Source organism: Phocoena phocoena, chromosome 10, assembly GCF_963924675.1.
Source record: "Phocoena phocoena chromosome 10, mPhoPho1.1, whole genome shotgun sequence".
Classification (NCBI taxonomy): Eukaryota; Metazoa; Chordata; class Mammalia; order Artiodactyla; family Phocoenidae; genus Phocoena; species Phocoena phocoena.
This window is the reverse complement of record NC_089228.1, coordinates 97,286,836-97,347,783: the sequence shown is the minus strand read 5'-3', so window position 1 is coordinate 97,347,783 and position 60,948 is coordinate 97,286,836. Positions and strand designations below refer to the sequence as shown.

At 41.5% G+C, this 60,948-nt stretch overlaps 1 protein-coding gene across 1 annotated transcript; it reads left to right on the top strand.

Moving 5' to 3' along the window:
• The first annotated feature begins 24,292 nt into the window (after positions 1 to 24,292).
• SMIM13 (small integral membrane protein 13) lies at positions 24,293 to 35,977 on the top strand. Its single transcript, XM_065886408.1, has 2 exons — positions 24,293 to 24,368; positions 35,790 to 35,977. The coding sequence occupies exons 1-2, from the start codon at positions 24,293 to 24,295 to the stop codon at positions 35,975 to 35,977; spliced, it is 264 nt and encodes an 87-aa protein (XP_065742480.1).
• The last annotated feature ends 24,971 nt before the right edge of the window (positions 35,978 to 60,948 follow it).

Genomic DNA, 60,948 nt, shown 5'->3' with positions numbered 1-60,948 from the left:
TGGTAGATGTCCTTTATCAGGTTGAGCAAATTTTCTCTTTTCCTAATTTGATGAGAGTTTTTATTTTTAATAAACAAATGTTAAATTTGGTAAGATGTTTTTGCCATATTTACTGAGCTAATCATTTTTTTTTCTTCTTTAGTCCATTGATATGGTAAATTTCATTGACTTAGCTTTGAATGTTGAATTAACATTTCATTTCCTGTATAAAGCTCACTTGGTCATGATATATTATCATTCTTTTTTTTTTTTTTGCTTCTGTGATTTTGAGAGTTATTGTTCTGTCTTCTTATAATGTCTTTGTCTGCTTTTGGCATCAGGATAAAGCAGGCCTCAATACATGAGTCAGGAAGTCCTCCCTCCTCTTCTGTTTTATGGAGAAGTTTGTGTAGAGCTGGTACCATTTATTCTTTAAAATGTTTTGTAGTACATACCATTGAACTCTTCTGAACCAGAAGCTTTCTTTCTTAGAAAAATTTAAAATATGAATTCAATTTCTTTAATAGATGTAAGATCATTCAGGTTATAAATTTCATCTTGAGTGAGCTTTGGTAATTTTTGTCTTTCAAAGAACTGGTCCATTTTGTGTAAATTGTCAAATCTGTGGCATCACCTTTTACGTCCTATTTCCTTATTGTACTTTAAATGCCTGCAGGATCTATAGTAATGTTCCCTCTTTCATTCCTAATATTGGTAATTCGAGTCCTCTCTTATATCCATGGTCAGTCTGGATGGAGGTTTATCAGTTTTATTGCCCTTTTCAAAGAATCAGCTTTGGTTTCATTGTTTGTTTTTCGGTTTTCAGTTCCATTGATTCCTGCTCTTCCTTTGTTATTTCCCTTTTTCACTTGTTTTGGGTCAGTTTACTTTCCTTTCTCCAATTTCTTAAGGTATAAACTTAGATTATTTTTTAAATTTTATTTATTTTATTTATTTATTCTTGGCTGCGTTGGGTCTTCGTTGCTGTGCACGGGCTTTCTCTAGTTGCAGTAAGTGGGGGCTACTCTTCGTTGCAGTGCATGGGCTTCTCATTGTGGTGGCTTCTCTTGTTGTGCAACACGGGCTCTAGGTGCGCAGGTTTTGTTAGTTGTGACTCATCTCCTCAGTAGTTGTGGCTCGCGGGCTCTAGAGTGCAGGCTCAGTAGTTGTGGCGCACGGGCTTAGTTGCTCCATGGCATGTGGGATCTTCCTGGACCAGGGATCGAACCCGTGTCCCCTGCCTTGGCAGGCAGATTCTTAACCACTGCACCACCAGGGAAGTCCCAAACTTAGATTATTGACTTAAGATTTTCTTCTTCTCTCATGTAAACATATAATTCTGTAATTTTTCCTCTAAGCATTGCTTTAACTATATCCCACATAACTTGATATCTTGTGATTTCACTTTTATTCAATTCAAAATATTTTCTACTCTCCCTGTGATTTCCTCTTTTACCCATGTGTTATTTAGTAATTTTTTATTTCCAAAGATTTGGGGTTTTTCCAGATATCCCTTTGTTATGGATTTATAGTTTAATTCTGTTAAAGTTTGAAAACACCCTTTGTATGGTTTCAATTCATTTAAATTTGTGGAAGCATTTCAAAATATGAATCTATTCATTGAGCCCGGATTATGTCCTATCTTGGTAAATGTTCCATGTGTGCTTAAAAAGGATGTGCATTCTGTTGTTGTTGGGTAGAATGTTGGTTTCACTCAGTGTCAGCTAAGGCAAGTTAGATCTTTTATATACTTAGGTTTCCCTAATTTTTTCTTTTTGTTGTTGAAGTATAGTTGATTTTCAGTACTGTGTTAGTTTCAGGTGTACAGCATAACGATATCCAGTTATCTTTTAAAAAATTATATTCCATTATAGGTTATTACAAGGTATTGAATATAAGTCCCTGTGCTATATAGTAAATCCTTGTTACTTATGTTTTATGTTTTATGTATATGTTTTATGTATACTAGTTTTATGTATACTAGTTTGCATCTGTTAATCCCATACTCCTAATTTGTCCCTCCCTCCCTCCCTCTCCCCTTTGGTAACCATAAGTTTGTTTTCTATGCCTATGAGTCCGCTTCTATTTTGTATATGGATTCATTTGTGTTATTTTTTAGATTCCACATATAAGTGATATCATACAGTACTTGTCTTTGTCTGACTTACTTCAGGTTGCTCTAATCTTTAGTTAATCACAGTCTATCTTCAAGTAATATACTGCTTCTCATATAATAGAAGAATGTTATGAGAGTATATTTCCAATTCCCTGCTTCTAACTTTTGTGCTGTTGTTGGCATACATTTTTTCTTTATATATACCATAATTCTAAAATTCTACAATTCATCGCTACTATTTTTGCTTTAGATAGTTATCTTTTAGAGCAATTAAAAACAAATATCTTTTCAAAGGAGGCAAGACTATACAGTGAAGAAAAGACGGTCTCTTCAATAAGTGCTGTTGGGAAAACTGGACGGCTATGCATAAAAAAATGAAATTAGAACATTCTCTAATACCATGCACAAAAATAAACTCAAAATGGATTAAAGATCTAAATGTAAAATCGGAAATCATAAAACCCCTAGAGGAAAACATAAGCAGAACACTCTTTGACATAAACTATAGCAATATTTTTTTGGATTTGTCTCCTAAAGGAAAGGAAATAAAAGCAAAAATAAACAAATGGGACCTAATTAAACTTAAAAGCTTTTGCACAGCGAAGGAAACTATTGACAAAACAAAAAGACAACCAACTGAATGGAAGAAAATATTTGCAAATTATGTGACTGATAAGGAGTTAATATCGAACATATATAAACAGTTTATACAACTCAACAACAAAAAGAAAACAACGCAATTCAAAAATGGGTGGAAGAATTCAATAGACATTTTTCCAAAGAAGACATACAGATGGTCAATAGGCACATGAAATGATGCTTGATATCATTAATCATCAGAGAAAGGCAAATTAAAACCACAATGAGATATCAGCTCAAACTGGTCAGAATGGCCATCGTCAAAAAGAACACAAATAACAAATGTTGGTGAGGGTGTGGAGAAAAGGGAACCCTCCTGCACTGTTGTTGGGAATGTAAACTGGTGCAGCCACTGTAGAAAACAGTACGGAGGTTTCTTAAAAAACTAAAAATAGGACTACCATATGACCCAGCAATTCCACTCCTGGGTATCTATCTGAGAAAACAAAAACACTAATTCAGAAAGATACATGCATCCCAATGTTCATATAGCAGCATTGCTTACAGTTGCCAAGATATGGAAGTAACCTAAGTGTCCCTCAACAGGTGAATGGATAGAGAATATGTGATACGTAGTATTCTACTCAGCCATAAAAAAAGAACAAAATTTTGCCATTTGCAGCAACATGAATAGACTTGGAGGGCATTATGCTAAGTCAGTCAGACAGAGAAAGAGAAATACTGTATGATATCACTCATATGTGGAATCTAAAAAATACAACAAACTAGTGAACATAACAAAGAAGCTCACCACAGATATGGAGAACAAACTTCTGGTTACCAGTAGAGAGAGGGAAGGGGAGGGGCAATATAGGGGTAGAGGATTAAGAGATACAAACGGTTATGTGTAAAATAAGCTACAAGGATAAATTGTACAACATGGGGAATATAGTCAATATTTTATAATAACTATAAATGGAGTGTAGCCTTTAAAATTGTGAGTCGCTATATTGTACACCTGTAGCTTATGTGATATTGTACATCAACTATACTTCAATTTAAAAATGTCTTTTATAGCTTACTTTCAGTTTAACCGTTTCTGGAGATCTTCATTTCTTTGTGTGGAGCCTACTTTCCGTCTAGCATCATATTCCTCTGCCTATAGAGTTTCCTTGACCTTTTCTTGTGGTATAGATGTTCTGGTAATAAATTCTCTGGTAAGGTAATAAATACTTTACCTGAGGTAAATATGTGTCTAAAGATGAATGCCATCCATCCATTTTTTTTCCTGTAAGCACATCAAGGAGTGAAATTTATTCCCCTCCCCTTAAACCTGGGCTCGTCTTATGACTCTCAGAATGAAGTAATCAGAAGTAATCGTGTGCCCGTTCTGAGTCTAGCCAGCCTATAAGAGGATTGGCAGCTTCTGCATTTGCTTGAAGAAGTCAGCCACCTGGGTATACAGAAGCTCCAGCATACTACTGAATTATGAGACCCCATGTGAAGAGAAAAAAGCCACATAGGGGAACACCAAGCACCAGATGTGTAAGTGAAGCCCTCTTGGACCTTCCGTCCCAGTCCAGCTACTTGCTAAATGAAGTTGAGAGAGTGACCTCAGCTGATTCGACACAGAGCAAATTCCCTTATCCCTGCCCAGATTCCAAACCCCATCACATGGTGAGAACAAGCGGGAGGTTTAGTCCATTTTAAAGATGTTTTTACTTTCCCCACAGAAGATACACCCCCTTGTTGTTCGCACCCAGATAGAACTCTTCTCCCTCCACTGATATGCCACTGAATAAGAGTGAATAAACTTGAAATTGCATAGCTCTAGTTCTCCTACTTTCTAGTAATTCCAGATAATTAGGTGTCCACTAGTTGATTGCTTGGACCAGCAACAGTAATTTTTCTATGTACATTCAACTATCAGTTTCATTAAATATAGTTTACACCTCCTCTGCAATTACACTTGCCAAGACTTCAGATATTCAGGATCTACTCTTCAGTTGGGAAAAAAATCTTGCACTTTTTCCTTCATTCAAATGTTAAAATGCGTTGTGGCAGAAGAGAGAAAAGATTGTTTTAGCCTTTGTTGAAATCGAGTCATTGCTCTTCGGCCGCAAGCCTTTGTGTACACGGAGGCCCGAGCATTGTGTCTGGACTCGTGAGCTGAGACTCTCTCCTGAGATGGAATCAGAAGCCCGCCCTTCAGCCTCGGGAGAAAACAAAACTGGCTGCGATTATGTGTCCTTGAATGTGACTGTCTAGGAATTTTCACTGTTTCTATTTATTTTCTTTAGCTTCCTCTCAAGGTTTCAAGAGAAAGCTCCCCATTATCAGTGTGAAGAAGCACATAAGCATACATGCCTCACCCACTTGCATCCTTTCTACCAAGTAACGGAAATGTCTTCCTCAAGCTATAGCTGGTAGATAGAGTAACAGAGAGAAAGATGACTTCCTGAAATACGTACAAAAATGAAATACCTGCTATCAGGCAGTCTTGATTAAGGCTACAAAAGATCCAGTCATTGTACTTCGGATGGAATAAATAAGGGTTTTGATTTTTGGACGCTTGTTTGTCTTGCTACTGACCACTGTTTATCATTATTCATGTCCACCGACGCCCCCAGTTGCTGTGAGCCCTGGCTTCAGGTAGCCGAGTATGTTTCAGGACTCACTCTAGCCTGGAGAGCCTTGCTGACTTGCTGAGAGTCACACCCCCTCTTTTGCCCAGGTTGTGCCCACGTCCAGTGAGTGGTCACGTGTAACCAGAAAGGCCCAGTTCCCTCGACCTAATTCAGGATGACTCTGAAGGGCTATCCCACCCCCGGAGCCCCTATAGGACCCAATGAGTCCTTTCCCTATGGCCTCATCCTGCTTCCTTCCCTCCCTCACAGATGTCGATCCCAAGAGCTCTCCCAGGAAATTTTCTCCATCTTCTGCTTCCCAAGGGGAAACTGACCCATGACAAATATATTCAGGTAGCTGAATATTTATGGAAAACTAATTCCAAATGAGTGGAATTTCCATGCACCCACTACCCAGCTTCAGTTATCAACTAACAGCCAATTTCATTTCACCTAAACCTTTATTTGCTTCCTCCAGTCCCACCCTAGCTTATTTTGAAGCAAATCCCAGAAATAGTAAATTATAATCTGTGAATGTATCTCTAAAAGATGACTCTTCTTTTTAAAAACTGTAACTGCAATACCACTGTCACATCTTAAAAAATGGACAGTAATTCCTTAATACCAACAAAGCCAGCGTTCAGTTAGTGTCCATCATATAAGGTCCCCTAAATTGTAACTGATTGGTACATCTTTGAATTTTCTTTTGGTCTATAGGTTTTCTTTCTAGCCCTCATCGGTTTTTTTTTTTAATATATATTTTTAAATTTATTTATTTATTATTTTTGGCCGTGTTGGGTCTTCGTTGCTGTGTGCAGGCTTTCTCTAGTTGCGGCGAGCGGGGGCTACTCTTCGTTGCGGCTTCTCATTGTGGTGGCTTCTCTTGCTGCGGAGCACGGGCTCTACGCGTGAGGGCTTCAGTAGTTGCGGCATGCGGGCTCAGTAGTTTTGGCTCGCGAAACTAGAGCGCAAGCTCAGAAGTTGTGGCACACAGGCTTAGTTGCTCTGCGACATGTGGCATCTTCCCGGACCAGGGCTCAAACCCGTGTCCCCTGCATTGGCAGGCGGATTCTTAACCACTGCGCCACCAGGGAAGCCCCCTCATCAGTTTTTAAACAGTATACTTTTTGACGTTTAGGATTACCATGCTTGGAGTCACAAGAGCTTGTGGTCACGCTTATGATACTAACAATGGCTTCCTTTTACAGCCTTTTTATGAGCCAGGCGCTGTGGCAAGTGCTTTGCATGTATTATTTCATTTAATCCTTAAAGCAATCTGGCAAGTTAGGTATTATCAGCCCCAATTTACAGAGGGAAAGCTGAGGGTAGAGAGATGAAGTAATTTGCCTGGGGACGCACAGTTAATAAGAAACAGCTGAGATCCCAAACCACATTATTCTGATTCCAAAGTCCATGTTCTTAACCTCTAGGCTATACTGCCTGGGGTTTTAAATGCATTAGGAGAAACCAATGCCACTCTGAGTGTGGGCTTTATGATTCTTGGATTTCTTAGGTTGACAAAGGAAATTGACCAGCATAAAATGTCCATGTAGTTGATCTAAACCAACAGACATGTATTGAGTACCTTCCATGTACACAGAACTGGGTAGGAGCTGGGTGGAATCAACAGATAAACAACATTTGATCCCTGCCTTCCAAATGCTCTCAATCCAGAGGCTGGTGTGAAGGGAGGGAGACAGATACACAGGCAGACGCAACGCAAAGGTGACCTTGGTGTGTGCTCTCAAAGAGCTACCGATGAAAAGTAATGCGGAACAGAGAAGAAGAATTCTAAATTGAAAAAGCTTTTGGAGAGCATGGGAGCTGCAAGGCTCTTGAATGGAGAGTAGGATATTAGGTTTAAGATAAAGTTTAGGTGCACGGGGAGTGAAGATGACGAGCATTACAGTGTAATGCCACATCCTGATGACATTTATTTGGGGCTGCTGTTTCCCCCTGTTGATCTTATGGAAATACACACAGCATCCCTCCAGCTTCTCTACAACTCAGCACCTTGCACTACAGGTGGATGCGAACTAACTCCAGGCAGGATCCAGGTTGAGGTGGCAATAGTAGGGGTGTATTGACCATCCATATTAGCTGCCGACGATCTCTTTGCTGGTCCCTTTAAAAAAGCCCAGATTGTCTTTGGATTACTAGCGGCCATGGTCCCTGTGACCCTTGTTGCCACTTACCTCATCAGCCTGCTTCTGACCTAAAGCATCCTTGGGCTTTGTTGAGGTCAGGCAACTTGCCAGCTCAACGTTGGCAGGAGAGCCTCAGTGCCCGAGATAACCAGCTTTGTGCCTCTCTGATTACAACCTGATTACAACCCTGGATTGTTCTTGGTGAGGTATGACAGCTATCACTGCCAGAGGCGGTCAGACCCGGTGCTTAGTGTCAGATCCACCTGAGATTCCTTCTAGGTCTGTTCCATTAAGAAAGGAAGCTCTTCTTTCCAGGACTTGGAAGGACTACTTCATTTTACATCTTTATTAGAGAAACATGTTTCTCTGGCTTGACAAGGTTAAGCAAAAAGGGATTGCTGAGCACCAAATTTTTCATTTCTATTTTGACAGGGCAACATGGAGGAAATTACCCTTGTATTTGATTTAATATTAAAAATTTCACATTTTAAAAACTTTGGTTCTTAAGACCTCCTGTGCCCATATTCCACAAGACTAGCCCTTTTTACGTATATTTTCTATAGGAACCTGACAACCAAGACTGAATAGGCAAATCTATTATTCAACTAAACAAACTTTTGCTAAGCTTCACTTAGCAAAAGAGCCGAATTTATATTTTAGCGCCCTCTGCTGGAGAAATTGCGTGCATTTCTGATAAATACAGGTGATTCCGGCCAATGTGACCTTTTTGACTTGTGCTTTTCAAATATAGGTTCTGGAGGATGTATTATTTATAGTCTGTACTAAAAGAAGTTTCTCCTTTAAACAAATGCCTCTGACAAACTAACCAGCTACCAGTGGTATTTGTCTCCTGCAAATCCCATAGGGGGAAAAATATAAAGGTACATGGAGTCATTAATGTGTATATAATTTACACATTCACAAAGTAAAAATACACTTTGTGAAAATCAGAAATTTGTAATATTTAATTTTTGTCACTTAAATTACAATGTGTCTTGGGGCGGTCCTCTTTGGGTTGATCTCGTTTGGATCTCTTGGACCCAGTCTAACAGGAAGGGAGGTTTAGACTAGATCCATAGATATCAAAGTTTTTGTTTGAAATTCACAGTAAGAAATATATTTTAGGTTATGATCCTGTCCATAAATAAAATTTTCATAAATAAGACAATACCTTTACTCTGTGAAATGTACTCTAATATTTTTTTCTATTGCAATCCATCTAGAAAAAAATGCTTTTCACAATTCATGAATGCATGGTGACCTGAAGCTAGAAAAATCTGAACTCAAGGACCCTTTAAGCTTTTTTTCTTTTAATTTTTCATCACTATTTATCAACAAAATGTCATGAGACGTTCAAGCGTGGGGCAGAGCTTAGACTTAGTACCTTTGTGGAAGGGGAGAGGCAGCGGGTGGAAAGGAGGGCCTGGAGTGTGGAGTTCTGGAGTTTGGAGGTAAGGCCCACAGTGAGGGTGTGTGGGTGGGGCTTAGGCCCAGTTGGAGGGGGTCTCCGAGGGGGTCTCCGAGGGTAGAGGTGGGGCCCTGGTTGCGGGCTATGGGTGGGGCTTGGGCTCTTTGCGGCAGGACGGAGGCTCCGAGGGCAGAGGATTAGGCCCGGGAGCCCAAGAGGCTCCCCGGTGCCCAAGTGGCCAGGGAGAGCACTGGCCACACTCCTTCCTGTTCCTCTGCCCCCCAAAGTTCTCCCCCTGTCGCTGCTGGACCCCTAACCGGGGTGGGTCCTGCTGCTGTAGGAACTCCTCCCCTCCCCCAGCCGCCCCTTGGGGTGCCAGTCCCGGAGGTCCGGCCTTTACTTTTGCTCCCCCTTCCCTCCCTCCCACTCCCTTAGGACCCCCGCCGCTGGAAGGGGCCTCGGTGGGTAGAGGATCAGGGCCGGAATCTCAGCAGGTTCCCGGGGGCCCAAGTGGGCAGGGGAAACCTGGCCACGCTCCCTTTTGATCCTCTGCCCTCCCAATGATTCCCCAATTTCCCCCTTTGGGTGTGGGATCCCTTCCCCTCCCCCAGCCGCCCCGGTCCTGTCCCGCCTCCACTTCTCCTCCCCCCTCACTCCCCCAACGTCCCATGTCCTACCCGGTCGCTGGGTGTCCTTGCGTCCCCTTAGGTGTCCGTGGTCCCCCACTGGTGACTGGTAGCTGCCCCACTGTGAGTAGAGGTGAATTCCGCATCCTCCTAGTATGTCATCTTGACTCTGCCCCCCTAAGTTACTTTATTTTTCTCCCAATCTACTACATAACTGCATGATTGATTCTTAGAATTTTATGGAGGCAAGTGGAAGTATTTTTTTCCCCTGTAAGCACTTAACTCTCACTTAAATAGCCAGAAGAAGCATAGTGGTTAAGAGCGTGGACTTGGGGCTGACTGACCGGGTCTGCATCTGGTTCTCCCATTACTAGTTATGTAACTTTGGTCTGGTTACTTAACCTCTTGTGCCTCAGCTTCCTCATCTATAAAATGGGAATAATAATAGTTCCTACCTAATAGCATTGAGGTGAAGATTAAATGAGTTAATACAGTAGATAAGCACAACAGGAGTGTTACTAGCTGCTGTTAGCCAGACTTCAACTAAGTGACAATGTAACATTCGAGCCTAACTTTACATTTTCGTGATGATGTAGAAAAGTACTGTATTGATAAGTACTTTTAAAAGAGTGGCTTTAAAGTAGTGGCTTGAGCTACAATATTAAGTCCAATAAAAGTGTTTTTAATAGTCCCCAAAGGCATTTTGCCCTAGTCCTGATTCAGATAGACCTGCAATAACTGATTCAACTGATTAACATACTACAACGATACCAGGGGGAAAAATTCTAACAGAAATTAAAATTTTATACTAGAATACAAAGATCCAGCAAAATACCACATTTCCCTAGAAATGTAAGAATCAGGGCTTTATTGTTCAAACTGAAGGATGTAGACTTCATTCTTTGTATCATCAAGGAAAGCATGACATGATTTAGGAATTTCTTTTCTCTTAGAGAACTTTCCCCCCCTCTGTGATATTACCCAGTTTTTTGGCAGGCAGAAGAAATAAGCTAGGTTGGGCTGTTAAAGGAAAGAAATATGATATCTGTTATGGGCTAAATGATTGTGTTTCGTATGTTGAAACCCTAACTCCCAGTATCATGGTATTAGGAGATGGGTCTTTTGGAAGGTAATTAGGTCATGAGGGTAGAGCCCTCATCAGTGGGATTAGTGGCCTTGTAAAAGGGACCCCAGAGAGCTCTCTTTCTTTTTCTGCTATGTGAGGACAAAACAAGGGGGTGAACCAGGAAGTGTTTTTTCACCAGACACTGAATCTCTTGCTGCCTTGATCTTGGACTTCCCTGCCTCCAGACTATGGGAAGTAAATGTTTGTTGTTTAACCCACTCAGTCTCCTGTGTTTTTGTTATAGCAGCCCAAGTGAACTAAGACCACATCCATTATAAATGTTCAACCTATTAAACTGTGAAAATAATAGTATAGCTATCTTTTAAAGTTCTAAATTGTTTAGCCTTTCTTTAAAAACAAAAACTAGCTAATTAGCCTAAACAGCTACAACATAAACTTTTATACATATGGTCTAAAAGCAAATATTCTATCTGTCATGGGAATAATTAGACCAAGAAAGGAAATGAGTATCAGCCATGTGTGCCTTCCTGCTCATGACAAGCTGCTGCTGTCTGCGTAGATAAAAATCTATTGCTCTCGTTAGCTGTTTACTTTGCCATAGGGAAACTGGCGTGTGTTCGGTGCCTAACTGTAATTGAACTAAACCACTTGTAAGACTTATATTTATGTGGGTTTGCATGAGGTAAGGATGAGAACAGAGGACAGTGTATTTGGAACACAGATATTTTTCCAGGGCCTTCACTGGCTACCCAGTGCTTAAGGCTCTATGCTTCCACTGCAGGGGTTGCGGGTTTGATCCTTGGTTGGGGAACTGAGACCCTGCAAGCTGCCGGGCACGGCCAAAAAAAAGATATTTTTCCAAATAAGGTCCAAAAGGAACTGCTGAATTCTTTCTTTTCCCTGGCTTCTCACAAAGAGCTGGGTAGTCACAAAGCTTGCCCTTCTTAGTGACATCTCTTGAACCCCTCCTCTCCTGTCCATCCCTCTGTCCTCCCCATGCCCTTGCCTATGGACTTCATTTGCCCACGTCTGTATCCCCGAAGCCTCCTCTAGGTGGCCTTGAGACTCGTAAGTGAAGCAAAACTTCTCCTCTACTCTCTTAGGTCTCTGGCTGGGCCTAAGAATTAAATGGACATAAGACAGATGAACAGGAGAAAAAGCATACATATCTTATTTAGTAATTTTTCCATGTACATGGGAGCCTTCACAAGAGTAACAGAGACCCAAAGAAGCAGGTAAGGTCCAAGCTTATACACTAGGTTGGACAAACAGTAGTGAATTGTGAACACGTGACGAGACAAAGCGGTTTGAACTAGGGCAGTTAATCGTAGAGAAGTGGCTGGGAAGATAGGGGTTATTTTGACCAAGTTTTTTTTGCATGGATTTCTCTTGGCCATGACTTCCTGTCTCCAGTGATGAGAAGGCTTTTTTCCTCTGGTACAGGGAGGGCACCTATCACAGGAGAATTTTATTTCCTGCTTTCAGGAAGAAAAAGGAAGGTCAAAGTGACCTTTTTACATGTGCTTTTTCTCAAGTGCCTTTAACTCAAAATATCAATATGCCAATGTAGCAAAGTTTGGGGTGATGCACTCGGAACCCCTATAAGACCTAAGGTTTTTCCAACAGATCTTCAACTCCACTGCTAGACCTAACTTTTTTTTTTCAAAGTTTCTTCTTTTTTTCAGGCCCAGTCTCTCTCTTTTTTTTTCCCCATTAATTTATGCATTTGGAAGCAATTAATGTGAGACTAACATGTAAGTATCTGCACACAGGGAACACAAATGTCAAGGCCTTTGCCTTGAAAAAAAACAATTTAGTGGGAGAGACAGGAAAAATTGAGAGACTACTGAATGATGAATACATAATCAATGTGAATACATGATCTAGGTATACCATAATAGAGAGGTTGATAAATCACCCCTGTGCAGTAAAGATTTCACAGAAGCAATACATTCAAGGAGTTTTAAATAGTAAGTTTGTCAAGAAGACAATTTTTCAACAAATGTGCATCACACTCAAAATCAGAAAAAAAGAGATAAAGAGTCATTATTTCAAGATCAAGCCCAATCTTTTAAAAATACTTTTCTGATCTCGTCATCCTCTCTTCTTAGACATTCCTCAATCCTTCAGCTTTCACCTTCCCAAATTTGCAGATGGCTACTTGAGCCCTGACTGCTCTCTTGAACAACTTCCAGCTACCCAGTGAGATCACTGCTGAACATCTTTATCCAGGTGTCCAACCACCATCATCCAAATCCAGCAAGGCAGACGTTACCTTATTCCCCAAGTCAAAAATTTCTGTCCAGGGCCCTGACTTTCATTCAGTCACTTTAGGCTAATGATTTGGACGTTGTCATTGGTTCTTGCCACGTCCTCCTCAGCACAGACAACTCGTGTGTCTGTGTCCATCGTGCTCTCCCTACTGCCCTTCCTTTGTCACACCCTAGGTTCCGTTCTTGTGGCTTTTGGCCCAGATGAGTGGAATATGCAATCTGATACACTGAGAACATAAAAAGACAATATAAGAAAGCACATATGTTTATTTTAAAAGGTAAAAATGTAAACTTTCGTAATATTCACTGGGATCTTCATTTGGTTCTTATGTTATATGGTCACATATCAAATAGGAAATATCCTGAGAGCATAGTCGGAGCCCCACTTTCCGAGTGTCTCCATGCATTGCTCTTTCCTTGCTATGACTTGTTTTTGATGGGCTTCATTTTGTAAAAGCAAGACTTTAAAATAATAGGCCATCATTACAATGGCCAGGCAAACCTTTTGTACCGCACATAAGTTTTCTGGTTTTCTCTTGGCAAAGATTGTAAAGACATGTTATGCATTTTTTTTTTTTTTCTCTTAAATGATGATGTCACAGTTTGGGTCCCTGGGAAGAAAATTCTGAGACACAGCCTGCAGGACACTTAGGAGTGCAAGCCTCTGGTTTCCACAAGAGTAGAAGGAAGGGGAAGAAGGAAGCAGGACTGAGCAGAGGGCGAAGCTGAGCTGCATTGCAGGCAGAAGACCCCTCGGCTGGAATACTCCTTCTGAGTTGTCCTGAGTTGGGCTCAGACAGCCAGATCTTTATATTCCTGTGTGGGTCATTCCCTTGGATGGGGGTCGCCCCAGGCAATCCCTGAAGTGCCACCAGCACTTCCTACAGCCGAAGCCACTGTCCGACATCCGGGGAGGATGCTTATGGGTGGTGGATCACAGTGTCCACCTAGAGGACGACTATACAAAGTTTGCTGGACTTTTCTGCAGCAAAATGATGGAATGACTGTCCCATAGTACGTAGCAGACAGTTTGGAAAAATAGCCACATTTAATCTGTTTCACCAAAATAAATGTCTTAACAATAAACAAGAAAGTTGTTGCTTTTAAAAGAAACATCTTATAGAGAGAATATTTTGAAAACATGTCCACTGTTATACAACTAAATTGTCCCAAACTACACAATTCTGTCTCCTATCTGCACACAAACTTGGAACCAGAATTATTTCACTTGTTTAAAAATTTCCCACACAAAGAGTTCCCATGGATTTTTAACCTATTCATAAAAATAACAAAAATGCAACATCTTCCAATTAGTGTCCAAGAAAACTAACATCAAAAAGATGGTATTAATAATTTACTAGATGAAGATCAACACCAGTCTTTGGGCAGTAAGTGGATGGGATTAAAAAATGTGTATCACAACCCAGAAAGCCAGCTGGAGATGCTCTGCTTTCCTTTGGATCTCAGATGTTTTGAAGGATCTTTTGCAATTATGACAAACACTAAAATTAATTATGGGACTTCCCTAGTGGTCTAGTGGTTAAGACTCCGTGCTCCCACTGCAGGGGGCATGGGTTCAATCCCTGGTCAGGGAACCAACATCCTGCATGCCATGAGGCCTGGCCCCGAAAAATAAATAATGTAAAATTAATTATTGAGATAAACCAAACAGGCTGTGGGGCTGCTGACTCTCAAAGTGTTCATCATTTTCAAAAGATTTTTTTTTTAAATGATGAAGACTGTATGGTAATTACTATGGGTTGAATTGTGCCCCAGGAAAAGCTGAAATCCTCATCTCCAGTACCTCAACACGAAGTTATCTGGAAATAGGGTTGTTGTAGATATAATTAGTTAAATTAATGACTGGTATCCTTATGAAAAGAGAAGGCAGAGATAGGATTTATGCTGCCACATAAATAAAAGCTGGAAGAGAATCCTCCCCTTGAAGCTTCAGAGGAGCCATGGCCCTGCCAACATTTTGACTTTGCATTTCTGACCTCCACGACTGTCAGAGAATGCATTTCAGTCATTTCAAGCTACCCAGTTTGTGATACTTCATTATAGCAGCTGTAGAAAACTAAAGTGTTGTTAAAACCTTTTCCTACCGTTAAAAATAAAATTTTAAAAACTCAAATATTCTATTTCAACTCTATCTCATTTTTGTAAGCGAATAAATATGTATTAAAGGTGTGTGCTCAATTTTATTTTTAAAACTAAGAATGGCAAGCAATAAAAAAAAATGTTTGCGTATGTGCTGGAAATTGTGTTTGAAAAGTTATTTGTAGAAATAATTTGAGGCCTTAGATGTTGAGTTTCTTAATTTGTTTCTGCCAGGCCTCAGGGCTGTAGTAATCCAGGATTCCCCTAATCCAATTTCAGGATTTGCGTTTTTCTGGGTCAGTAAGATCAGACAAAGCTGACCTAGCCTGCAGGTTTATTTTTCATTCCCTCCCTCTCCTGTGATGAAAACTTTTGGTGTGTCAGCCCCATGTGGCTGGTTGTCTCCCAGGGTCCTGAGCCCGAAGCCCCCAGAGCTTGGGAGGCACTTCTCAGCCTGCTCTTCAGACCTTCCAGTCCCCGCTTTCCGGCACCGTAAAAGAGCCCTAAATGCCGGGATCGCATTTCTGGATTTCCATTTCCAACGGCTTCCCTATATTGGAGCAATTATTCCTCATTATCTTCTTAGTTTTTTGACACTTAGATTTTTTTTTTTTAATGCAGATTTGCAGTTGTGTTCAGCCAGAGAGTCAGCCCCATTTACCTAGTCTATCATTACCAAAAGCACAATCAAAGAAAGTTTAGGGGCCACTATCCTAGACCGTGCCAATGATCTCTTAACATCTCCAATCTTTCTTCCTCCCCAATCTCTCCTCTCTGCCGCCAGATCAATATTTTTTAAACAACAGTTCCATCAAGTCATTTCTCTGCTTTAAGAAAAAAAAAATCCTCACTGATGCCCTGTGTGATAGCTCTGTACTATGTCAACTTAGCTAGACCGGAATTTCACAGAATTTCCTTTCCTAAATGGTTCTGGATCAGCGCTGGCCAGCAGAGACACTTTGGATGCTATTTGGGAGGTAGAAATAAAGCAGCTGCCAATTTTTTTTTTAATGTTTTTATGGCTGGTGGGAGGTGCCAGGCACATTGCCTCTGATCGGCAGGTAGATCCCACCTACTGTCATGAGAAGGGCTCAGCCACAGTTCCTCCATGTAGGGGGTTGAACGGTGGGTGTTGTCCCCTCCCCTCTCCTCCAATTCACATCCATCTAGACTCTCAGAATGTAACCTTATTTGGAAATAGGGTCTTTGCAAATGTAATTAGTTACATTAAGATGAGGTCCTACTAGGTCAGGGCGGGGCCCTAAATCCAATGACTGATGTCCTTATAAGAAGACTGATGTCCTTATAAGAAGGCCATGTGAAGACACAAAAATACAGACACATAAGGAAGAATGCCATGTGAAAACAGAGGCAGGGATTGGAGTGAAGTAGCTGTAAGAATTGCCAGCCACCACCAGAAGTGAGAAAGGAGTCTCCTCTAGAGCCTTCGGGGGGAGGATGTCCCTGCCAGCACCTTGATTTCAGACGCATAACCTCCATACCTGTAAGCAAGTACATTTCTGTTGTTCTGAGCCACTCAATTTGTGGTCATGGCAGCCCCAGGAAACGAATCCACTCCACCTCCTGGCAGATCTCCTCCTCCATTTTCTCCAAATCCTGGACTGAGTGCATGTGTGGCTCCCTAGTGGAGGGCATCCGCTTCTCCTACACATCAAATACAGCATCAAGGCTGGAGGTGGGGAGAGGCAAACGTGGGCTCCAGTTAGTCTTTCCGGGCAACAGTTGTCTTTGTAGGTCCTAGTCTGCTCTTCCAAATTAAGTAAAAATGAATTGAATGAAACCAGTCCTGCTACCCAGTTCCTTCCATTATATTAGAATATATTAGGTTATTAAGATTATTAACTACCACTTATTGAAGACCTCCTAAGTACAGGGCACGATGCTAAGTAAGCTCTTTACAGCATCTTATTAAATTCTCAAGACACCCCCAACCTAAATATTCACCAATAAGAAAGTGCTTAAATAAGTTATAGCCCATTTCTATACTTGATACAGAAATAAAAAAAGAATGAGACAGGGACTTCCCTAGTGGCACAGTGGTTAAGAATCCACCTGCCGATGCAGGGGACATGGGTTCGAGCCCTGGTCTGGGAAGATGCCACATGCCATGGAGCAACTAAGCCCGTGCACCACAACTACTGAGCCTGCGCTCTAGAGCCCACGAGCCACAACTACTGAAGCCCGTGTGTCACAACTACTGAAGCCTGTGTACCACAACTACTGAAGCCCGTGTGCCTAGAGCCCGTACTCCACAACAAGAGAAGCCACCACTCACTGCAACTAGAGAAGGCCCGTGGGCAGCAACGAAGACCCAACGCAGCCAAAAATGAATAAATTAAAAAAAAAAGAATGAGACAGTCTTACGGATATGGACATGGAAGTACCTCCAAGACATATTGAGGGGGAAAGAAAATCAAGTGACAGAAAAATAGGCTCGGAATAACCCTGTTTATGGAAACAATATGAAACAAAATATAATTAAGTATTTCCTATGAACTCTTGGTCCTTCAGACTGTACTCCCAAATTTTCCTTTGCCTCTTCTCCTACTGTATTCCTGCCTCAGCCTCACACTTCAGCTACATTATGTGGTAGCTAAACTCGAGTGGGCATTCAATGCTATTGGATGAATGAATGAATTCCAATTTTCAAACATTTCCCCCTCATCTTTATTGAGATATAATTGACCAATAAAAATTGTATATATTTAAAAAACTCTCAAAACAACCCTGTGAAAAAGGGTTATTATTATGCCTCTTTTACAAATGTTTACAAATATTACAATGCTTACAAATGTAACAGCGGCTTGAACTCTTAGACGGATGAAGTAATTCAGCCAAGTCAGAATTCATACTGATGCCGAAAGCTCAGCCTCTGTACACCGGTGCCAAATCGAATCTCGGAGACAGTTTTGGGTGAAGTAGAAAAGAACAGCTTTGTTGCTTTGCCAGGCAGAGGGGGACACACTGGGCTCCTGCCCTCGAAAACTATGTGTCCCAACCCAGGAGGATGTGATAGAGGGTTTTACAGCAGTGGTTCGAGGCTGGGATCTCCAAGATTGCGGTGTGCAGGGCCTGTACCCCTATAGTCTCAGGTGGTCGTCTCCTCACCTTGATGAGCTTCTCTGGTCCCTTTAATCTCCCCTCAGGTGGTTTCTTGGCCACTCCTCCCTTGATTGGCAACTGTTGGAATCTGCCCTTTGGAACTCAGAGAAGGTCATGGAGGCTGGAGTCTGGCCTACAAGAAACGGGGTTGGGGGGGACAAAAACACCTCCATGACCGGGAGCCCCACGGGGCCTCACTCGGTTTCAAAGCTAACACATTGTAAATCAACTATACTCTAAAAAAAATTAATTTAAAAAAAGTAATAAGACATATGGAGGCCCAAATATCACCCTTATTAATAATAAAGACTAGGTCAGAGAACATATAATAACGGGAGAGCCAGTCTGGCCTGTTAACTAAACCCTAAGTTGAGACAATGCTGAACTAGGGTGCCCTCCCTATGCAGAAGGCAGCTCAGACCCTAGAGGAATGTGGGAGGAGCTGAGCTCAGCAAACCCAGTTTGTTTTTCCTAACTGCACCAATTAGGTAAGTCACTTCTCCCCCTGACCAGGGACAGAAGGGATAAAAGGGTATGGAGAGACCAGACATATTACCAACTGAGTACATAAATATAGTATGTATTTGTGTATATAAAATACTAAATGATAAAACAATCCAAGGACGATCACAAAGTAGTTACCTAATTATTTGCTAAATATATAGTTTACCCTAGTGTTTCTTGAGTCTGAGTTTTTATCAAAACCTGAAGGATGTTAAGTAATTACAGATGCTCTCTAATCCCTCCCTACCTTCAATATGCTTGGCATGAAACCAGGAATCTGATTTTAAAGCTTCCTGGGCGATTTCAGTATGCAGGTGTGGCTGAGAACCATTGACTTACAGGAGTTAGACAAGGGATCGGGAGTCTGGGAGGTCTCTCTGAGGAGGAAATTGGACAGACACTGCAGGACAAGTACGATTGAGGTAGAAAGACAGCAGAGCACTCTGTACGGGGCAGAGAACAGTAAGCAGAGGACTCCAGAAATAACTGTGGTTCAAGGGTAAACTCAAGACCTTGTTCTTGAAAACCCTTATAAAATTTATCCCTGGAGAATGATCTATGCTAATACAGCAAATGACAAGACATCACAGCATGGCTTAGAGGAAAAGATCTTGGACTTTTGAGTTAGGAGACGTTGGTTCCTGGCTGTGTGACTTTGGCCCAGTCATGACATCCTTCACCCAGATATTTAAGGCTTGTTTGAAAATGTTGCAGGAAGGGAGACCCCTTCCAGGGCCCGAGAGTGGGCTCTTGCCTGACACTTGGAAAAGAACTGTCTGGGGAGACACACGTACTGACAAAGCAAGACTTTATTGGGAAGGGGTGCCCGGGTGGAGAGCAGCAGGGTAAGGGAGCCCAGGAGAAGTGCTCTGCCATGTGGCTCACAGTCTTGGGTTTTATGGTAACGGGGTTAGTTTCCGGGTTGTCTCTGGCCCGTCATTCAGACTCAGGGTCCTTCCTGGTGGCCTGAGCATCTCTCAGCCAAAATGGGTTCCAGCGTGAGGGGTTTCTGGGAGGTTGGCAGGACATATCTTCTCCCCCCCTCCTCTTTTGGCACCTCCCGAATTCTTCCAGGGGAGTTTTACAAGACCTACTATGGGCTGGCATGTCCTCCCGCCTTTCGGCCCCTCCCGAATTAGTTTCAGCAGCAGCACAGTCATTCTTTATCAGGACCTCCTGTCCTGAGACAACTCAGGCAGGCGGTTAACATCGTGCCTGGCCAAGGTGGGCGGTTTTGGTCAACAGTTCCCTAACATAAAGACTGGAGTTCTTAAAGCATTCTGGGAAGGTGGTTACACAGTCTTCCCCATTTCAGGAAATAGCACTGCCATTCACCTAGAAGCTCAGGTTACAAACCTGGGAGTCATGTTTTGATTTCTTTCCCTTACCTGTCCCCATGGCTAATCCACTGGCTCACCCTGATGAGTTTTCTTCCAAAACATATCCCAAATCTCTCCACTTCTCACTTACTGCATTGTTCTCTTAAGATCATTAACTGCTGAAACCTATTCAAGGGCAAGCATTGCAGCCAGGCTTAGATCACCAAATGGCTTAGACCAAAAATGGCTTCTCTTATGTCAAGAAAGCTATGCCTGGTTTTCTTTCTCTAGGGACTTACACTAGGTGATTCAAGATGTGCAGCTAGGGTTGAGAAACACTACCAAGGCTTAAAGGAACAGCAAAATTTGTTTGCTCCCTGTGGCTTTTGTAAGTACAAAAGAATGCAGAAACATAGGGCTGTTATCAGGCAAGAGAAGTAACAATAGCAAAGATAATAAATCAGTTGTAAACTCCCAGTTCTGTTACAATGGTAAAGATTAGCCTAAAGCACTTTCTTGAGCTGTTTTGATGGATTTAAAGCCCCTCCGGTGCTCAACCACAAGATCAACTGGAGCCCAAAGGAGGATGAGGTTGACCTTTTCTGACCCTTGTGCCTTCAACCAACTAAAGCTTGGACTCTGTTGACCTTCCAAGCCCTTCGTGAATATGCACGTGACCTTAGTTTAAAACTTCCCCAATTTTGCTGTTCAGGAAGACACACTGCTTTGGGAAAGACCCCCAGTGTTCTCCTTTCTTGCTGCAAGTAATAAATCCTTCCTTCTCCCGCTCGTTGGCTTAGTTGTGTCTTTTGGCTCAATACCCACCACGAGGTGAATCCAGTTTTCGGGTAACAGCTTCTGCACTAGCTGCTCCTGTTACCTGGTACGCTCTTCCTCTAGATCTTTCCATGGCTGGATCCTTCTTGTCATTATTCAGGTCTCAGACTAAATGTCACTTTCTCAGGTAGGCTTTTCCTGATACCCCCACCCCCAACCTAAACTAACACTTCTATCGGACTTCCCTGGTGGCACAGTGGTTAAGAATCAGCTTGCCAATGCAGGGGGCACAGGTTCGAGCACTGGTCCTGGAAGATCCCACATGCCGTGGAGCAACTAAGCCCGTGTGCCACAACTACTGAGCCTGTGCTCTATAGCCTGCGAGCCACAACTACTGAGCCCACGTGCCACAACTACTGAAGCCCGCACGCCTAGAGTCCGTGCTCCGCAACAAGAGAAGCCACTGCAATGAGAAGTCTGCGCACCGCAACGAAGAGTAGCGCCCGCTCCCCACAACTAGAGAAAGCCGGTGCAGCAACGAAGACCCAATACAGCCAAAATAAATAAATAAACAAAATAACACCCCTATCTATAGCACATTGTCCTGCTTGTTTTCATTATAGAAATTAGCATTTCATGAGGTTTCCCTATTTAAGCTTATTGTCTGTGACTTCCAACTCTAACATAAACACCTTGAGTGTAAACACATTTGTCTTATTCACTGCTGTATCCTCAGCACTTAGAACAGTGCATGGCATCTATTAGGTATTCAATATTTGTGAACGAAAGAGAAGATACAAAGGTTCAAGATAAATTCTTCCAGTTCTCTGTTCTTTTCAACTGTTTAACTGGATTTTAATAAAATGTGCTTTATTTATGCAATAGAATTGAACTATCTCTGAAAAAAGTGTCAACGCCTTTTTTGGTAAATGTATCATAATAGCACGAGATTCATTCTCTCTTCATAGGAGCCCTGAATTAAATCTTCTGCAAAGTCATCATCCCTTAATATATTTTGATATACAGTATTTGTTCATAATACTGCTGCTTAGGGAATACAGCTCACAGAATGGAGCAGCTGGGTATGGCCAGGGTCTATTTATTAAATCAAGGCATTGCTGCTCAGATTTTGTTTGCTTGTTTTTGGAGACAGAGTGTTACCCTAAAATTTTATTTGAGCCAAATTTGAGGATTATAACCCTCAAAAGGAAGAGCATCTCCGCACAATTATATAAGTTTTTTGAGACAGAGGGCTGTACATTAAATGACGTATTATTGACAGTTTACACAATCCAGATCTGAGCAGCATCGTGGTGGGTCATGTGACCCCTTACAAGCTCAAGAAGGAGTTGTCTTGTTGCAAGGAGAATGTTGCTCTTCACGGTAAAGTAGGCATTTCTGCGGATGGGGAAGGTTGGGCATAATGCAGGTACACAGCGCACAGTAGTGGGGAGAGAGGAGGCCAGAGAGCAGAGAAAAACTTTTGTTTAAACTTTTCCTGTCTTGCCTTAAAACATTTCTTTTTTTTTTTTGCCACATCTAGTGGCACGCGGGATCCTAGATCCCCGATCAGGGATCGAACCCATGTCCCCTGCAGCGGGGGCACGCAGTCCTAACCACTGGACCGCCAGGGAAGTCCCAATAAAATATGAATTTTATTTCACACTGGGTTGGCCTCTTCGTGGGTGTTGAGCCAAAAGACACAACCAAGCCAAAGAGCGGGAGAAGGAAGCATTTATTACTTGCAGCAAGGAAGGAGAACATTGGGGGTCTTTCCCAAAGCAGTGTCTTCCTGAACAGCAAAACTGGGGAAGTTTTTAGCTAAGGGTACATGCATATTCATGAAGGGGCTTGGGAGGTCAACAGAGTCCAAGCTTTAGTTGGTTGAAGGCACAAGGGTCAGGAGAGGTCAACCTCATCCTCCCTTAAGCTCCAGTTGATCTGATGGTTGAGCACCGAGGGCGTTTAAAATTTTCAAAACAGCTCAAGAAAGTGCTTCAGGCTAATCTTTACCATTGTAACAGAACTGGGAGTTTACATCTGATTTATTAGCTTTGCTGTGGTTACTTCTCTCGCCTGGTAAGTCTTTTGTTCCTTTAAGATTATGACTGTTCTAGGGCAGGCAAGCATTGCGGCCAGGTTTACATCACAAAATGGCTTAGGCCAAAAACGGCTTCTTACCTTCTCTTTCTCTGAGGACGCTTTACCTTACCTGCTTACAAGAGGACAGGGGAAATGAATCAGTAGAAGAATGGAAAGGTATGGCAGGGAGCAACAGACTCACAGGAAAACATGAAGGCTATAGCTGGTTCCTTCTAAAAGTGGGATACACGGTTATCCTCTTTTCTTCGGGGGGCACCTCTTTAACGAATGAGTGTAATCTGGCGGAATTGAGGAGTTTTAATTTCAGAGTGCTTGAGATTATGACATCGTCCTGTTTCGCAGGGGTTTGCTCAAGCCAGTGCGGCAAAATCTTCACTTGTGGATCATCTGTCACTTGGTCTCAAGGAAGCAGCTGAATTAAATTCGTAACTCAGGCGAATTAAGGGCAAATCTATGTCCTTAAGTCCCTCGCGGGCCATTTCCGAAATACATTAGCTATAAAAACATAGAACAACATCTATTACACGGGAAATAGGGAGATTCCGTGCCTCTGGCCCCTTTCTTTGGCAGGGACGTTGGTATTTCCTCAAAAGTCCCAAGTATCCAACCTCCGCCCCCAGCAATAGGGCTAGGTTCACAGGCAACCAGTTTTTCAGGCAGCTGCCTGCCCTTTTTCCCTCTTCGTGCTTCGTCGGTCACGGCTTTAAACAAAACGACTGTGCGTTTGAAATCACTCTGGCGCTTTGGCACAGCACAGGAGGGGCAGCCAAGGGCATGGGTTCCGAGAACAGCAGTCGGTAGACAGAGATTCTGGCTTGAGGAAAACCAAAGAAACGGGGGGAGAGGGAGGTTCAGAAGCAAAGCAGCTGAGTGGGAGGTGCATTCTGGGAGTTGTAGTCCCCTTGGGGGTGGCCTCCTCTAGGTTCCACCGGGCTCTGCACTTCACCTCCCAGCAGCCCCCGCGACGCAGAGGCGGCGAGCGGTGGGGGCGCTGGGTGATGAGCTGCAGCTGGGGGAGAGGGCCTGGGGCGGGTAAGCGCCGCAGACGTCGCAGGGAGACGTTATCTGCGGGCCGTGGGGGTCGAGGGACTCTCGGGCGGGCGGCGGCGAGGGCCGGGTGGCCGCCGCACGTTCCGGTGCGCGCCCTCTGTCCCCTCCGCGGGCGCGCGGCGTCCGCCATGGAAGCACATCCGGCTGCCACCGGGATCTCCGGGCGCCGCGTCCCCGGTTCCCCGTAGCGATGAGGAGGTAGGGGCGCCCCGCGTTCCTCCTCCCGCCCGCGCTCAGTCGGCCGGACCGAGAAGGACCGTGGGTCTGCCGGCCGGCCGCGGTGCCGCCCCCGCGCCGCCCCTTCTCGCCTCGCCTCCTGGGGGCGCTGCCGGGCGTCCGCCGCTCATGCCGCCCCGGCGCCCTGCCGCGCCCGGCGCCGGCCGCTGAAGCCCCGGCCGAGCCGCCCGCCCGTCCGCCGGCCCGCCCGCGCCCACCGCCCAGCCGCCCGGAGCCGGCCGCCCTCCTGCCCCCAAGATGTGGCACAGCGTCGGGCTGACCCTGCTAGTGTTCGTGGCCACGCTGCTGATCGTGCTGCTGCTGATGGTGTGCGGTGAGTGAGGCGTCGCGCGGGGCAGTTACACTCCGCGGTACACACGCCGGCTTGCGTCTGGTCGACCGGCTTGTTTTGTCTGGTTTAAAAGAAAAAAAGAAGGCCTGGGTGGGCAAGTGTCTTCAAATCATCTGTTTTTCACTTACCTCGGGAGTGAGCTCTGATCCACGACAGGCCCGCTGTCATCCAGGAGAGGGAAGAACAGCATCCAGGGCTGGGCATCTTGACTCGGGGTTAAAGCAGGTCCTGCTTCACCGGCAGCGTCCTGATGGCCATTCTTACCGCCGTCTGCTTAGATTTTAACCTTGGCCTGTATCCGAAGGTGAAGTGATTTGATTACTCCGTTTTCTTTTTTGGCACGTTCTGACTCTGATGATAAAGCGAGGTTTCAGTACCTTCGTTTAACCAGGGGCAGGGACAGAGTTGGGTTTGAAGCACGCGTGAAATTTTTTGTTTCCTTGGAGTTCAGGCTTAAACTAAATTCCAAGCAGAAATGTTGAGACGCGGCAGGACTTAGAAACACCGGCTATATTAAACTTCCAGGGTCAGGTAACCTAACTCTTAGTTCTGTAATAATGGTACTGTTTTGTTTGGTGTGATTTTTTTTTTTTTCCTTCATGGAACGAGAGGACGTGAAACTTTTTTCTCAAGGTAATATTAGCGCAATTGTAGATTTTTTTTTTAACGCACAGTAACATAACCACAGCTCTCTTAGCCAAGTGGCTGAGCAGTTGTGAAAATTTGGTAAGTATTTAGAACCAGATGTCAGTGAGTACTTTTTGATAATTACACTATTTTTTTTTTTAACATCTTTATTGGGGTATAATTGCTTTACAATGGTGTGTTAGTTTCTGATTTATAACAAAGTGAATCAGCTATACATATACATGTGCTCCCATGTGTCTTCCCTCTTGCGTCTCCCTCCCTCCCACTCTCCCCCTCCCACCCCTCCAGGCTGTCCCAAAGCCCCGAGCTTATATCCCTGTGCCTTGCGGCTGCTTCCCCCTAGCTATCTACCTTACTACGTTTGTTAGTGTGTATATGTCCATGACTCTCGATAATTACACTATTGAAGTAGGGGTTCAGGTTGATGCAGTAATTGGTCAGTATTCAAAATACTATAGGACTTATTCATTGCATGATTAATGTACTAAATGGTCAGTGTCAGCCATGTTTGGAGACACTCGTGCATATACATGTATAGACTTATATATTTGTATTTATACACTAGTATGTATATTTTTAATTTTCTTTTATACATGCATAGACATGTATATATATTTGTATTTATATACCTGTATGTATATTTTTAATTTTCTTGCTTTTACTAAGGCACTAGAGTTAAAGCTTCTAACTTACAGCCTTTCTTTTCTGATGATAAAACAATTGGAAAGCCTTTCTCAGTTTCCTGCTTGTGATGTCAGGATTTTGGGCTAATTGTAGGTGTTTAAGATCCTTGAAGTAAGGAAAACCAGATCAATGTGATTTGTTTGGATGTGAGGAAGGAGGTAAACATATGCTTTCTTTTCTAACTTGAAGAAGCAAGCTACCTGGAGATAGGAATGTAACATGTAAACCATGTAACAACACCTTAGATAGAATATTTGCCAAACTTGCCTTTGGGGCCTCAAAATTCCGAATTACTGCATACATTAGACTTGCTCTCTCCGCTCCCAATAGCTATTTGACTTAAATTTTACTCCTTTTTCTAAAAGTACCCTGCCTTTGGTTTCAGAAAACATTATAGAATGAGAGGTGACCTGTGGTAAGTAAAAGAATGCCTTATTTTGTTTGAGATGGTCAAGACTAATAGGTCTAAGAAGTAATCCAAGCACTTTTTTGTTGGGAGAGTGAATGATGTGGTAGCTTCATGTTTTGACTAGGAGGGGCCTGGGGCTTAGGAAGAGGAGGGAAGGATCCCACCAGATTTGAGAGAGAAACTAGGGTGTTGTATTGGTGTGCTAGGCCTGTCGTAACGATGTACGACAGACGTGTAACAGCAGAAATTTATTTCCTTGTAGCCTGGAGGCTGGAAGTTGAAGATCGTTGTGTCAGCAGGGTTGATTTCCTCTGAGGCTTCTCTCCTTGGCTTGTAGATGGCGGGTCTTCTCCCGGACTTTCATCTGTGTGTGTCCATGTCCTAATCTTATGTAATAAGGACACCAGTCATATTGGATTAGGGCCCCACCCTTATAAATTCATTTACCCTTATATAACCTTTTAAAGGCCTTGTCTCCAAATATAGTTACATTGGGGATTAAAAATTGATGACACGGGTCTGCCCCAAGAAACTCATAACCTAGTTTATTTTAGAACTCTGACCGACTCTTTCACATAGTGAATTATGATTTTCAAATTTCAGGTTCCATAGGGAGGTCTACCTTCTCCTGTCTCTGTTGATTGTACTTTCTTGCTTTTCATTCATTCTAAAAATATTTTCCACTCCCACTGTTCACTGAAACTGCCCTTGTCAAGGTTCATAACAAATGGCTTCCATATTACCAAGTCCATGGTCCCTTATGAGTTGTAACTGTATTGATACGTAACCTCTCATACTCATTCTATACAGGTGAGCATTCCTTCCATGAAGCGTTTCTCTTGGCTTTTGTACACTATACTTTCATGGTGTTCTTCCTACCATAGTGGTTAATTGTTTATCTTTTCCTGGCTTCTCATCCCCTAGAATTTAACTTTTTTTGATCACAGTCTATGATAGGAAATAAATTTTCATTGCTCCCAGTACATTCATAAGTATATATAGATAAATTACGTATATCAATTAGTTATATCCACATCTATCTACCCATTATCTCTCTTGTCTCTGAAATAAAAATTTTACCGACTAGTACTTGCCATTACTCCATGAGATGCATGCTATTTTCTATTGTATTTTTATGTTACATTACGTTATAATACAAATATATAGTATTTCTATTTTTGCCTTCCTTCTGTTCTCTTACTCATCTTACCCAGTCCTAAAGATTTAAATAGTAACTGTAACTGATGACTAAAATTAAATCTACAGCTCTTATTCTTCTCCTGCACCCCAGGTTCGTGCATCAAACTTTTATTCTCAATATCTCCACCTGAGGATCTAATAACCATCTCAAACTAAACACATCTAAAACAGAACTTTTGATTTCTACCATCTATTTCTCCCTCCCTGCTCACATGTTGTCATCAGCCAAGGACTTGGTTGTCATCCTTGGTTTTGCCCTTTCCTTTCCTTATAAATATCAACTCCATCTGGAAGTCGCGTCAGTTTTGTCTTTTTTCCTTCTAGTTTTATTGAGATGTAATTGACATACAGCACTGTATATAAATTTAAGGTGTATAACATAATCATTTGATTTACATACATCATGAAATGGTTATCATAGTAAGTTTAGTGAACATCCATCATTTCATGTAGATACAAGATTAAAGAAATAGAAAAAGAAATTTTTTCTTCTGGTGATGAGAACTCTCAGGACTTACTTTCTTAACAACTTTCATATAGAACATACAGCAGTGTTACTTTTATTTATCTTGTTGTACATTACATCCCTAGTACTTACTTTCCTTATAACTGGACGTTTGTACCGTCATCCAGTCCCACCCCTCCTCCATCAACCACAAATCTGATCTCATTTTCTTGAGTTTGTTTGTTTTTAAGTATAATTGACCTACCACACTGTTAGTTCCTGTTACGGGACATAGTGGTTTGATATTTCTATACATTTCAAAGTGATTACCGTGAAAGTCTAGTTACGTCTGTCACCATACAAAGATATTATGTAAATATTTTTTAATAGATTTATTTTTGTTTATAGTTTTTTTATAGCTTTATTTTTATTTATTTATTTATTATTTTTGGCTGTGTTGGGTCTTCGTTGCACGCGGGCTTTCTCTAGTTGCAGTGAGCGGGGGCTACTCTTCGTTGTGGTGCACGGGCTTCTCATCACAGTGGCTTCTCTTGTTGCGGAGCACGAGCTCTAGGTGCGCGGGCTTCAGTAGTTGTGGCCTGTGGGCTCAGTAGTTGTGGCTCATGGGCTTTAGAGCACAGGCTCAGTAGTTGTGGCGCATGGGCTTAGCTGCTCCGCGGCATGTGGTATCTTCCCAGACCAGGGCTCGAACCTGTGTCCCCTGCATTGGCAGGCGGATTCTTAACCACTGGGGAAAGCCCTATTACATAAGTCTTGATGTTATTCCCCACTCTGTACATTTCATACCTGTGACTCATTTATTTTGCAACTGAAGTTTGTACCTCTTAATCTCCCTTACATATTCCCTACCCTTCCCCCCACCTCCTCCCCTATGGCAACCACCTGTTTGTTCTCTGTATCTATGACTCTATTTCTGTTTAGTTATGTTTGTTCAGTTGTTTCGTTTTTTAAATTCCATGTGTAAGTGAAATCATGGAGTATTTTTCTTTCTCTTTCTGACTTACTGCACTAGCACAGTACCCTCTAGATCCATCCAGGTTGTCGCAAATGGCAAGATTTCATTCTTTTTTATGGCTGAGTAATATTCCATTGTATACATATACTTCATCGTCTTTATCCATTTCCATTTGCACGGAATACCTTTTTCCATCTCCTCAGTCTATGTTTGTCAGTTTTGTCTGTGGTGGTTTGAATCTGCAGATGTGGAACACATGGGTACAGAGGGCTGACTGTATTTTATGTGTTTGTTTTTCCCAGTTAGGGCGTAAGCTCAGTGAAGACAGGGACCTTCTTTGGCTTGTTCACTGCTCTATTCCTGGATCCTAGAGAGTAGAAGCATGTAGAAGGCCCTCATATATTTGAAGAAGAAATGAAGACAAATTCCTCAATATAAATTATTAAATTTCTATTACAAATACAGTCTTAAATGTGGTACAAACCAAGGTTGTCTCAAGGTGGATAACCCTTGTAGTATTACTCAATAAAATACACTTAATGAGCTGTTATGTTCAGGTGCTGTGATGGAGGTCATGAGTGTCCAAAAATTAATAAAGCATAATCCCTAGTATACTTTCTTAAATGTTTGGTAGAATTAATTTAGGCCAGGACTTTGGGGAAACCTTTTAACTGCAAATTCAGTATCTTTCATTTGGGCTAATATTAGGCTATTCCAGTTACTTGTTTCTTCTTGAGTGAGCTTTTGTAGTAGTTTGTGTCTTTCAAGCACTATGTCTATTTAATCTGAATTAATGTTCTCTCATCGTTTAATATCTGTAGGATCTGTGATGATGTCTTCTCTTTCATTCTTGATATTGTTTATTTGTGTTCTTTTCTCTTGTTTATCACTCTGGCTAGAGGTTTATAAATTTTATTGATCTCAATCTGGTTTTTGGTTTTATTGATTTTTTTATTTCTTTACTTGTCCATATTTTATTTCATTGACTTATGCTTATATCTTTAGTTTCTTCTACTTATTTTGATTTTAGTTTGCACTTCTTCTAGTTTCTTATGGTGGAAGCTTAGATTATTGATTTTAGACCCTTATTAAAAAAAATAACTATTGGATGATATAAATTTCTTTCCAGGTATTACTTTTGATTTTTTTAAAAAAACTTTACTTGGTTCAAAATATTTTTTAGTTTCGCTTGTGATTTCTCCTTTGAACCATGACTTATTTAGGACATTTTCCCCCCATATATCATTTTCTAGTTTAATTTTGTTATGGTGAGAAAAGTGTATCAAGTTTAGGAAGGTTTACACTTAATGAGAAGAATTAATGGTCTGTTTTGGTGGATGTTCTGCCTATACTTGAAAAGAATGTTTATTCTGCTGTTATTGAGTGGAATGTTCTGTACATGTCTGGTCAACTTGGTTGATAACATTGTTCAATATCAACGTTGTCAATGACATCATTCAGCAGGACTTTTTATCAGCTACTCTGTTACATAGTAGAAATCTTAAGAGCTCTGAAATGGATCAATTGGTGAAAGTCATTAACCCCTTAAATTTATGGTACTTTTGGTGTGTGTTGGGGGTTGGGGTTGGAGGATGGAAGTTGAATGGTTTGTTTGGACTACGTACTCTGTGCCAGATACTCTTCTAAGACATAGAGGACATAGTGGAAACCATAGATAAACCATAAATTCTTTCCTTAAGAAACTCATGTCTTGGGGGGATGACAGTTAGTTATTAAGACAATGAAGGATGGAAGTGAGCATGAAATGCTAAAGCAGCCACCCAAGAGAGTACTCTACTGAAGAGATAGTATAGTAGAAAGACGTAAAAATTACGTGTTCATGATGCTTAAAAATCTCAGTGGCAGTGGTAGTAACCTCTTGTCTGTGGAGTTTGCCCTGGAGAGGAAGAGATTGGAGCCTAAGAGATGATAACAATGGAGAACATTTGATGAGTGTTTATTATGTGCGGGCATTCTTTTTAGGTTCCACACATTAATTCTCTTTGTTACCACATTGACTCTGAAAGTGGGTGCTGTTGTCTGTATTTTATAGATGAGGAAACTGAGGCACATAGAGGTTAACCTGCCCAAATTTCGAGTGAGCTGATGAGTTAGGATTCATGGCCAAGCAGTGTGGCTCCAGTGTGCCTCTGAGTTATAAGAAGTTGTGGTGGTAATCCAGTTGACAGATAATAAGGATTTGACATAGGATAGAGAATGGCACTAGGAATATAACGAAGGAAACAGATGGGAGAGGGTTTATTAAGGTAGAATCTATAGCACTGAAGTAAAGCAGGGTAGGGCTGAAATATGCTCTTTCCCACCTGAGAGATGGGGAAAGGATTCAACACCCATTACAGAAATGTGAACGTCAGGAGAAGGAGCTGTTGAACGAGTATACTTTTTAAAGATGTCTTCAAGCCAGAGGTAGAGATTCCTTCCTGGGGTTTAAGAAAGGTAGAAAGTATGGATGAAAAATTTGGTCATCCTCTATAATAGGGGTAATATTTGGATCTATGGGAGTGTTGTGATCACTGGAAGGAGAGGAAAATAAAAAGAAGAGAGGTTTTAAAGGGAACTTTAAATCTGTCTTCTATTTACTGGGTAACAGGGTTTTGGGTGTGGAGGTATTTCGGTTCCACGTTGTGTTGGCTTCAGTGATGGTTTCTCCGGGGGCTTGTCTGCTGGGGCCGCCCAGTGTGTCTTTACAGAAGGACGTGCAGTGGAGGGAGCTTGGTGGGAAGGGTTGGAGAGCATGATTCTGTTTTCACTTTGCCTGTGTCTTGGCCTTGGACACATTACTTAGCAGTGAACCTTAGCTAGCTGCCTTCTGTGTGAACGGAAAATAAGGTTATAGGATTGAAGGTGGAAAAGAGCTTTATACAAATCAAGATCGGTATTGAGCCAGTCAGTTAACCACTTAGATATCATCATGAAGGTGGGATTAACTCCATGGGAGGAATGATTCCACAAAGATAAGAATTTTTTGTTCTACTGCACCTGGGCTTTTTGAACTAAAAAGATCTTGGGTAGGAGATCATATTCTCATTCCCTAATTAGTGTTTTGTGTTTTAGCCATACTTTCACTATGAAAATATGAGAAATTTGATACACTTATTGAATTCATTGCTGTTTTGCCGAGCTAGCCCTTTTCAATGGTTATGAGTCACTTCGAGCCTTTGATTTCTTATCTAGAAAATGAGGGTAATAATTCCTAGTCTCACTAATTCAGAGGGCTAACGAGAGGATTAAATGAGATGTCGAATGTAAAGCATTTCATGAACTGAGAACTCTGTGATTACTACTGTCCCCTGGGTTTGTGGTGTGTTGACAGTGATGGTCCGTCGTTCAAGTTCATCTGCCATTGCTACCCTTCTGCTGCCAGCACATTTATCTTGCATAGAAAAACAATATATGGTATGTTTCATGAGATCCGTCCTGTGAACTAATGCTTAGTTATTGGCACACACAAGTTGAGTACTTATTTGCTTATCCCAGGACACACACCCTTTGTTGCCAGCCAGTTTTTCTGACTCACAGACTTGCCTTTTAAACTATGAAAAACTGCAATACTTGTTTTAACAATTAGTGTAAATTTTTGACTAAGTACATATAATTGTGGACAGTCCTTCTCCCTGCCCCCTCCACCCCCTCCTTTCTGCTATTCCTCTGTCCCTCCCTCCCATTTTTCACTTACAATCTCAGGATAAGGTATAAGACCCACGCCCAACAGAATAAGAGTAGGTAAGGAGTTTCTGGTGTCTGCATATCAGGTTTGGGTGGGAGGAATTGTAGGAGCTGTACTTCCCCCCCCCCCCCCCCCCCCCGGTACGTGGGCCTCTCACTGTTGTGGCCTCTCACGTTGAGGAGCACAGGCTCCGGACGCGCAGGCTCAGCGGCCATGGCTCACGGGCCCAGCCGCTCCACGGCATGTGGGATCTTCCCGGACTGGGGCACGAACCCGCGTCCCCTGCATCGGCAGGCGGACTCTCAACCACTGCGCTGCCAGGGAAGCCCGATCATTTGATTTTTGACAAAGGTACCAAGACAATTTAATGGAGGGAAGAACCATCTTTTCAACAAATAGTTCTGGAACAGCTTGGTATCCACATGCAAAAGGATTAATTTGGATCTCTCTCTCACACCAAAGTTAACCAAAATCGATCAAAGACCTAGTGTAACAGCTAAAACTAAAACTCTTAGAAGCATGCATAGGCATACATCTTCATAATTTTGGGTTAGTGAACAGTTCCCTTGATATGACACCAAAAGCACAAGCAACAAAAGAAAACAAGATAAATTGGATTTCCTCAAAGAATAAATGATAAATTAGGCTCCATCATAATTAAAAACTATTGTACTTCAAAGAACATTATCAAGACAGTGAAAAGACAGCCCACAGAATGGGAAAAAAATGTTTTACAGATCATATATCTGATAAGCGTCTGGTATCAAGAATATATAAAGAACTCTGACAACTTAGAGACAAACAGCCTGATTAAAAAGTAGGCAGAGGAATTTAGTAGACATTTCTCCAAAGGAGATCTACAGATTGCAAATAAACACAAGAAAATGATGTTTAACATATTTAGTCATTAGGGAAATGCCATAGTAAAAGCCACAGTGATAAACCACTTCACACCCACTAGGATGACTATAATAAAAAAAGTGGGCAATGAAAAAAGTCTTGGTGAGGATGTAGAGAAATTGAGAACCTCTTACTTACCATGCTGATGGGAGTGTAAAATGGCACAGCTGCTTTGGACAAGACTAGCAATTTCACAAATGGTTACGCATAAGTTACCATATGACGCAGCAATTCTACCCCTAGGTATAGTGGACCATTGAACAACATGGGTTTGAACTGTGTGGGTCCACTTAACATGCGGATTTCTTTCACTAAATACACACTGCAGTCCACTACCTGATCTGAGGTTGAATCCTTGGATGTGGAACTGTGGATATGGAGGGTGGATTGTAAAGTTTCAGGTGGATTTTCAGCTGTGGGGAGAGTCTAACCCCTGTCTTGTTCGAAGGTCTGTTGTATACCCAAGAGAAATGAAAACATGTCAGTGCAAAAACTTGTGCAGTTGGTCATTGCAGCCAAAAAGTGGAAACTGCCCAGGTCTGTTAATTGGTAAATGGTTAAAACTAAATGTGATGTGTCTTTACAATGGAATATCATTCAACAATAAAAAGGATAATGTGATACATGCAACAACGTGTTTGATGAACCTTGAAAATATATGCTAAGTGTAAGAAGCCAGGCACACGAGACCACGTACTGTGATTCCGTCTGTATGCCACGCTCAGAATACACAAATCCAGGGACAGGAGAGTACATTAATGGTTCCCAGGGGCTGGGGAGGGAGGAACTGGGGAGGGGACTGCTAATGGGTATGGGGTTTCATTGGGGGTCGATGAAAATGTTTTGGAGTTTGATAATGGTGATGGTGGCACAACCTTGTTAATATGCTAAAAACCATTGAATTGTACATTTTAAAATGGTGAATTTTCTGATGGGTGAATTGTATCTCAGTAAAAAAGAAAATCAACAACAAAGGAGAAGTCACCCCAGATCCCACTGCCCAGGGACAGCCACAGCTCCTGTCGATTGAGCAGTTTACCAAATGTGGACTCGGTGCTAGGCACCTAAGCCCTTTATTTATTTATTCCTCACAGTGGCTTTATCAGTCTTCTGTCAGGCCTGAGCCCCCTGACCCCTCCGGAGCTCTTCCCTCTACCTCGCTGTGCCTATTTTTACAAAGAATTTTGAGTGAAGAGAGAGCTTGCTGATTTGGGGTATCGTTAAAATACTGTTTTATAGTTAGGTGCTTTACTCACACAGTTGACTAAAATATATTTGTGGTGTGGTTCGGTTAGCACTCAGCACTCAAGCTTAAAGGAAGTCAAAAACTGGAGAAAAGGGTTAAATCTCTGAAGTTAGGTTTTTAGTACCAAGGATTTTATGTTCATCTTTCCCCCAGAGATTATAAGAAAGAAACAAGTAAAACTAGAAACTTCCTTAAGTGGCCATTCATCTCGGCCTTTGTAATGCTGGGGTAGAAAAGCTGGTTGGATTTTGTTTCCATAAAATGCTAGTCATCAGAATATGCTATGGTCCATTGCTTTTCTATGAAACTAGAGAGTTTTAAAGTAGAAGGCATCGAGAATACACGCTAGCATGGAAAACTGTTAGCAGTGGTTAGTTTTGTTTATGAAGTACTCTTTAACATTTCAGAGCAACCAGTCATGGGTTCAGGAGTTTTATCTCCTGTGTTCTCCTTTATTGACTGTTAGTTCTATCTGAGTGGACGTCTAAAACTTAAAACTCCTTGCAAAAACAAGCGAAACTTGGTTAGTAATTTTTTTTTTTTTTAGGAGAGTTATTCAGACTTTTTAATGGCTTTGACATGAAAACACTGTATTTTTTAAAATCTTGAATTTAAGATACTGGTGCTCTGGCTTTTCATCTTGCATTGTGTGATTAAAGAAAATTTATTAATTTTCTGTGAAAGTTTATTATTTCTAGAAACTTCCTGAATAGTTTGGTCCTGAGAAGTTTTTACCAAAGTGCAGGTGATTTAGTAAATCCTGCCATTTACTGTCTTGCTTTCTGATTGAAGCAAACTTGTTTTTAGTAAATATTGGCATTGAGGTGTGAACGTCCAGGTGAATAGCGAGGTGTATTCTTTCTTCCCCAGAAAAATGCTCTCAAAAAGTTGAGTTTAATACAATAAACACTCTACTTAGATATCATAATCTCATTATAAATTTGATGTAGATGGACCAAGCTTGAATTCTCAATTCCATAAAGGCAGAAACTGTTTTTGCCATTCTGTAGAATCCCAGAGTTTATCTTTATGCTGTGTCCATAGTAAATGCTTGATAAATGTTTGTTATATAAATTGTAATCACATATACGTTTAAATTACACATACTGTTTCGTAACACACACCCCCCGCACACAATTAACTGAAATGTTCCCAACTGATAATACTGTGTGTCATAATTTCTCTTAATGTTTTTATCTCTCTTTAGGTTGGTATTTTGTGTGGCATCTTTTTTTATCAAAATTCAAGTTTCTTCGGGAACTGGTGGGAGACACAGGATCTCAGGAGGGAGATCATGAACCTTCAGGGTCTGAAACAGAAGAAGATGCTTCGTCATCTCCACACAGGATCAGATCTGCTCGCCAAAGGAGGGTACCTGTTGATGAAGGCCACTGACCTGAGCCGTGGTCCTCTGATAGTGAATGACAAAGGACACTGGGAGCCTCTCTCTGTAATGACTTGGCTTTGCAATCTGCTAAAAGATTGAAGAACATTCATTCTTGGATCTTAAGTCCAATTCAAAAAAAGATTTACATGTAAGCCATATGAAAATAAAGGGAATTACAACCAAATCGGACCATTGCAGATTTCATCGTAAAGATAATTTTTGCTTATATACTTCTACATATATACTTATTCTTTGACTCTTGGGCTTATCTTCTTGCACTGGTGTTAATCTGGTAAATATTACAGGCTTGAAAAACCATATTTTATTAATATTAGTTCTATGTTGTACTTTTTTTTCCCCCACATTATACCTTGTCTGAAATCGGGATGCATTTTACGATTACTGTCAACCAGGCAGTAGTCATGGTGCAATTATCCTCGCCTGTGCCTGTGTGGACTTAAGGTTTGTCCTGTTGTTGGTATCAAATGTGTCAGGTTTAATTGGCTTTTAAAAATGTCTTCAAAAAGATTACACTATGATTCAGCATTGAAACGAAAAGTTATCGTGTATGCAGAAAAGCATGGAAACAGAGCAGCAGGGCGTACGTTCGATATTAGTGAAGCAGATATCCGTCGCTGGAGCAATGACCGAAATTCCATATTTTCTTGTGAAGCAACCACAGAATGCTTTACGGGACCTAAGGAAGGAAGATACCCACAAGTAGACGAAGCTGTGCTGCATTTTGTCAGTGAGACACGTGCAAAAGGACTGCCTGTCATACGCCAGGCGATGCAGCTGAGGGCAGGAGAAATTGCCAAAACCCTTGGAATAGATGAAACAAAATTCAAAGCAACAAGAGGCTGGTGCGATCGATACATGCATCGAGCAGGACTGTTGTAAAGGCGTCAAACATCATTTTGTCCAGCGCTTCCTGCTGATATTAAACCGCAGGCAGTGCTGGAGTGCTGTATTGAGAGATGCTGCATTGCCGGCACCCTTGATGATCCCAAGGGTGCTGTGGTCTGGGAGAATGCAGACACCGATGGCTGTGATTTGAGTGATTCAGAGGAGTTAGACCCAAGACTATGAAGTTATAGTCATAACTTAACCAACTTATTTCATCATACATTTTCTTTACGTATGCACAAGATTGACGCGATAAAGATCTGTTTAACTCTAAAAGCTGTTTGAGTAAATTTAAAAAGTAGACGTTCTACAGGATACACAAGCATTGTGTCATAGTTTAATTGCCTATGTGTTTTCTTAGTGATACATGTGGTGCGTCTTACAATTGATGGCATCTTAGGTTGGAAAAAAAGTAGTCTGTAAATTTATTTTTCTTTCTAGGATAGCAATTATTTATTGGGGACCTTAATTCTGACTCTTAGAATGTTGTTAAAATAGTTATCCTCTGTGAGATACATTTTGGAGCACCCTAGTCAAGATTTTAGAGTAGTAACTTGGGAATCTAGGCCCTATCCTCTACTTCAGGAAGAGTAGGATTAGTTACTCCTTTTGTATGGGAGGACTTCATGCTCAAGGCATGTGTTGTGGAGAAAATACTTCTTCACAAACAGCAATTCAGTGACAAGACCTCAGAGGTACTGGGTATTGAGGAAAAAATAGAGAGTGGGTGAAAACGCCTGCTTTACTGTAAAATGATTCTTGCCAGGTTCCCGCGTTTGTCTTCACTGAACTTTGGACTGCCTGTTGCCTGGGGAAGGGAGATGTGGATTAAAGAACCTTCCTGTTTAGTGCTGCCTGCTTTATACAAGCATGAAATGCGAAGCCAAGTTATTTTATTAATCCAAGTTCTTTTTACGTTTGAAACCTTTGTTTCTCAAGAGCTAGTCATTACAGGACATCACCTCTGTTTTATGATGGTGTGGAATTTTGTCTGATACCTCATACTTCGTGCTGATAGTTTTGTTGTTTATTAACGGTTCATCTGCTCTGCCCTAAGGTGGTGAACACCTCTGCTGTCATTGTAGCCCTTTGGATGTACTAAAAGGGAATTTTCAGAGTATAACTTTACTTTTAAGTATTTGCTAAGGAGAGGTCCCTAGCAGCTGAGAGTGGGGCACAGTCTTTGTCTTTATTTCCTTAGTGGATGCAGTTTTCTGTTTTTATGTGACTATATTGATTAACAAAACAGTGACACAAGTTTCAAGCATTAATTTGAATGCTTCATACTAGCTAAATATCACATTAAAACGCTCATCAGTTAGAGAGAACTTTAATGCTTCTTGGTGCTGGAGGATATTTGAATTAGATCTTTTGCAGTCTGATATTTGGAGCTGTGGATTCCGCTTTGTAGTGGGTACCTTAGGTTTAGGTAATGGTTGCTGACACACTTTAAGTAGCTGGTAAACTTCCTCTTGTGTCAGTATTAAGAATGATGGCCAATATAACCCCTAAAATCTGCAAGGGTCATCCACAAATTAATCCCTGAAAGATGTACATGTTGGTATTATTTATTAATATTTATGCTTTTATGGTTGTTTTTTAAAAATAGAATTGTGTGAAATGTTCTGCTTAACTTGCTTGGGAAGTATAACCAAAGCATATTAATAGCTCACACTCTACCGTGTTTTAACTCTTAGGAAAGTGAAATCACTGCTGCCAATATGAGAATTCTACAAACGAATTCCTTTGTTTAAAACGTTTTTTTCCTCCCAGTACACTCGCCATAGTACATATTTCTAAGGCCACTGAGAGAGGCAGGAGAAATAGTTGTTAACACAGAATTATTTGTGTGATACAGTGTTTTTGTTCTTTTTCCTGTTTTAGTGCTTTTGTAGCTGAACTTACAGAACTCATCGTAAGTGCATTTTCAGTTTCTTAGTAGGAGACGGAGTAGCCTGTGGTCAGTTTTAAAGTTTAGAGGGTCCTGAGCATTAAAGACACAAGTATTAGTCTTGTTTGAGTCCTCACAAACAGTGATGGCGAACAAGGACGTCATCGTTTGAGGATTAATTCTAAAATGAGGATTCTGGTGGGTGCTTTTCCTTCCCAACCAAATCTTTTTCTTCTTTTGCTTCTGAAACTTTTGTGAAGATTGCCTGTATCAAATTTATTGGTAGCATTGCTCTGATTTCAAGGCCAAAAAACGCTAACTATTTGTGTGACATTGTTAAATAAGGTTTTTAATATTTACATAAAGCTAAAAATAGAATTCATCCAGTGGATTTTTGTAGTGATGTTTTCATGGTGGAAACATAAATACGTCATTTTGTGGTGAATAGCCAATTTATAGACATGCTGACCCATTTCTTCAGGTGTTATCAGATTTAAAAACAACTTCGAACTGTTATTTTGCTGAAAGTTGGCAATATGTTAAGTAACGGATTCACAAAATAGGGCATTTTAAACCAAACTGTGTTGAAAGGTTTGAAAGTAATGCATTTTTACTTTTAAGAGCAACAGTTTTTGAAATTATTTTAAGTCAACAATGCAGTATTTTTTAAAGTCAGTTTTTCTTAACAGGTATTTTAATGTGACATGTAACCAATGTAACTTTAGCTTTTGACTGGTAAACTTCAAGTGCTTTTATATTTCAGGTTGACTTTAAAAAGCCAATGAGCAGTACTCAGAGGTTATGGATCCTTAAGCAATTAATGGAATAGTATTTTGTTATGGAGTCTAGGATTATTGTCTGCCTTTAAAGTATTCTATAGTTTTTAACTTAAAGCATAAAGAGTAACATTTTATCTTATATTAATTTAAAAAGTTGCATTTTGCATTTGTTAATATACATGTGTCGCCTGTTTTATGACCAGTGTTTACCCCTCTAAGTCAGTTCTATGCATAACCATTCACCAAATACTGCTGCTCTGGTTTCTTAGAGGAAACATTCTGTGCTATGCTATGATGTATTGTCATCTTGCTGCTTGACAAATAGGTTTATAAGGAATTAGAACTGTGTGTGTTAATAGTACCTTTGTATAACGAGATGTAAAATTAGAGATGAGTCTGTGTAAACGATTACTCACTGTTTTAGAACTGGTCAGCACTATATCTAAAGTTTCTGTGGTTTGTATGATGCTTCACTTCACACAGAATAAAGTAAAATGGAAACAAAAGTTGTGTTTGTTTCATTGATAAAGAATAAGAAGCATGAAGGGTACCTTGGACATGAGGGATTGGAAACCAGCCACTTTTACCAGTGGTTCACCCTTCACCTCATTTGTCAAACTCTAAACATCTATAAGAATTAAGACAACATCTCAGTAGTATTCCTAGTGCCATGAAAGTAATTGACTTGGAACCTAAGGGCACATAGCATTAGAGCTAACTTACACTTCAAGTTTAGCCTTTTTTCTTCTCACGCTTTATCCAGTACCTTCAAGATTGTTTTACAAATCTGTTTACCGAAGATCATGTCTCACATTTTGTTAGTATTAACCACCAGGAAGACTGAGTGAGGGAATGGACCAAAGCCAAGTGGAAAGATGGAGGGATGCCTTGGAACCCATTTGCAATAGGAGACCATGAATTGCAGTGGCTGAGTGCCAAGTACTGATTTTTCTTCTGCAGTGCTCGCCCGCCAAGAATGTAGAATGGAAAAAGTGGACTGTGTCAGGGTCAGGCTTTGTCAGGTAGGAGTGTCCAAAGGGCACGGTCACTTGAGATTGCCGGAGACTGGCCGTGGGGTTTGGGCTGGGTTGCGAGAGAAGTCGGATCAGTAAGGCACTGATAAATGGGGCAAATGGAAAGGGATAGAGACTGAAGATAATAAAATGCATGTGCCATAATGTATCTAGTGGATAGAATAGGAAGTTTGGGGTGGAGATTAGGACTTCAGAGGTGAAGCAACCATAGCAAAGGGGAATCTGAGAACTGTGACACGTTCTAGGGTGTCATGTGGATTGTCATCATGGCCACTAACAGTTCTGCATCGTGGCTGGAGTTGGGATGGAGGAGACGACCATGACCTGGGGGACCAGGTCGGGGACTTGGAGGACTGACCTTAAGGTCTGGGATGTCAGGTGGCCCTTAAAGGAGGAAGGAGTTTCCTGAAAATGAAGGAGGAGCTGTGAGAATTTCTCTTCATCCTGTCCCCCGGCACCTCTCCGAGCCAGCACTTGATGGTTACATACAATTAAGTACTTTGGTTATAAAATGATGCTGTTTATGGAAAACTTTGCTGGGGATGGGGGAGGAGAAAGGAGTTGAGGACAACAAAAGCTTCTCTAAGAATCTTAGGGCGGAGTAGGAGTTCTCCAGGGTTCTGGACAGGAGAAAAGGCAGGTGCCAAGTCAGAGTTGAGGGAAGATGCTGTGTTTGGAGAACCGTAGATAGTTGATTATTCCTGGAATGGAGAGTGATTATGGGGTGCAACATTTTGAAACTGGAGAAGTAGGAGAGATCTAGGTCATCAAAGATCTTGTATGCAATGTCAACGGCTTTGTTTAACGTACTAAGTGGCTGTTCTTGCAGGCACCTGGACAAAGTACAGATGGCTTAGGAAGCTCATGCTGACCGCCCCGAGGAGGTCTCCTTTGGAGACACAATGGAAACAGGGTGAGAGAAAGCTAGCGGCAGGCTTGAAAGGAGTGACGGCCATGGGAAGTTTGAGGACATGAAGAATCCGCAGGGCTTGAGACTGAGTTGTGAAGGCAAGTTACGGAGAAGTGAAGGATGATTTCAACATTTGAGATGGACAACGCTGAGGGATGTGTATGGAAGAAGTAGGCTTGAGGCTGGTCGAAGGGACATGGAAGATGAGAGTCCAGTTTGGGGCATACATATTTGTATTTGAGGTGCTTACAGGCCACTGGGTGGACAGAAATACTAAACAGTTGTGAAAATGGTAGGAGGGCCATCAGTGATCATCAGCGTGTGAATGCAGTTGAAGCTGTTGGCAAAAATAGGATCTGCCGGGGAAGAAGCCAGAATAAGGAGAGACCCAAGGAATGGCCCCTAAGGAGCATCAATATTTCAGAGGCTGGTAAAAGAAAAAAAGAGGCCGCCAAGGACATTGAGAAGTACTGCTGAGAACCAGGAATATACCCGGAAGGCAACGTGCTTGAGGCCAATGAAGAAAGAGCTTGCAGAAAGGGCAAGTGTTAAACTGATACATATTAAAGAATGATGCCGCTCAGATCTGATTATTAAGAAATTGGGGCAACCTAGTTCTGGCAGAAGTCCGTGCAAAAGAAGATGTGAAATTTCTGCAAGGTGACAGTGGGGACAAATGGAATAGATATCGACGAGAGTCAATTGGACAGGGTTTGTCGATTGATTAGCTATGGGAGGTGAAGGGCAAGGATGAATCATTGGTGGAGGGCTGATGGAGGGCATGGGTGGAGCATGTTAGAGGGGATACGTCCAGGTGCATGGAAGGCCAATGGAAATGGCCACCCTGAGGATACAGGTCAGAACTGAGTTCCTACCCAGATGCTGTAACTTGATAGTTGGCAATTTATTTAACCTCTCTGTTGCCTGGTCTGCTGAGTGAGAATGAGGACGTGCAGGGCTGTTGTAAGGAGTAAATTTTTAAAAACACCTGCTGAGCACACTTCTTTTTAAAAAAAACTTTTTAAAAATTAATTAACTAATTTATTTTTGGCTGCGTTGGGTCTTCATTGCTGCACGTGGGCTTTCTCTAGTTGCGGCGAGCAGGGGCTACTCTTCACTGCGGTGCGCGGGCTTCTCACTGTGGTGGCTTCTCTTGTTGCGGAGCACGGGCTCTAGGCGCGCGGACTTCAGTAGTTGTGGCTCGCGGGCTCAGTAGTTGTGGCTCGCGGGCTCAGTAGTTGTGGCTTGCGGGCTCTAGAGCGCAGGCTTAGTAGTTGTGGCGCATGGGCTTAGTTGCTCCGCGGCATGTGGGATCTTCCCGGACCAGGGCTCGAACCCATGTCCCCTGCATTGGCAGGCAGACTCTTAACCACTGTGCCACCAGGGAAGTCCCCACACTTCTTAATATATAGTAAGCAACCCATAGTTTCACTCCCACCCGCCTTTCCTTACTTCTTACCTTTGTAACCGAGGCAGCCTCCTAATGACGGCTTGGTCCAGGGGTTGGTTTCGGTTCACTGAGAAGAGTTGAAATGGCGAGAATCACAAAAACACATACGTTCATCTGACAGTCTTTTGAGGTAAGGCCTAGGCTTTTTGTCACTGAATATAGATCCATTGAGTTCAATCTCATTTTCTTTGCAAAAGCCAGACTTATAATTCGGCGACGTCCAGTTTTGTCCTCTTAAAACCGGAACGAGAACAGAGTCTTGCAGAGCAAAGATTTTTACTGTAGTGTTATTCTGTCTTTGACAGTTGCCTTGCTTGTCCCTAGATGGACAGGATTTTTTGCATCTTGTCTTTATCAAATTTTTCCGAAACATTCAACTAAATTTTCATAGAAACAGCAACCCTTTACTCACACTCGTATTTATTTGTGACATTTCATTATGTAATTGCAATATCAGAGACAACTGAAGTAAGCAGGTTTGGGAACCATTTGGGTTAGACAGAAGTCATCTGGTGAGAAAAATATGTGCGCATACAAGACACTAATCCTCTGTTGATTAGGTACCCCACCCAGGCGGGGACTGTGCATCTCATGTCACAGAGCAAATTGAAGCCTCAGCCTGGAATCTCCTTACCCTTCCACGGAGCCTTCATACATCTGTCTATATCTCTTCCGACCCTCTCCTTCCCTCCTACGTTAGAGGACAGACCCCTCTGCTATCTGAAACGAATTTCGCCTGTGCTTTGGATCCCGTTCTACCTTTTCAGCAAGTTAACAGTTATTTCTTCTGTACACTCAATTGCTCTCTGTCATCTGGATCGCTCTCTCCAACATCTAGACGTATTCAGTAAATATATTCTATCTTGAAAGAAGGAAAGGTCCCGCCTACTCTGGCCCCTCAGCTGCCAGTGGCCCCTGCCTTGCCACGTCACACCAGACTTCTCTGAGTAGGTGTCTCCATGACCCTGGCGCGAAATCTGAAGGACATTTTCCAGCCCTCAGCTTTGCCTGACTTCCCAACAGCGTTCGTGTGGTTGCTCGTCTCTTCCTCGCTCCTTGAAGCCTTCTTCTCCTTTGGCTCTAATGATACTAAATTCTGGCTCTACTGGTTTTAATCCTTCCTCTCATTTCAGGCGTATCCTGCAGTGCAATGTCAGAGTTCCTCGGGGCTAGGTTCTCACCCCCTCTTCCTTCCTGTCTCCTCGGGCAGCCCTGTCTGTGTCCTCAGCTGCCACCTCTTGGCCAGTGGAGTCACATTCCTGTCTCTTGAGCCAGTGATCTTCTCAGTGTCCCCTCTTGGTTGTCTTAAACACTGGTCTCACCCAGCATCTGCGACCGCTTCTGATACTGGGGTCATACCAGCCTGCCTGTCTACCGTTGTAAAGTTGACAAACCAGGTGTCACTGTTGACCTTTCTTTTTTGTTTGTTTGTTTCTTTTACTTTTTGGCTGTGCCCTGTGGCATGTGGATCTTAGTTCCCCCACCAGGGATCGAGCCCTCGCCCCCTGCATTGGAAGCGTGGAGTCTTAGCCACTGGACCACCAGGGAAGTCCCTCTTGACCGGTCTTTTGGGTCCCTTATTCAACACATCAAGTCTGGTTGACTTTACTTCTGAAATAGCTCTTGGAGCCTTCTCTACTTTCGTCCATTTTCCTATTACCCTCTGTAGGCAATGAAGTGTAGCAGTCATGAGGGTGGCCTCTGGAATTGCGACCTCTGCGTGCCTCATTTTTCATCTGTAGAATGGGTATGATCGTAGTACCTATCTCATAGGGCTTCTTTAAGGATTGAATAAGTGAACACACACAAACATGTAGAATAGCTCCCAGACCCCACTGCTCTGATGTCCACCTGGATCCTGTGATAGTGGCTGTCTCAAATCCACGACAGCCCCTCTCCAGCCTTCTCTCCTCCTTGTTGCCAGAGTGATCTTTTTGAAACTCAAATATGGCCGTGTCGACTCCTTGCTTATATCGTGGGAATGGCTTCCCACTGTCCTAGAGAAAAGGTGGAAAATCCTCAACACGCCCAGGACACGCTGCAGGGTTTCATTCACCAGCGTGTCAGGCACCTTCTCCCACCACTGGCCTCCCCACCACCTACACTTACAGCAGGTGAGCCTCCTCTCAGCTACACACATACTCGGAGATCACCGGCACCCCTGTCCCTGGGTGCCTGCACTGGCTCCTCCCCCCGCCCCCCTTCTCCTAGTCATTCGTCAGATTTCAGCTCAAAGTCATTTTCTCAGGGGAGCGTCTTTGAACACTACCCGACCCTTTCCAGGCAGTTCCTTTGTTACATAGACTGGTCCTCTTCTCCTCCAGACAAGAGTTAAACACTTCTTGGTGCATTTATTTGATGAAGTGCCATCATCCCCTATGTTGAATTAATCAATATATCAGTGTAAGGTAGAACTTATATCAAAATGACGTTGTAACCCGCAAGCTGCATATATCCAATCTTTGAGTCAGAATCTGAGTCTAATCTGAGAGGCTTAATTCGGCCTTCTCAGCGTCTCCTGACAATGCTTACCGTTTTCTTTAATCAGCAAACACAAAAGTGTATGTTAGTGAGATGCTTATTTTGCAAGCCCCTGATTCTTTCTTTGTCTTCTGTGTCCGTTACTCTTCCATCCCTTCTGAAAAGGTCCAAATAGCCTGTCAAACAGCAACTTTTAACCACAAGATGGCGACAGATTTCAAGAATTAGCCAGTGAGTCTAGTTGCGCTTCCTCTCAGGGGTGTGTTCCATTAAAAGGATGTTGACGGGTTTGGTAATTATATGGCACCCTGTTTTGCACCATAAGTATTTAACCTAATCCTCTTTACTTAAAGCAGTTAAGTGAGCGCGTATAAATCGTTGATTAAACTGGAAGGGGATGGGGGATTATTCATCACTGGGCCAGGACAGATATAAACCAGGATTGTTCTGGGCCACCCAGGACTTCTTTCCACTCCATCTAAAGCTGAGGCGGGCCAGGCGACAATATTTACAGTCCCTCTGATGAGGGCTTGTAGTCAGAGAAACTGGAGCGCTCACAAACGGCATCTGAACTCCACCTCCCGGCGTATGACTCTAGAAGCTGGTCAGTCTCATGAGAGGCAGATGGGAAGATGGTTGGTCCAAAGGCCCGCGTGTTGACTTGTGGGAGCAGGACCCACACCTTGGGTGAGATGCCGTGGAACCGGAAGGCTCTGTGTCGCTAGAAAGTGCCTTTGATTTGCAAAGTCCTTTTTCGTATATTGCCTTCCTAAGCTTTGTGAATATGAGAAGGGCAAGGAAAACGTTATCTTTGCTTTACAGGTAAAGAAATTGAGGTTTAAGGAGGTAAAGCAGCTTGGCCATGGACATGATAGTGCCAAATCCTGGACCCCCCGCCTTGTTGCTTAGAGAAGGGAAACAATTTCTTTTTTGCTTAAAGCATCCAAATCACCTTACGTCATTGAGCACAAAGGGAAATAAGTACACGTTCAAATACGAACACAAGGTGCAGCCCTGACTTATATGAGCAAATGTGGTAGGATAAACTAATGGAGAAAGGGTTAGCCGGCCTCTGTGTCCTGTAGCGCTGGCCCTGCCTCACCCCAGGAGGGGCTTAGCAAGTTGGGCTCACTGGGGTTCTGATTGTCCAATAGGGAGAAGGACTTGCAAGAGGTTGGGAGGGAAGGGACATTTGGGGAAAGTGAGCCAGTGGCCCGCGGGGCACACAGCTGGATTCCCAAGGACTGAAAGCAGAGCCCTCATCCTGTTCTTACACAGCCCTGGGAGGTGGCAGGCCCCTGATGGGGGTGACCTGCGGTACTGGGGATCTGAAGGCTAAGCTCTGGCTTTGCAAAGTGCAGCCAGGTTTTCTGTGAGCACGGTGGGCCCAGGGAGTGATGCTGGGAGTGGATCTCACGGGGCTGAATGGTGAGCACCTCAAAGGCAACCCTGATGGACTGAAGAGCTAAGGCTTTTGCTGAGGTTCCTGGGTTGTGTAGGACCCTCCGGGAGAGAGAGAGGGAGATGGGTTGGCCTGCAATGACTAAGACGGAATGTCTCACCAACCGTAGTGGAGAGGCTCAGGGTCACTGCTCATTTGGTTTAGACAAAACAATGCAAAGCAAAACACGTAACAAGTCTTGCACTAGTTGTCAAGTTATTCCACACTCACTAATGATTTCATCTAAAAACAAGCTCTTAGAGCTCCTCCCCAGACCAAAAACAGAAACACAGGAAGAAACCCAAGGCCTTGACCTTTCTTGCCCTCTCCCTCCCCATCTCGAATCTTGGGTCCACTGGGGGAGCAGAGCTCCGGGCTCTGTGCTGCTGCAAATGCGGATCACCTTGCCTGGTCACCTCCTCTTGCCTTTATTTATTTATTTATTTTTTGCGGTACGCGGGCCTCTCACTGCTGCGGCCTCTCCAGTTGCAGAGCACAGGCTCCAGACGCACAGGCTCAGCGGCCATGGCTCACGGGTCCAGCCGCTCCGCGGCATGTGGCATCTTCCCGGACCAGGGCACAAACCCGTGTCCCCTGCATCAGCAGGCGGGCTCTCAACCACTCCGCCACCAGGGAAGCCCTCCTCTTGCCTTTAATTCCCCCTCAAGAGCCGCGTGTCTCCCGGCCACTCCTCTCCCCGCCCCCCCCCGCCCCACCCTACTGGCCCCCAGCAGAGCACTTCGGGTTATCTGGTGATCTGTCCTGCTAACTCAGTGCGCAGAGTCACTGGGGTGCTAAATGCAAACTTGGGGCCTTCCTTATTTCAGTCGACTTGACTCAGAATCTCAGGCAGGTCAGAACTAAGAATCTGTGTTTTTAACCTGTTCCCCCAGGTGATTATGATCCTTTTTGTTTAACCCCCCAGTACTGGGTTGAATAGTGTCGCTCCAAAATTCGTGTCCACCTGGAACCTGTAAATAAAGCCTTCTTTGGAAATAGGCTCCTTGCAGGTTAAAGCGAGGTCGTTCTGGATTAGGTTGGGCCCTAATCCAATGACTGGTGTCCTTGTAAGAAGGGGAGATTCAGACACACGGAGACACAGAGGCAGGCCGGTGACGGTTGAGGCAGGGGTTGGAGGGATGCACGTACAAGCCGAGGAGCGCCAAGGATTGTCGGCCACCGCCAGAGGCCAGGAGAGAGGCCGATTCTCCCTCAGAGCCTCCAAAAAGGGATCTGCGTCTTGCAGCCTCCAGGCCGTGAGAGAACAGCTACGTTTCTGCTGTTTTCAGCCTCTGAGTGTGTGGAACCTTGTTCCTGCAGCCCGAGGAAACAAATAACCCCCATGCCCTTTTTTCTACCTTCTATTGTCTTAAGTTATTTTTATTTCCTCCTTTTTCTCTGCAAGAAGTTATACTTCCTATTCAAATAATTTTCCTATTGTAGTGCACATATGTACTTTTTTTTTTAGCAGTCCAGTGGATGCATAGAGGACCAAATTCCTTGTTTCCTTCTTGTGCCTGTGTGCAGAAATTTCTAGTCCCCATTTCGTAAACAAGACTCAGAGATTCTTGCCTGGGCTTGGTTCCAGTTCCTCTGACCCCTGGAACTGGGAGGCTGCGTCTCCTGTGCGGGTGAGACTTTCCAACTCCAGGCCCTGCTCTAGCTTTGATTTCTATCTTTGTTCTTGGCCCCTGGTCATCTTCCATTCTTTCTTTTTCAGTTGGATTATGAAATACTGCATTAAAAAAAAACTATTACATCCAACTCTTCCATATGTTTGCAGTAGATAGGAAGGCCTGTGTGCATCACCTTAGTCTGTTGTGTTTCCGGAAGAGATTTCTCATAATCGATATGTATTTTTGAATATTGGAAACCACAAATACAGCACCTTGAGCCCAGCATGAAATGGGTCCACCTCTCCATCGCTCCCGAGATCCCCTACAGTTGTCACCTTCAGGTGCTGTTTTAGCCCTGCCAATTCCCATTAAATGTCAGATCCTGTTCCAAATATATTAGCTAACCTCCTGCCCAGGTACTCAAAATCTGGGTAGTTGCTTTTTAAGCTCTAACAAAAGTAGTTGGTTTGAATTCTTAAGTACTGTTGTTAAACCCATGAGGCATGCTTTTGAATGGCCATGCAAGAAATTGGATTGAGAAAGCTGGGGACAGAGTCCCAAAGAAGTGTGTGGTTCAGTGAAGAGATCTCACATCATGTTTTGTTTGGTGGGATGATAAAGGAGTACCAAGCATTTCCTGTAAGTCAGAAAGGCAGAAGCGCCTTTTGATTTTTTTTTTTTTTTTTGGTTATTTCTTTTGTTTGTTTATTTTTTGCTTGTTATGTATGTGAGGAGAGTGACTACCCTGGAAAAATGTGCATAAGCAGCAGATAAGTATCAAGGAATAGCTTAGTGTTTTCTCAGAAGAGAATAACATCTGCTGTGCCATAGGTAAGGCTAGGAGAGCTTAGATGATACATAAATTGGGTAAAATGTAAGGCGTGACTATAAAGTTATGCTCCTTGGGGGGCCATGTTATGGAAATTTTATTATTTTTATTACTTTTTAGTCACAAAAAGTGTATGTTCTTGGGCTTCCCTGGTGGCACAGTGGTTAAGAATCTGCTTGCCAATGCAGGGGACACGGGTTCAAGCCCTGGTCCAGGAAGATCCCACATGCTGCAGAGCAACTAAGCCCGTGAGCCACAACTACTGAGCCTGCGCTCTAGAGCCCGCGAGCCACAACTACTGAGCCCATGTGCCACAGCAACTGAAGCTCACCCGCCTAGAGCCCGTGCTCTGCAACTAAAGAAGTCACCCCAATGAGAAGCCCACACACCGCAATGAAGAGTAGCCACCACTCGCTACAACTAGAGAAAGCCTGTGCGCAGCAACGAAGACCCAACACAGCCAAAGATAAATAAATAAAATAATAAATAAATTTATATTAAGAAAGTTTATGTTCTTATCTCTTTGTGGAGAAGTACCTGTTTCTAAATGGTAGTTCAGACACATCTGGAAATCTTTCACACACTGAAAAATGTGACTTCAAAAATCTGTTTCCTCTCTTTTTCCTCTTTATTGCTTTTAAAACTTATTTTTAATTTGTTGGCCTCAAGTAGGAGTGCTGCTTTTGGTAACAGAAGATGAGGGGATTCAGACCAACCCTTTTGCTAAAGATAAAGCTAAAGTAAAGCTAGAGAGAACATAAAATGCAGTTTTAAAATCATCAAAGAATTAACAAGGTAGAAGAAATTATCAACCAACATCTGGAAGAAGACAGAATTCAAGAAAGTGAGCCTAGTATTGGGGGCTACTCTTGGCCTAGAGCAAAATATGTCATCAAACTATTTCTACAAATAATTTTTCAAATACAAAAGTCTAGGGAATTCCCTAGTGGTCCAGTGGTTAGGACTCCGTGCCTCCTTGCAGCAGAACCGGGTTCGATCCCTGGTCGGGGAACTAGGATCCTGCAAGACATGCAGTGCAGCTGAAGAAAAAAAAAAAAAAAAAAGTTTAGCATACACAGAAAAAATAGCATGGAAACACTTTTTTTTTTTTTTTTTTTTTTGCAGTACGTGGGCCTCTCACTGTTGTGGCCTCTCCCATTGCAGAGCACAGGCTCCGGACGCGCAGGCTCAGTGGCCATGGCTCACGGGCCCAGCCGCTCGGTGGCATATGGGATCTTCCCAGACCAGGGCATGAACCTGTGTCCCCTGCATCGGCAGGCGGACCCTCAACCACTGCACCACCAGGGAAGCCCGAAACACTTTTTTTTGAAAACCTAATAAAATGTGTGTGTGTGTGTGTGTGTGTGTGTGTATCCAAAAGCTAGCTTTTTATTTGACTGTCAGATGTGAAACACCTTTAGGGAGTCAAGTCAGGAGGAAGACAAGGATGCCTGCTACCTCTACAATGATTTAACATTGCACTGGAATGTTAGCTAATGCAATTAAGCAAGAGAAAACAATTAGACTTGTAAGAACTGGAAAGGAAGAGGCAAACTCTTTGTTTATAATTGCATATCTGGAAAAACCAGAAGAATCAATGGAAAAGTACTACAAACCATAAGATAATAAAGTAGCAGGACATAAAATTAGCATAGTAAAATTACTAGCCTTTGTAAATATAAATTATAAGCCATTTGAAGGTATAAGAGAAGGGAAGACCCTGTATACAATAACAAAATTTTAAATACATAGACAGAAACCTAGTATGTGCAAAAATAATAGGGAAACTGCAAAACACTCAAGAAAGAGATAAAAATAGCTTTGAGCAAACTGAAAAAAAAAACCCACCCTAATATTGAATAGGAAAACTTAACATCATAATGATGTTATTTCTCTCTAAATTAGTTTTATAAATTTAATGCAATCTCAGTAAAAATTTCCTCAGGTTTTTTTCTGGAAGTAGACAAGTTGATTATAAAGTTTATATGGAAGAATAAACAACCGAGAATAGCCAGGAAATATTTGGAAAGAATACTTAATGCATGGCTAATCCTATTAGAGTTAGTAAAACAGTTAACATCCTCTAAATTAAAGCAGTGAGGTATTGGCTCAGGAAAAGACTTATAAACAAATGGATCAGAATAGAATGTCCAGGAAAATTTAGTATATGACAAAAGAGGCACTGAAATCAGAGGGGAAAATTAACTTTAAACAGTGTTGTGCCCAATGGATAGCTATGAAGAAAAAGGAAGAAATTGGATCTTTTTCTCACAATGTATTCCAGGAGAAATTATAAATGTATTCGAGATCTAAGTGAAAATTAAACACAAACAGAAAAACATACAATATCAGAAGAAAACATGGGTAAATCTTATATTTATAACCCCAAAGTGGGAATTTCTAACTAATTAAAAAAATCTAGACAAAGAAATTTGACAACATTACCAACAACAAAATTAGTAAAGTCACAAGATAATTACAAATTGGGAAGAATTTTGCAACTTGTATCACAAAGTACTCACATACTTAATGTAATAAGGATTTCCTAAAAATTGAACAAGAAAATATCCACAAACTGATTTTTTAAAAAATAAGCAAAGGTATGAATAGACAGTTCACAGAAAAGATATACTGATAGCTCTCACTCACAATAAGAGCAATGCACGTCAAAACTACTGAGATTCCATCTCTCATCAATCAGATTGAAAAAAGAAACTCCCAAGTTTGACAAGGTAAATTTTGGCAAGACTATGTGAAAATAGGCACTTTTATACACTGCAGGTGGGACCCCAAAATGGTACGATTTCTATGAAGTGAAATTGGCAATATCTAGCAAAATTGCATATGCATTCGCTCTTTGATCCAGCAATTGTACTTCTAGGATTCTATCTCAACTATTCAACTGCAAATATATGAAGACATATGCGGAGGGCTATTCACCATGACCTTACTTTTTATAGCAAAAGGCTGGAACAACCCAATGGCTCTTAGTAGAGAGTCAGTTAAATAAGCTATAGTACATCCATGAAGTGAAGTACTATGAAGTTGTAAAAAGAAATGAGACAGCTCCTACTTCCTGTGATGGAGTATTTAGTAGAAAACTGCTGCTTCCACTGAGAACAACTGAAAAAGATGGATACAATTAAAATTGATCTGTTTGAAGTTTTCAGAGAGCCACTGCAACAGCCTGAGTTGAAGGGTCAAGATATCAGAGAGAGGACTTTCCTGGCAGTCCAGTGGTTAGGGCTCTGCGATTCCACTGCAGGGGTCATGGGTTCGATCCCTGGTGGGGGAACTAAGATCCCTCATGCCGCACAGTGCAGCCAGAGAGAAGAGAAGCTCACTGAAGTGAGCCCAACATTCTGAAAGCTGCTTTTCTCCTCTTCGCATCTGGTGACCCTTGGCATTGACAAAGAGGCTGAGACACTCATAGAAGCAGAAAAGTATCACAGCTCTCGGCAGTCTTGTAGTTCTGAGGAAATAAAACTTGGACTGTGGGGCTCCCAGATCAGCCAGGATTCCAGAAGCCAAGGTTCCAGAAAAAAAGGGAGGTACAGAGAAGTGAGCCTGATAGTTGATGGTTTTCTCTTTGAAGTACTTGGTGAATCTTAGTCATATAAAATGAAAGGATAAGAAGCCAAGAAAAGCAGCTGGAAAATAGAGTGGAATTTTTGGCAGTCTTACGTTGCTGTGGAGATGAAAACTGGAAATCAGGAACTGACCAGGAGGCTGCCCTCTGTAAATGCTGTAGGCTTTCAGTTGGGATCTTTAAGAGTGGGTGCATTAGGGTCGATCAAGCCTCACCACAACTCAAACTTGAATCACCTGAGTCCTTGATTGGATTAAGACAAACTGCCCCTACTCTAGCTGCCTGCTGGACCATAGAGTGAATCCTCTCTGGAGGAAAATAACTTCATCCAGATCCCTCTTTCAGGCACAGGGATAAGCATCCCATCCAGAATTACTAGGATCCAAGAAAGAGAGCCAAGGGAAAAAAGCATAATAGAAATATACTCACAGGTGTCCCAGATTATTGCAGTTATCAGACACAGATTTAAAAATAATTGTAATCAATGTGATCAAGAAAATAAATGGGGCTTCCCTGGTGACGCAGTGGTTGAGAGTCCGTCTGCCGACGCAGGGGACGCAGGTTCGTGCCCCGGTCCGGGAGGATCCCACATGCCACGGAGCGGCTGGGCCTGTGAGCCATGGCCGCTGAGCCTGCACATCCGGAGCCTGTGCTCTGCTACGGGAGAGGCCACGGCAGTGGGAGGCCCACGTACTGCAAAAAAAAAAAAACAAACCAAAAAAAAACACTTTAGTAGAGAACTGGAATCAATATTGTCAAAAAGCAAATAGAAATTCTAGAACTGAAGAAGATATAGTAATCAAAATTTGAACTCAAAAATGGGGTTTAACAGCAGATTGGACACAGCTGAAGAGAGGACTGGTGAGCTGGAGAGGGGGCAGTAGAAAATATCCTGACGGAAGCACAAAGAACAAAAAAGATGGAAAATACAGAAAAATGTCAGAGACGTGTGACATGCTCTATCATGAGACATTCTAGCAAACGTAATTGGGGTTCAAGAAGAGAAGAAGAGAGGATGTAGCAGAAGCAATATTTGAAGAGATAATAACCAAGAATTTTCCAAAAGGGCTAAAAAAATCCAAGTCACAGAATCAAAAATTACTAAGAACCCCAAGCAGGATAAAGACAAAAATACTACACTTTGGTTCATCATCATCAAATCAAGAGAGAAAAATCATAACAGCAAGAAGAGAAAAAAGATGCATTACTTTCAAAGGAGCAACAATAATACTAAAAGCTACCTTCTCAGCAGAAATGATGGAAACCAAGTGATGAAATGACAGCTTTAAAAGGCTGAAAGGAGATAACACACATTTAGAATTCTATACCCAGTGAAAATATCCTTCTAAAGTGGAGGCAAAATAAAGATATTTCCAGAGAAAACCCCCAGAGGTTATAGATCACATATGTTGCAAGTAAACTTCTATTAGGAGAAATATTAAATGGTGTTTTCATGTTTTGCATCATGATTGAGGTAGATTCTCTTAAGCACTGAGGTATGTTATTCTTTTAATCTACTAATATCCTGTTTAGAATCTTTGCATCTGTTTCATTAGTTTAGACTATATTTCTGTTTTCTTCTTTTTCTTTTGTTTTGGTATCAAGATTATGCCATCCTTGTAAGATAAATTAGAAACTCTTCATCTGCAAAAAACCACATTCACAGAAAGACAGACAAGATGAAAAGGCAGAGAGCTATGTGGCAGATGAAGGAACAAGATAAAACCCCAGAAAAACAACTAAATGAAGTGGAGATAGGCAACCTTCCAGAAAAAGAATTCAGAATAATGATAGTGAAGATGATCCAGGACCTCAGAAAAAGAATGGAGGCAAAGATCGAGACGATGCAAGAAATGTTTAACAAAGACCTAGACGAATTAAAGAACAAACAAACAGAGATGAACAATACAATAACTGAAATGAAAACTACACTGGAAGGAATCAATAGCAGAATAACTGAGGCAGAAGAACAGATAAGTGACCTGGAAGACAGAATGGTGGAATTCACTGCTGCGGAACAGAATAAAGAAAAAAGAATGAAAAGAAATGAAGTAAGCCTAAGAGACCTCTGGGACAACATTAAATGCAACAACATTCACATTATAGGAGTCCCAGAAGGAGACGAGAGAGAAAGGACCCAAGAAAATATTTGAAGAGATTATAGTTGAAAACTTCCTAACATGGGAAAGGAAATAGCCACCCAAGTCCAGCAAGCGCAGCGAGTCCCATACAGGATAAACCCAAGGAGAAACACTCCGAGACACATAGTAATCAAATTGGCAAAAATTAAAGACAAAGAAAAATTATTGAAAGCAGCAAGGGAAAAATGAAAAATAACATACAAGGGAACTCCCATAAGGTTAACAGCTGATTTCTCAGCAGAAACTCTACAAGCCAGAAGGGAGTGGCATGATATACTTAGAGTGATGAGAGGGAAGAACCTACAACCAAGATTACTCTACCCAGCAAGGATCTCATTCATATTTGATGGAGAAATCAAAAGCTTTACAGACAAGCAAAAGCTAAGAGAATTCAGCACCACCAAACCAGCTCTAAAACAAATGCTAAAGGAACTTCTCTAAGTGGGAAACACAAGAGAAGAAAAGGATGTACAAAAACAAACCCAAAACAATTAAGAAAATGGTAATAGGAACATACATATCGATAATTACTTAAATGTGAATGGATTAAATGCTCCAAACAAAAGACACAGGCTTGCTGAATGGATACAAAAACAAGACTCATATATATGCTGTCTACAAGAGACCCACTTCAGACCTAGGGACACATATAGACTGAAAGTGAGGGGATGGAAAAAGATATTCCATGCAAATGGAAATTAAAAGAAAGCTGGAGTAGCAATACTCATATCAGATAAAATAGATTTTAAAATAAAGAATGTTACAAGAGACAAGGAAGGACACTACATAATGATCAAGGGATCAATCCAAGAAGATATAACAATTATAAATATATATGCACCCAACACAGGAGCACCTCAATACATAAGGCAACTGCTAAAAGCTATAAATGAGGAAATAGACAGTAACACAATAATAGTGGGGGACTCTAACACCTCACTTACACCAATGGACAGATCATCCAAACAGAAAATTAATAAGGAAACACAAGCTTTAAATGACATAATAGACCAGATAGATTCAATTGATATTTCTAGGACATTCCATCCCAAAACAGCAGATTACACTTTCTTCTCGAGTGCACACGGAACATTCTCCAGGATAGATCACATCTTGGGTCACAAATCAAGCCTCAGTAAAGAAGACTGAAATCATATCAAGCATCTTTTCTGACCACAACGCTATGAGATTAGAAATCAATTACTGGGGAAAAAACGTAAAAAACACAAACACATGGAGGCTAAACTATACGTTACTAAGTAACCAAGAGATCACCAACAAACTCAAAGAGAAAATCAAAGAATACCTGGAGACAAATAACAACAAAAACACGATGATCCAAAACCTATGGGATGCAGCAAAAGCAGTTCTAAGAGGGAATTTTATAGCAATACAAGCCTACTTCAAGAAACAAGAAAAATCTCAAATAAACAGTCTAACCTGACACCTAAAGGGACTAGAGAAAGAAGAACAAACAAAACCCAAAGTTAGCAGAAGGAAAGAAATCATAAAGATCAGAGCAGATACAATGAAATAGAAACAAAGAAAACAATGGCAAAGATCAATAAAACTAACAGCTGGTTTTTTAAGAAGATAAAACAAAATTGATAAACCATTAGCCAGACTCATCAAGAAAAACAGGGAGAGGACTCAAATCAATAAAATTAGAAATGAAAAAGGAGATGTTACAACAGACACCGCAGAAATACAAAGCATCCCCAGACACTACTACAAGCAATTCTGTGCCAATAAAATGGACAACCTGGAAGAAATGGACAAATTCTTAGAAAGGTATAACTTCCTAAGACTGAACCAGGAAGTAATAGAAAATATGCACAGACCAATCACGAGTAATGAAATTGAAACTGTGATTAAAAATCTTCCAACAAACAAAAGTCCAGGACCAGATGGCTTCACAGGTGAATTCTATCAAATATTTAGAGAAGAGCTAACACCCATCCTTCTCAAACTTCCAAAAGATTGCAGAGGAAGGAACACTCCCAAACTCATTCTATGAGGCCGCCATCACCCTGATATCAAAATCAGACAAAGATACTACAAAAAAAGAAAATTACAGACCAATATCACTCATGAATATAGATGCAAAAATCCTCAACAAAATACTAGGAAACAGAATCCAACAACACATTGAAAGGATCATACACTGTGATCAAGTGGGATTTATCCCAAGAATGCAAGGATTGTTCAATATACGCAAATCAATCAATGCAGTACACCATATTAACAAATTGAAGAATAAAAACCATATGATCATCTCAATAGATGCAGAAAAAGCTTTTGACAAAATTCAACACCCATTTATGATAAAACTCTCCATAAAGTGGCCATAGAGGGAACCTACCTCAACATAATAAAGGCTATATCGGACAAACCCACAGCAAACATCATTCTCAATGGTGAAAAACTGAAAGCATTTCCTCTAAGATCAGGAACAAGGCAAGGATGTCCACTCTCACCATTATTATTCAACATAGATTTGGAAGTCCTAGCCATGGCAATCAGAGAAGAAAAAGAAATAAAAGGAATACAAATTGGAAAAGAAGAAATAAACCTGTCATTGTTTGCAGATGACATGATACTATACATAGAGAATCCTAAAGATGCCACCAGAAAACTACTAGAGCTAATCAATGAATCTGATAAAGTTGCAGGATACAAAATTAATGCACAGAAATCCTTTGCATTCCTGTACACTAATGATGAAAAATCTGAAAGAGAAATTAAGGAAACACCCCCATTTACCATTGTAACAAAAAGAATAAAATACCTAGGAGTAAACCTACCTAGGGAGACAAAAGACCTGTATGCAGAAAACTATAAGACACTGATGAAAAAAATTAAAGATGATACCAACAGATGGAGAGATATGCCATGTTCTTGGATTGGAAGAATCAATATTTTGAAAATGACTATACTACCCAAAGCAATCATCAGATTCAATGCAATCCCTATCAAATTACCAATGGTATATTTTACAGAACTAGAACAAAAAATCTTAAAATTTATATGGAGACACAAAAGACCCCAAATAGCCAAAGCAGTCTTGAGGGAAAAAAGCAGAGCTGGAGGAATCAGACTCCCTGACTTCAGACTATACTACAAAGCTACAGCAATCAAGACAACACGGTCCTGGCACAAAAACAGAAATATAGATCAACAGAACAAGACAGAGAGCCCAGAGATAAACCCACACCCCTATGGTCAACTAATCTATGACAAAGGAGGCAAGGATATACAATGGAGAAAAGACAGTCTCTTCAATAAGTAGTGCTGGGAAAACTGGACAGCTACATGTAAAAAATAAAATTAGAACATTCCCTAACACCATACACAAAAATAAACTCAAAATGGATTAGAGACCTAAATGTAAGACTGGACACTATAAAACTCTTAGAGGAAAACATAAGAACACTCTTTGACATAAATCACAGCAAGATCTTTTCTGATCCACCTCCTAGAGTAATGGAAATAAAAACAAAAATAGACAAATGGGACCTAATGAAACTTCAAAGCTTTTGCACAGCAAAGGAAACCATAAACAAGACCAAAAGACAACCCTCAGAATGGGAGAAAATATTTGCAAACGAATCAACAGACAAAGGATTAATCTCCAAAATATATGAACAGCTCATGCAGCTCAATATTAAAAAAACAAACAACCCAATCCAAAAATGGGCAGAAGACCTAAATAGACATTTCTCCAAAGAAGACATACAGATGGCCAAGAAGCACATGAAAAGCCACTCAACATCACTAATTATTTGAGAAATGCAAATTAAAACTACAATGAGGTATCACCTCACACCAGTTAGAATGGGCATCATCAGAAAATCTACAAACAGCAAATGCTGGAGAGGGTGTGGAGAAAAGGGAACCCTCTTGCACTGTTGGTGGGAATGTAAATTGATAGAGCCACTGTGGAGAACAGTATGGAAGTTCCTTAAAAAACTAAGAATAGCACTACCATACGACCCAGCAATCCCACTACTGGGCATATACCCTGAGAAAACCATAATTCAAAAAGAGTCATGTACCACAATGTTCACTGCAGTAGTATTTACAATAGCCAGGTCATGGAAGCAACCTAAATGTCCATCTACAGACAAATGGATAAAGAAGATGTGGTACATATATACAATGGAATATTACTCAGCCATGAAAAGGAACGAAACTGGGTCATTTGTTGAGATGTGGATGGATCTAGAGACTGTCATACAGAGTGAAGTAAGTCAGAAAGAGAAAAACAAGTATCATATATTAATGCATATATGTAGAACCTAGAAAAATGGTACAGATGAAGAGGTTTGCAGGGCAGAAATAGAGACACACATGTAGAGAACAAACGTATGGACACCAAGGGGGGAAAGTGGCAGGGGGGTGGGGATGGTGGTGTGATGAATTGGGCGATTGGGATTGACATGTATACACTCATCTGTATAAAATTGATGACTAATAAGAACCTGCTGTATAAAAAAAAATTAAATTTAAAAATTGAAAAAAAAAGAAACTCTTCATCTTTCTCTGTATTCTGGAAGGATCCTCACGTAAGGATTATTTATATCTTCCTTGATAGGACTCTTTAAAATCCATCTGAATCTCATGTCATATTTTGGGGGTAGTTCTTTGTAACTTTTTCAGTTTTTCCCATAAGGATTATTTCCCATGCAGGTTTCTACATCTTCCCGATTTTACTGTGATGATTTAAATTTTCTAGGAACTGTCCTCTTCACCCAGGTTTTCAAACACATTAACAGAATTGTATATAGTAGTCTTTCCTCTATTCTGTAATCATTTTTCTTTTCATTTCTTATATTACAGATTCATGTGTTTGTTTTTTTTTTCTTTTCTTTCCTGCACACAGTTGCCAGGGATTTATCTTTTTTGTTGGACTTTTAAAAGCAAAAATCTTGATTTTACTGATTAATTCTACTTTTTGTTTTCTAATTTATTACTTTTTGCTTTTATCTCTACTGAGGCTTTCTTTCCGCTTCATTTTTATTTATTTATTTTAAAATTTTGAGTGAAAATTAGTTTAGTTTAGTTCCTTAGTTTCCAATATTTTTTTGATGTTCTTTATTTAAATGTGAATTTGTAGATAGATGCCTTCTCAAGAGAATTGAAAGCATTATTTCCAAATTCCAACTATGGTACTGTATGAATTGTGATCTCTTATTTAAGGAATCAATCTGAGAGATTTCACATGAAGATATGAAGTTAGATATACAAGCGAGAAAAGAAGATTGTAGTTAGTCTTGGAAATTAAAAAGATATCTCTCTATGAAGACATTAAGAAATGTGAATGACCGTGTTTCTCTTCTTTTATTCCTACTTGAACCAAGGATAATCCAAATTCCCATTTCCTAAAGCTGGTATTCAAAAAAGCAACACTATTTTTGTTTCTTTTTTGAACAAGGAACATCTTTCCTTTAAAATTGTCACCCTACTTACCCAAAATCTTTATTATTAATATTATTTGACAGGTCTCATTCCTTTTTGACCACCCAGTTCTCCAAGTTCAACCAACTTTGTTTAGAAACACTTAAAATTTTTTATAATGTGGAAAAGTGATTAATTTTAATTGAAGAGAGCCTGTTCAGAATTTCCAAAATGAAATTTGAGCTTACACAAAGAAAGCCTCAGATAGAAAGGGTAATTTTTCATACACTACTGAAAACGGGATACAGAATGGAAGTCTGTGACCTTAGCGTTTGTGGTTCCTGCCATGGAACTGAACGGCCATTCTTTGTTGTTCTGTGACTCAGCCCTCATGCATGAAGACTTGTATAAAACAGAGGCACACAGCAGGGCAATTCTTCACCAGTTTAAATTGTTTATAGTTTCTTTGTACCTATAATTCACAATTTAAACATCCCTCTAAGTGAATTTGTTTA

What these genes read in the sequence shown, in the direction of transcription:
- SMIM13 (XM_065886408.1), top strand. Translation starts at nt 24,293, where the DNA reads ATGTGGCACAGCGTCGGGCTGACCCTGCTAGTGTTCGTGGCCACGCTG. An exon ending in GCTGCTGCTGATGGTGTGCG is followed by an intron (nt 24,369 to 35,789) that starts GTGAGTGAGGCG and finishes ATCTCTCTTTAG; the next exon opens with GTTGGTATTTTGTGTGGCAT.